Genomic DNA, 72,089 nt, shown 5'->3' with positions numbered 1-72,089 from the left:
AAAGCTGATCCCTTCAGTCCCATTCAGAAGCTTATTAGAAACCAGCACTGGGTTTGGAGCATTGGTGTAATGCATTTTCAATTGCTGCTCTACGTAAGAAAGGGGCCAAGCAGTGCTCCAACTACACTGGCAACCTCTGGCCCTCATGGTGATGGGTGGCACTAATGGCTTATAATAAATAGCTAGTCTAATTGCTACAAGATTAAGAAAAAGACTCTTTTTGAACCACAAGTCTATACCCGAGTCCGCTTCTTAGTATCTACAAATGATTGGAAAGTGATTAGCTAGTATTACTAGGCATTATATTTGACATGCACTTACTCCCAAACTGGTATAACTTAATCATAATAATTTAGATTTATTGGTTTGTTTCTCCTTCTAAGCCAATTAGGTAAAGGTCAGAATTTTACAGGATACTGAGGGCACTGAAGTAGACTCTGAATAATAACAGCTAATTTCTGTTTATTGTGATATGTTCCAGAATAGCTGTAAATTATGGCCAAGATCTGTTACCATCCCGGATAGCATGAAAATTAAGGATCTCTTCCAAGTATGTCCCTTGCATTACAGACCCACTTTTATTTTCTAGTTAGTCCTCTTCTATGATCAAAATGCCATGAATTTCCACAGATACAGAACAGCTGTTCCTCATCCTATGCTCACTTAGAGGGATAGACTGTGTAGACTATCTCAACGTACATTTTGACAGGACCAGAAAAGACTGATTTTGCAACAGGTAATTCCAAGTGTTCCTTCACTTGTGCTGAATATACTGAAATGTAGGTTTTGAAAATATGGTGTGTACAAAACCAATATTAATGATCAGCCTACAAGCACATTTAGGATTTTCTATGAAACCATGTTTATAATTATCATGAAGTCCACAGAGAGCACAACACATTGTATGTTAAATACAGGGAGTCTCCATCCCTATAGGAGAAATTTTCAAAATGCAATAATCTTGTTAAACTGCAGTGCAGTGTCACACGCCTTCAGCAGCCTTTCCTGACTTCATGTTGAGTAAGATATTACAGCACAGGGTATTGCTTACCAAGTAACACACTTGTCACAGGCAAGCTAATGTTTCTCAAATATTCCATCTTCTGTCCAGCAGTGTGGGTTTTTTGTTCCACCATTTCCTGATATCCCATTCCCAAGCAACTGAAATAAATACAGTCTGAGAGACTAAATATCACAAGAATCAGTGCCTGGAAAAATCTCAAGGATGACACCACCCATCTTACAAGCCATAAAGTAGTAAGACATGGCAACTCAAATGTAGTATTTCAGGAAAATGACACATGGTAGTCCTACTTTTTTGCATTTCTTGCTGCTTTTTGAAGTGTGTTTGGCAACTCTAAAAATAGCTATGAGTGTAATTGCCAGGCATTTGTAAATTAGCCTGTTTGTGAATGCCAAGGAGATTTGAAGGTAGATACATTTAGAAAACGTTGAACTGGAATAATCCCTTTTCCTTCATCCCACATGCTGTTTGGGATTATGCGAGAGCAGAGCGGGTTGTCCACACATGGGTCAGTACAGCCCTGCCAGCAATCTGCAGTGAAAGGGACTGTAAGGTACACAGCTAATGATGCTGTTTCATGAAACAAATACCACCTTTTTCAATACAGAATTCGCTTCTAAAACACAAATGCATTTTTTTTGTGCATGTGTTTAATGCTTACAAAAGCTATCAGCTACTGATACTGGTATAGACTCCCATGGCTTTCTTGAAGCCAGTTTAATTAAGATAGTTTTATAGTCATCTATTTGTTCCAAAGAAGAAGAAGAAGAAAATGTGCACAGCCCTGCCACCTTCTTTTGCTCCAACATGACCCTGATCTTGATAAGTCACCATGACCTTCTAGAAGGACAATAAAAATACTCCCCTTGTGCCTGCTGCCCCTATGTTCCTGAAGACTACAGGACACCCTAGAAACTGGTCATTGGTAAGAGTGTATTGTTCACAGTGGCTGTATCTCATGCAGTCAGAACCACTTCAGCTTTAAAGCAGCTAGCTTGGGTGTTGCTGGTGGCATGGGACCTGTAACTGCTATAGCACATAGTCTGCTGAGACATTACTTAGGTGGTTAGCAAGTTTACTTTGTAGTAGATACAAATTAGGTAGCTTGAAGGGTTGCATAAATGAGCAATGGGTAAGCATAGCTTATGAGAGGGTTATCTAGTGTTCTTCACCACTCTGCTTTTGTTGAGACTGGGAAAAGCATCACGTAATAGTCCTAAGCTGTAACCGCTGATGTGCGATGTGGAGAAGTGGCCTCTCAGAGCTCAGATCTGTGACAGCTCAGCAAGGCCTGTTTGGTCACCTGGGAGACCCAATCCAACTCAAAAGAAGTGGTCTTGTGGTTAAGGAGTTTTTAGCCTATTACCAGTCTCCCGAGTCATAACAATCATTTGATTCAAAGGCACCAAATTAAAAATTTCAGTTGCAAGGCTTTTGGCATGACAACTCCCATTATACTTCATTCTCCGTTCTCAAAATGTAGGGAATAACTGGCAGAAAAAAAGAAAAAAGAAGTGAAAATGATTTCAAATCAAGTGTATGCAGTATATGATGTTTTTTATGTACATACTGCAACAGTTTTCAAACTCCTTTCTCACAATCATTTTAGGTTTAATTGGTTACTTTAGGTTTAATTTAATTGGTTTAATTTAGGTTACTTTAGAACTTAAAGATATGTAATGACCAAACAATGTTTAGTTTGTTGCTGAATTATATCTTTCTTAATCAATATCACTTATACATACTTAGATGTGAAGCACAAGTTCTCTGACAGATCTCCAAACACCTTAAAAAGGAGCACCACATGCAATTCACCATTCTACCTCACCTAGTCAGATGATTCACATCGCTGTATCATCAATAGATGTTCAAAACCAAATTCCACGGGATTTCAATTATTTGCTGTGCTATCCCTGTATATTATTTTTACCCATTAGTATGTCAGCCAATACTGTAATATGTTCTGCTCACTGCAGAGAGGTTGGACTAGATGACCTTTAAAGGTCCCTTCCAACCCATACCATTCTATGATTCTATGATTCTATGTTTTTCGCTTGATTTGGCAAGGCACTTACCACAAATTAGTACTCACATCTTTCTGTGTTTCAGTTAGTTTTTAAAAGCAAAAATGTTTTGTACAATCTGAATATGGTCTGTAAAATCTGAAAACTTCTACATTCATTTTTGTTTGTCTTTGAGCCTGGCAATAGTTAAAATATTGAATTTTATTAAACTGTCCAAATAAACTATTACTTTTGTACTGGTGGCATTGTGTGCCAAATAGTAGCCTGAAGTAGAGGTGCTTGGGTCTGTTATAACCCTGAACTAATAGGTTCATAATGAAAGCAACAATTCAAACTAAGATGTAAGAGGCATAGAGGTACCTATGCATTTCTCATAAAAATGAACATGCTGTTTCATTACTCTTATGTGGAAACAGAGGCCACACTTTCACTCGCCCTGAAAGCATGCACAGTGTTTGCACATACAGCCTCCCCACAAGGAGATTCCTCAGCACATTTAGGAAGCGTTGCCCAATGCCTTCTTGGATTTGAACATCAGGGACAGGAAAAAAGAAATAGAATGAAAATCACTCCTTGACTTTAAGGTGAAGAAAAGATCAAGATCAGACATCAGTTCCACCTTGAAGGCTTAAATGGCAGAAAATCGCACAGGTCTGTGACAGCCCTATGCCTCAGGATTGATGTTATTCCAAAATACAGCGCAGTGTTTCATGCACAACAGGGAACAGCGGTACGCTGCTTTAAAAATCTGCTTCTTTGCAGGTCAGATACAGATACATGCCTTGCCTCAGTGATGACTAATGAGAACTTCAAATTCAGTACTTTCTTTTCTTTCTTTTTTTTTTTTTCCATTCAGTATACAATTCCAGATGGAATTAAAGGATTTCTTTCTACCTTGTTTTTTACTGAATCGTATTATTTCTAAGATCATGATTTTCTGAACTCATATGCATTTAGAGACCTTACCAACCAAACATTTTCAACCACTGATCTCCCTCAAATTCATTTTTACACTTCTCTTAATGCTTCTGTATGATCTAGAGAATATTTGTCTTAAAATGGAAAACTGAAGTACAGCTGAGTCTTCCCTTACTTGTTCTCGACTTCTGAAACTGATCTGTCCTCGATTTTGACAAATAATGCCATTTCAGAAATGTCTCACTAGTATAAACAACGACATAGTTGTATTTTTCTTCTGTCACTGTAACTTCCACATTCAAGATCTGTCCTTAATGTGCTCATGCTGCATTACTGTAAGCACAAATAATGCATTATCACTGGACAATAATTTTGCCAGATCAAGGCTGTGACTTTGCCCTCTGAGGGCTGTCTGTAAGCAGATAATACTGTTGAACTAGACAGAAGGATTTACAATGAACCTCTTTTTAATTATCATGCATAGCTCTAGGGAGCTTTTCAACATGGTCCCTCTTTGAGTAATTATAACATGTTCCTAAAAGATTTAAAGTGATATAGGTCTAGAGGCATAATAATATGTATTGCTATTTTAAAATGCTAGAGTAAAACTCCAGCTGCACAGCTTTGTCTGTATTAATATTTTATTAATCAGCCCATTTTAATGTCATCACTTTCCTCTCTCTCATTCTCTTTCTCAAAGACCCTGCTCAGCTGCTTCCCAGAGACCATTTTAAAATTAATTCTAATGATTTTAGGCACTTTTAATATGACTGTCATCACAAGACTGTTCTCTTAGTGAACCAAGTCGTTAGCTGGCAGCAGTATTATTTGGGGACCTTGTCTCATTGTTTCCTCCAAGCTGACATGAGTCAGGCCAAATCCTTGGTCTAATCCTGTTTACTTATTTACAATTCAAATGAATTTAAATGAATATGCCACAGGATAATTGGCTCTTTTATAATGTAATAGAAAAATAAAGAGGGTCTAAGCTCCATACAGCCTTTTTTCACAGAGGGAGACGACTTAGAACATTGGCTCCTTCCAGCAACAAACCCTGTGACCAGGCTCATTCCCTTCAGCCATAAAAGCCCTGTACCCGCAATGAATTTCCTTTGGCCTGTTGGGCACCTGGAAAAATTACTCTGGTACAGTTAGTGGTCAGTTACAACTAACAGTTTCAGATATTCCACTGAGCCTGAAAGAGTTCTTGGCAGACCACTGATTTTAAGTGGGGTTTAATATTTATTCAGGTCAAATGCTGCCTGGACGACAGACTTTAGTGCCTTTCAGCACACAAGTTAACAGGAACTCTAGTTAGAATTTGTGCACTCAACAAGTTCAAAAAGAGAAAAAAAGTCTGACTTTATTGACAGCTGGAAAAAAAAGAGGTAATTACGCTTCAAATATTTCTGCTTACTTGATCCTCTCCTTTCATTTTACAGTTGTTCTTTTGGATCACTACATATCCATCAAGAGTCAGTAACTTTAGCTTTGGCAATTTGTCCAAATTCCGTGCTTTATAACAAAATCCCCTCAGCTGGCTTCTTTGCAGAAAGTCATACTTGTCCCCCTTCCTAAAAGCAGAGAGACAGTGTCCATGCTTCTCATTTTCCCAGGATCTCTGGTTCTTTCATAGTGCTTCTCCATCATCACACTGGCAAAGTTTATTTCAATAGGGGATTCACATTGGCTTGTCTTCTGTGGAATTCTGAAAAAAAAAAATGTTGAAGAATAGTTATGAGAATCCCAGAGTATGTTAAATCTCTACCAGTTTCTCTTAAAAGCTTAGTTTATGAGGTAGGGGCAATGCACATCATCTTAGGGTTTCAATCTTGGTCCTCCCTGATGAGCAAATAACAAGGGACATATGATATCTGATATATGTGAAGAGAAGAAAATATTCACACATAGGAGAGATATATATATGTGTGTGTGTTACTACAGACCACATAATTTACCCTGCAATACTTACTATTATACCATAACACATTTATCCATAGCATAACATACCTGTTATTACACCATAACATAATTGTCTTGCAAGGCAACTTCATGGAAGGTGAAAGTACATTTTTTTAAGACATCGCAGGAGGAAAAAAAAAGTGATCCCATAGTAATAACAGCTTTTATATAGCACTTTCCATCTTCTGAGCAAGATTTACTTTGAAAACAAATTGTATACACCCTCCCATTTCATCTCAGTGGAAACTAAGTGCCTAAGCATGAAGGATAATTTAACTGCTATATTTTGTTCTACTGGTTTGTCCATAGGTATTCTTAAAAGTGTCAGTCAGCAAAAGACTTGGGAACACAGTTAACTTTAAATCCTTTAAAAAGTTCAGTTGAAGTCCATGGCAGTACTCTTGGTGTATAATATTGAGCAGATGTATAAATACCTGAAAGATCATGATCTTAGGTTGGCAGATTGTCTGGGGCACATCGTATTTCTCTTTGTAATATTATAAAAGATAAGCATAAGCATATGACAAAATATGCACGTTCAGTACATATGCAAAATATCCCAACGAACTTGGCTGACAGTTTTGTACCTAACAATAATAGATATAATTTAAAAACAAAATCAGCCTAAAACCTAATCTATCTAGTTGCTTATTTTGAAAGATTGAAGATAACAGGTCCTGGGTTCTTCCGATTCCTCCAGAACAATCAAGTTTTTGTAAACACTCATGATACTGTTCAGAAAGTAAGATATATCTTCAATATCCTCTGAAGAATATCTCAGATATCTAAGTCTTGGATGTCTGGAATGAATACCTTTTATATTATTGTTAGTTTTTGCTGGTTTACTTTTTTTTTAAATCTCTTTTACTTCTGTTTCAGGAGCATAATAAATACATCAGAGTTTCTTATTTTCTACCCAGACAACCTGCAAACTGCTTCTGTGATAGTGCTGGTTGCTTCTTCTAAGTCCCATCATAAACAATGATGCTTTATGCAAACTTTTTTCCCACCTAGCTATTAAATATGACAGCAAGAATTATGCAAGAGAGGATTTGTTTGGAAAACCTCATTTGCAGTCTATACATGCACTCAATGAGACAAGCCCATTTCTTAAATAAAACTGTAGTTTAAGAGAAACCTACGACAAATCTAAACTGAGAAGAATAAATTGATGAGCTGAGGCTATAAAGTGTCCTGTCCTCCTACACTCCAACAATAAAAAGTATCCACAGTTTTGTGATGATAAGCATTATATGAAGCTGTACCTTCAGTGCTCTTGTAGGCTGTCAGGTGCAAACATTTAGGGCATTCTTAATACTGTGGTTTATTAATTTTGTTTACGGATAACTTACAGTGCCACACTTTCCTTACACTTATTAGTGTAAGGAAACAACACTCATTTTATAAGTATATTATTCAGAGGTAATAAATCATGGAGATGTGCATCTATACTGGTGTAATAGAATAGATGTACTTGTGTTTTCAATCTCGTTTCACCAGTCTCAGCAGGTTTTCTTTCATTCCTTTCCATGACTCTCCAGGTAAGAGGTTAAAAACAAGTTATCACTAGTTACATTAGTCTACATAGAAGAACAGCTAATTTAAGTTTATTCAGTAATGGTGTTCCTGATGTAGCCACTTGCACCTTGCAACCACACTCCAGTGCCTTTGTGAATGCATTGCCTGAGAGGCATTAAATGTCTCAGTTGTCATGCAGAGATGCTGAGCACCCTCATCTGTCATGATGATGAAATATCTCATAGCTTAGGGCTTGAGATCTTCGGAAACTTGCTTTGAACAGGGCTCCTCCATGACCAAGATGTCCTATCATTGCAGGATAGGGAAGGACTATGGATGGTGGAAGCTGTGAGGCCAGGCCTCTCCTCCGGAAGGCAGTTACTCTGGCAAGTTCTTCACACATGTGCAAGTCAAAGACCTGCAAGCAAATGGCAATATTTAGTGTTGCCATCTTCTTTAATTTTGGCTGTAGTTGCTTTAGTTTTGAATTCTCCACGGGTTTGTCTCTCCCTGACCAGTGGTACTGGAGATTGTTTGGTGCTTGTGACTCATGGTGCAACTACCTACATTTCTGGGAGCCCTGGAAAAGTATGGGCTATTATTGTTATGTACAATCCTCACATTTCCTCACAATGTAAAGCCAAGAGAGATCATCAGATTATCTAGTCTGATGTCCTGCGTATCAGTGGCTCTTAAATGTTGCACCTCAGGGTTGAGACAAATCCTTCCGCTAGCCCACAGGATTTTAGTTACAGGTCTAAAGCAGTACCTGTGATCCCTGCAGTACTTGAGAACTGATTAGGCATTTCATGTTTGTCATCCCTGGAGGTGTTCAAGGCCAGGTGGGATGGGGTCTTGGGTAACCTGATCTAGTGGGATGCCCCTGCCCATGGCAGGGGGGTTGGAACTAGATGACCTTTGAGGTCCCTTCCAACCCTAACTATTCTATGATTCTATGTCCAGACAATCACAGAAACAATCTCCACGAGAAAATCCACCGTCCTTGCCAATCTGAGCAAGAAAAGTCTCTACTGCTCCTGGACTTGGCTTAAATCAGACCGAAGCATCGGATGTCTAAGTTAATTTTCTGCATTAGTTTACTCTCTTCCTGGCTGCAGCAAAATAAATAATCCATGCTTCAAGGGAAGGCAAAAACTTCTACTGCAGAATATACGAAGCCAAATATCCTCTGGGAGAAGTGGAGAAGGGGTTCTTCCTTGCTGCTGTAGGCAGACAACTGGAGCTCTCAAGTGGCGGATTTGATTATACTCATTACCTTAATGCCAACCTGCAAATGTCTGAGTGGGCAGGATCTAATTCAAGCCATCTTCTTTCAGCCATAATGGAAGAAGTTGCACAGATGCATCATTCTAATGTATGTAGGGCTAGAGGGATCACCAGGGGATCTAGCCTGATGTGACCTTCCTTCTTTCCCTGTTTGAGGCTGCTCTGTCCAAGTTCCCCCAGAAGCTGAAGTAAAGCCTGTATTTAAGCAATGCACCCAGTTTTTAGGACAAGATCAAGCAACTGTGAGAGCACCTCCCTTTGTAAGTTCTTACAGAATTTAATTGCCTTTACTGCTAGGAAATTGCATCTGATTTCAAGGTTGATTACATCTAACCTTAAACTTCCAGTCACTGGATTTAGTTGTGCTTCTGTCAGCAAGAGAGAAAAAGCTCACTGCTGTTATCTTTTCCCTGTATCTTCTCAACCTTTTCTTGAGCAAGTGGAATATGTCCAGGTCTTTAAGCACCCTATGACAAGACTTGTGCTTGACTCACAAAAGATTTGGATTTTCTCCAATATTTTCTGATCTTTTTTAAAGTGCAGGTATTTTGGAAACACTCAAGGACCGTGCTGCATCCTTTCCACAGCACTGAACTGAGATCTCAAGTTAGGGATGATTATCTAGGATAACCACTTTTCACCATTCCCTTAGTCTCTGCTCTTGGAGACAGCATCCATTCCTACAAGCTTTTGGTTCCCAGAGGTATTAATTTGCATATGACTGTAGTAAAATGAATTTTGTGTGCTGCTTGTTGGACAGTGATCATTTAGCCAAATCAAATCACTGCAGAAGTAATGCATCTTCTTCATTTACTATGCTAAAATATATTGTCTATATGTAAGCCTTTAAAGCAAAGATTTTATCTCATGGCCTGTACTGCTGAAAACAAATAGCATCAGGTGAAGCCTGCTTCTGAATCTGCTGGGAAAGCTCCCCGCATTGAATGAAACCTCCTCATTGAAAGACTAGATTTTGAAATTTGTCAATGAGACACTTTTTAATCCTTGTAATAGGTGACCTGTTAATTCAACGTAATGCAAGACTCAAAATCAAAATGCCATGTGGCATTAAGCCAACTGCCTTGCAGAAATCTAATTATGTCCTATCAATACAGCCGCTTTTCTTATGCAGACCCATAATGTTTTATAGAAATCTTCTAAATAACCAAAAATTCCACAAGTACGTCTGACAAGACCTAACTTCCTCTAACCCGTTTTGACTAGCATTATATATATCTATTCTCCAGTTCTTTTTGTAATAGTTAAGTATTCTAGAAATTCATGCTATCTTGTGAGCAGACCAAAACATCAGTTTGAAGTAAGGGACAGCACATAGCAGAAAGAAATACTTCCTTACTTATATTTTTCTCAAAATCAGAGCTGGGTGGTGTATGAGCAGAACTAGTTGAGCTTACTTCTAATTGGTGTTTCTCTTTCAGGGCTAATGAATTATTGACAGTCTAAGGATTTTCTGTTATTTAAAACAAAACTCTCTTCTACAGCACAGTGCAACTCTTAGCTATGTAGAAAAGGGACTACGTGCAAAACTAATGAGATCTTTCAAAATGATAGAACTTTCCACATACAGGGAAACAGAAGCTATTGGTACTTCTTGAAGAGAGCCTTTAAGGCCCAATCCTCAAACCCTTGTAATAGCAGCAGTGTTTTGAAATTGAGATGGTCTGCACATTGCCAACACAGGGCTTAAGTGAGACTAAGAGACACAAAGGATTTGCCCTGGCCCTCTCCAAAGATGGCTTTTCTCCATTATTTATCTTTTTGGGGCAAAATCACATCACCTACACATGCAGTGGCACTACCTATGGGCTACAAGCAACATGAAGACTGTTGGCAGCATCAAACCTAGAGGCAGCAGAATCAAGTACCCAATTTAGGAATATAGCTACAATGTGAACGCTGCAGTTTGTGTTGCTTTTAGTATTTCCAGGATGCAGAATTTCATGGGTTTTGCTGCTCTTGTGGCCTGCACATGCCTTCCCTTTGCGCATGGCGTAATGCCAAGAAGAATTTGGTGCTGACATGTCTTTGCACTGCCATCAACAAAAAAAAATCACACTCTGGCCTATGAACCGAAGAAATATTCTGTATAGACTGCTAAAAACATGCCGTTAGAGGTAAGACTGTTCTTAAATTTACCTGCATCTAGAATATGAATTTCATGATTTGTTTGCTATAAAAAGAATTGTTCCCCTAGCAAAAGTAATATTATTTAATGGAAAAGGAGAAGGTCACTCAATTTATCTCAGCCCTGGAAGAAGTGTTTTTCTTTGCTCATTTTTGTACAGTTATTAATATCTAGGAAGTCGAAAGGAATAGATGGTACCAGATGAATCATGTAGGATTTTTTGCATTAGAAAAACTAATTTGTGTCAAGGTTGGTAGTACTGGGCCATTAAATATTTATAAACACTTCCTAAAATTATTTTATGAGGTAAACTTAAGGACCATCTACTATCACCTGTTATTTTATGCTCCCTAATTTTCATAACTATGTGTAAAAGTACTTCCCTTCTTATCTGAGGGCAGCCAAATGACCTTATCCTTATCCTTTAAACTTATACACCTTCCTAACAGAAGACTAATTCTTTCACTTCTATTTATCATGTAAAATGGACATGCAATGCCAATAAGCTAATGAGCAAATCTGCTAGTGGCTTTGTTCATGGAGCAAATTAGTTTCTTCTACTTAGAATAAAAATATATTCTTTCTTCTGCACACACAGTCAGCTGAGGTAGGGCATGACACCAGCTGTATTTCAGTTCTTAAAAACCTGTGACATTTTTAACAGCAAGTAGCTGTGCATCTCTTCACAGTCATCTTCCTCCCCCCCAAAACTTTCAGCTGAAGTTATAGGTGCTTAGCTGCTCTCAGGAGTGAGTTTTTGAATGCAAACCTGCACACCAGCTACTCATGTGTGGCTGGTCAAAAAACTTTTTATAAGCTCCAATTTTAACAAGAAAAATAAGTGTTTCTGTCTCTTGTGAGATTCTTTTTTCCTTAACACAAGAGATCACACTTAAATCCATAGGATGAATAACATCGTGGCTAATGCAGTAAGTTATGTAAGCCAAACTCAGTCTTCCCTTACATTGTTATGATATTTAACTATGGAAATGGCTCATTCCTCAAAGCACAGCAAAAGGTTCAGTTTTGAAGGGAAATTACCACATGAAAGACATCCATTTTTATGCAATCAAATAAACATTGGTTTTTTTTTTACTGTTGAGCCAAATGAAAATATCCGCTAATCTTTTTCATTAAAAAAATATTTGACAGCAGCAAGTTGCTCCAAGGAAGTCTGCGTGCTTGTCATATGAATAACAGTATTGTGGGCACGAGCAATGAATTCTACTATTGTGGGTATGAGCAACCAAGTGCATCCATCCTGGGTGCTCTACTCAATTGCCAGATGCCTATATACTGAACAGTGTAAATATAAACACAAGCTGGATTTGAAGAAATGGGTCCTGCACATTAGATTTTGAGTTCTCAGTGATGATTGATATTTTTGTGCTGCCTTAAAATGAATCTGAGTCGGTTTCAGTTACACAAATAAAACTCACAAGGCCTGAAAATCATTTCCCATTGCAAATAATACAAGGCTGGCAGTCCAGTCTGGCCACTGATTTTGTGACATGATCCAACACATTGTAAACAGGAACTCATGCTCAGGTACTCAGTTTTTATTTTTTAACTGATTATGTCTTCAAAGCTGGGTTGAGTCAGTCGGTGTGACGAACGTGTAAGGAACAGACGGAAGTGATTTTTATCAAGTTTCCTCATATTTGCAATTTCCTTTTATACTATTAATAGCGTAAAATGATAGACATACATGAAAGTGTTCATGTGCCAATTCACAAATATTCTAAGGAGGAAACATGCAGATTTTGATATAATACAAAGGCCTGGTCCTACATTATCTTACTAATATGATTCAGACAGATTACTCAGCGAGAGAAGTATTTTCTTGGTTGGAGACTCCCAGAACTGAGTAATGATGGAGAATAGCATTTAGCATTAATTACATGTTTTTCCTTGCTTACTTCTCACCACCTTTCTGGGGCGACAGCTGTGGTCCTTCTGACCCAGAAGTTTCTTTATAACAATGGCCTATATGGAGATAACACCATTCCGTATAGCTACAGGCAAAGAAAAAAAAAAAGCCCCAAGGAAATCTAAGCCAATTAATTTTCTGTTCCATGTAGTATCTTAGATGGCTTTCACCTTAAAGCATAGCCGCTACCAAGCAAAGATGGATCTAAAACCTTTCTACCGAGATGCTGTCAAGTGGAGAGAGGCAGCAGAATCCTTCGCTGCATGAGGTAAATATAAAATTTGCTTGCAGAGCCGGAGTAGAAAAGTGTACAACAGAGAAGGCATGCTTGAGGGAGACAAGCAGCCAACTGGTGGTGTACCCTTCAGCCTGTATTTTGACACTCCTTGCAACTGCTGCAACATAGCACAGAGTTCATAGAATCAGAGAATCACCAGGTTGGAAAAGACCCATCGGATCATCGAGTCCAACCATTCCGATCAATCACTAAACCATGTCCCTCAGTGCCTCGCCCACCCGTGCCTTAAACAACTCCAGGGAAGGTGAATCAACCACCTCCCTGGGCAGCCTCTGCCAGTGCCCAATGACCCTTTTCGTGAAAAATTTTTTTCCTAATGTTCAGTCTAAATCTCCCCTGGTGGAACTTGAGGCCATTCTCTCTTGTCCTGTCCCCTGTCACTTGGGAGAAGAGGCCAGCACCCTCCTCTCCACAACCTCCTTTCAGGTAGTTGTAGAGAGCAATGAGGTCTCCCCTCAGCCTCCTCTTCTCCAGGCTAAACACCCCCAGCTCTCTCAGCCGCTCCTCATAAGGCCTGTTCTCCAGCCCCTTCACCAGCTTTGTTGCTCTTCTCTGGACTCGCTCCAGAGCCTCAACATCCTTCTTGTGGTGAGGGGCCCAGAATTGAACACAGGATTCGAGGAGTGGTCTCACCAGTGAGTTAAAAGGACAGAGCTAAAAGGCCATCACCCTGGAAAACCAGGGTCTGACTGTATGCAACACCAGTTCAAAAGGTGCTTAGGTGGGTTGCGGAGTAAGTTCACCTATTGTAGCAAAACCCACGCAGTTACGAGGTTGCCCAAGCAAGCGTTATCCACTAGCAACAACAGCTTTTCGTTCAGACTGGCGATACAACAAGCGTATTCCTGCTTTCCTTGGGAACCAGGCGGGCAGCGGGCGGAGCGGCAGGAGGGCGGTGACCCCGCGCGGCACAGCGCCCCGGGGCGGCCCCGGCCCTCCCCGCCCCTCTCGCAGCGGGGCAGCTCCCCGCCGCGCCGAGCGAACGAGAGGGGCGCCTCCTCCCTTCCCCTCCCTCCCTCCCGCAGCCGCAGCGCAGGGGCAGGAGGCTGCGGGCAGAGCCGCCCGGCCCGGCGGGGGCTGCGCAGGCTCCGCCCGGCGCTCCCATGGCGCGGCGGCTCCGCGCCAGGTGAAGCTGCGCTGCCTGTTGCGCCGAGCGGAGCCGAACCCGAGCGGAGCCGAACCCGAGCGGAGCCGCGCGCTGCGAAGTTTCCCGGGAAGGTGCCGCTCCGCGATGTGAGTTGCGCGGGCTGCGCGGCTGCGCTGCGAGAAACTTGACGGGGAAGGAAGGAGGGAGGGAGGCGAGCGGCACTGCCGCCGCCGCCGCCGAGGGGCTCCAGCCGAGCCCTGCCAGCTTGCCCGGCACCGATCGGCGAGCGCCCCCGGGAATAGTCCCATCCCGGCGCCCCGGGAGTGCTGGGGGGCGGGAGCGGAGCTGCGGAGAGGGGGCTGCCGCCCGCCCCGCCCGGGAGCAGACGGGGGATTGGAGATCCCTCGATCCAGCAGCCTCAGAAAAGAGAGAGGGGAGAAAACCAAACCCCCAGACCGCTCCCCCCGTCGCGCTGGTGCCCGGGGCCGCCGGAGGTCGCGCGGATCCGCACGCAGGAGGCGGCCGGGGAGCGGCGGGGAGACGGCGCGCGCGTTGCCGCGGGATTTTTCCCCCTTTGAGATCTCCCGGCACCGGTCGCTACGGAGCGGGCGGCGGCGGCTGCGACGGGGAAGGAGGGGGCAGCTTCCCTTGGAACACATGGCAGCGGGGGCCGTGCCGGCTGCGCCCAGGTGAGCTGCGCCGGGTGGGACCGGGGCTCCCCGGGAGCCCCCGCGCCCTTAGCGGGCACCGAGAGGGGACCGGGAGCGCCGGGGGGCCGGGGGGCGGTGCGGTTTTCCCGAGCTCTGGAAACCGCAGGCTCCGCTCACGCCTTCCTGGCGAGCTACACGCCAGCACCAATCTTCCTTCTTGCCTTCTCAGGTCAGAAATTGGAAGGTTTTAGAGTACCTGTTAGAAAATTGCCAAGTGATTCAGGCTGCTGCTCTTCACCCAGGCGTTCCGAGTGTCCCCAGGCAGCAGAAATGGTGTGATTGTGGAATAAAACCAGTTAGGTGACTTGAAAAGCTTGACTAAAGTAACTACTTAGAGTCAGAATGAAAGCCAGGCGAACGATGTGTGGTGCATTTTTCAAAGAAGTGACTCCAGAGGTACTCACTCTCCCTGTTATTTTTTTAAATAATGACAATCATCTCAAAAGCGTTGGCTTATTTTGTCATTTTCACACATACGTAAGTACTTCTCTGTGAAAATAGCAAATTTAGCTAGCGCTTTAGAGATGATTGTCATTATTTAAAAAAATAACAAGGAGAAAACGTTATAAATTTGACATAGAAAGGAAAATTGGTACTTTTATAGCAGAAAACTCTTGACTATGATAGCCTTTTCTGAATGCTGAAAAATAACTGGCAACAATTTCTTCTTGTGGTAAACTGTCTATTAGTGCATTTAAATTGCAAGGCGTGTGTTGTGTCCTACTGAAAACAGTAGCTCAAAGGCTTTGATATAGAACACCACAGTGTTCATATGGCTTACGCATTGATATTATTGTTAGTAATTTAATTAAGAAGGACAGGCACACAATGGGCTTCTAGTTTGACTTAGAGGGAAAGAAAGTATTTAAGCTGTAGAATTTGAACTAATTTGTAAAACCTTTGCTATGTTCAGAGTCTGATTTTCTAGTTTAGTTTCTAAATAGTAAAACTGCTTGGATTTAATTATAACTGTGGTTGCTTAGCTGATTCTGCAGCCCTTACTTGTGCAAGTTGCCATGGGTTTCCATGGGATTACTCCTACAGGTAATATTCTGATGACTTAAAATAGTGGGATCGGGCCCATTGTCAGATAGTTTCAGCATATGGCACTATGTGGGGATGCACCTGTTGGCACTGATGAGAGATCTTTGACTTTGTAGGAGAAGAACTTGGCTTAAGTCCAGATCTGTCTTATTTTTTCAGCTATTGCTGGTTGGGCCACTGAGCCATGAACTTGTTTTCCCTGAAGTCTGCTGTAAAATTTTTGCTAACTTCAGTCCAACTAAGATGAGCTCCTCTGGGGGACTGTAGCTTTGCTTTGCCTTAGGGTGAGTTGAAGCTGTCCAGTGTCTTGGAGACCAGGCCTGTGCTAATGAGAAGGAGAGTTGCATCTGCAGCTATCAAGGATTGAAGTGTTTTGCCCCAAATGAGAGATTAATCTAAAAAGAAGTGTAATTTAATAGGTATATAAGTTTGTGCTCTAGATACAGTCCTGCGCTAGTGAAGTCCGGGAGCACTTTGCCATAGAGAAGCAGAATATTAAGACTTACTTTAAGGATACATTTGTGATTTTTCTCTTCTGCATGCTTTCCAGGGCCCATATTTCAAAGCTTTTGGCAGATAGGAATCTCTTCCTGCTTACACTGAAACTACGTTAAAGTAACTTCAGAGCACACACATGATGTGTCAGCTTGAGAAATAAATCCCCAAGCAGTAGGACTGAAATTTATAAAATTCAGCCATACTTAGAAGTGCTAACTTGGATGTCTTAACACAGAGAAAATATATTGCTTGATTATAACATCACCTTTAGGTGTTCACTGAACTATTAAGACACTTCTGAATCTTGCTGTTAAGGATATTTCCTGTCACCTTCACTAGGAATATTTACATGACTGACACAAGGGATACGTAGCTAACTTGCAGGAAGACTTTGAACTTGACAATGAAATGAATAATGTAAGCAAACAGGAATAGGTATAGAAATACTTGTTATCATTTCAGTAAATGAGAAGGTAGATGAAGGAAGGTGCTTTTTTACAGAGTTGAATATTGCGTTTGCGATGACTTACAGAATTTGTATTAACTACTGCCCTTGTTGTCATCTGCATGCACAGTCTTTGGATCAACCCTCACCTGAGAATGCAAGTTAAATTAGTATTCTGTGGTTAGCAAAGTAATTTTTCTAATTTTGCTTCATCCAGTAAAATTTGTTAGTAAATGTAGAAAAAACTCCTACGGACCTGTGAAATTTAGGAACTTATAATAATGCTAAGCAGGAACTTGTTTTAAAATGGTGCTATTTTGAGCTAAGAATAAATTATTTGAGTTCATGCATTTACTTGGGCTTGTTTGGCCATGCCTTTTAAAATATTGTTTTATTTACTAAACATAACCTCCAGAAAGTACAGTTTTGGTAGAGCACTTCAGTGCTGGTATGAATCAAATGTCAATATGTCTACAGAAGCTACAAGCAATAAGGATATAGGGATTTCTCAGCATATTCAATAAGTATTTTAAAATGAATTGCAGTCTGTAAATACACATATGAACAAGGCGTGCCTTCTACTCTTAAATCCAATATGCTATGGGTGAAGTATCATCAGATTTAGAGTTGTTGTCTTCTAGTGAATTTAAATCTTTGCTTCTAGTTTTAATCGAGCTTTTTTTTCATATGGTAGTTTCTGTGCTTCTGTCTTTCTGGTGCTGTTTATTAGTCTGGATGTGCAATGGACATGTCAGTGCATCCCAGAGAAAAAGCAGTATGATGTCATGTCAGTTTTAGGTGCTGCTTCACCTGAGCTCATGGTTTAGATAAACAATTGTCAGATCCACTGTGTTGGAGGATCTCATTATTTCCCAGCAGTTAAAGATGCATGTTTCTGCTTCATGAAGATTTCTGTGAGTGGTGGGTGTCTGTGTCTGTACTTGCCACTGATGACTTGCATTGCTTGCCCGTTATAGATTAAGCAGCATTTGTAGCTGGCGCTGGTTTGTTTAACACGGAGACTTAGTTTGAACTTTGGAGAATAAACACAATGCTTTCTGCTACTGAACAAGAAAGTAACTTTTATTCCTCTTCCTCTGGATATTTAAATGTTCTATTGAGTAACATCAACAAGCAGATTTTTTTAAAACAATTAGGTTCTTTCTGACTTGCACTGACATCAGCATTGGACATGGGAAAAGCCTTTTACCATGAGGACTGGCACAGCACCTGAGTTCTGTTTTCCGTCAGCAAGGAAAAGGGAATGGTAGCTGAATTAAAATGGGGTTTCTCTCTCTCTCTGGAAGGTGGGAACTTCTATAGGGATGTAAAGGCCAGATGCCCTCAAAATACAAGAAAAGTAAAAGACGGCAAGGAAAAAGGTTGTGGTTGAACTAGGTAGTTTGACTTCCTGAAGGATGAAGGGGTCCGTGGGATTGCACTGTAGCCCTCTGGCTTGGCTCATTGCTGTGCCATGGTCTTGCCATGGGACAAGATATTTTGGTTGATTTCAGTAGGACTAGAAGCCTTGCTGAGGGATTAGACTTGGCTTTTTGTGTTTCAGCTCCACAGACAGAAGCGAGATAAAAATGCCTCAATTAAACGGGGTTTGTAAAACACCTTTTCAGAGATACATTGAACTGGATAATTGGAATTTTTACTTAAACAGGGGTGAAAATTAGCACTACAGATCTCGACGTATTTGATTAAGGTTTACCTCCACTTTTCAGGGTCACTTCAATGAGCTAGTGTGTGTTTTAAATTAATTTTGTCCTACATTGATAACAGCTCCACGAAGCTGTTAACTTACCCTTTGAAATGAAGAAAAAAGTTGATCACTGCTTGCCAAATATATAAAGATATGATAACAGGAGAAAGTGAAAGGTGATAGAAATGAGTGATCGTACATAAATGGGATGCTAGTCTGACAGGAAAGCAAATGGTGACTATTTAATTATTTAAGGAACAATAAGAAATCTGTTTATAAAGTAAAAGGAGAGACAGAATAGAAAGAAAGTTGGGAAAGAGAAATGATGCATGAAGAAAGTATAATACAGGAAGGGATCAGAGGGGTAGAGGGCGGATTTAAAATTTCTATGGAGTTTTCGATTGGAAAATATTATGTGTATAAATCCGTATTGCAGTGCTTACATAACAGTCTGAATTTTACTCAAATTGTGGAAGTCTGACCCAGAGTGTTCTCCTGGGAGGTCTACTTCGTGTTCCTGCTTCATCCTTTGGGTGTAGAACCTCAGTTGATAGGGCATGTGTTTTTAAAGGTGACATACCTTAGTGACAGGCTGTCTTAAGAGCTGTACTTTGTGGATGTCAGTTTTAATGACATTATTATTTTTACTTCTGTCAAAGTAAAAGTGAAAGTTACCTCTTCCTCCAACAAATAATAGGGTTGATTTTTAAAAGTGTGTTTTTTTGCAATTCACCAAAACTGTGTTACATACTTTCGCAATTGTATTAACTAAAGATATTTTGTGTGTAAAGATTGTGAGTATTCAGCATTTCATTAAGAGTGCTTGAATGACTGAATATTTAATATTTTGGAACTGGAGTCAGTGGGACACGTGAAACACGTGAGGTTTGTTTCCCTCATCTAGATTACAGATGTGTGTTGCTTTGGCAGAATTTGCTTCATGCAAAATATTTTTGCAATACTTAAAAGTATACTTTATTATGTGCATGTGAATAATTTGCAGCAAAAGGGTGAAGCCTTTGAACATTCAAATTAATCTATGCTGTTCGCTATTGTAAAGACATTGTAATTAAAACAAAACAAAAGCAGTAGGTGTTCACTTCATGCAAGCACTCCTCCTCCTTTAAGAACAGAGGGAAAGACTTCTTCCTCTTAAAAGTGGAACTACAACGAAAAAACTATATGAAGTTGCTTGCTAGGTCACATTTGGTTAAGCAAGCAATGATGGTTATATATCTTAATTATGAAAATTCAGCTTATGAGCATTAGAACCAAAATAAGTTTAAACTACTAGTGTTTTGGTTCTTGACTTTTTTGCACATTGGTATTTTGCCTTGGGTAATGAAAATGGGCAGAATCTATTTAGACTTCTATTTATTTTTTAAAATTTTTAATTCTTCAAGAAACAGTATTTTTGTATTGTTTTCAACACACTCTTACCTTAAAAAAACACACACACACACAAAACTTATCATACACTTCTAAAAACAGATTCCCTAGTGCTTTTTTTGGACTAAATTTTTTATTTTGAAATGATGATGTTCTATTACACGTCCCTCCATCTAGGCAAAAATGGTATTTGCCAAGAACGAAAATCTTGGATCAATAACTGCGTTGTAGGAGTTCCAAAAGAAGGAAAATAATCAAAGGCAGGAGGCTGTTCTCAAGACTAGGAATGAGTAAATCCAAGGGTTAGTCTTTATAGAAAGACTGGCTGGGATTTGGATTTTTTCTCTTCCTAGATGTACTGCAAAAATGCTGTCTTTAAATTTTAACTTGGTTCCTCTGTATTATTAAACATAATTTAGCGTTATTAGTGTCAAAAGAGAGAATAATCCATAGTTCTTTTCTGCTGAAATGAAGTTTACAGAGTACGACTACCACTGCAACCTTCAAATAGTCTGGTAGTGTTTAAAAATGTCCTTTTGCCCTTGTTTTCAGCTTTGTTGACACTGAGTCATTGAGATGAGAATTGTTGACTTTTGAATAGTCTATTTTTAACAAAATTCAGAATATTACTCTTCATGAATACTTGCTGGTTCCAGTCTGCACAAGCGCTAAAAGGGAAGGCATATTTCACAGGAGAACTACTTTCAAGTACTTATTTTTGGGTTTTATTGTTCTCTGGGTGTGCCTGATCCCTGTTCTGTAGATAAGGGTATTGATCTTCACTCTGCTGCTGCAAGGATATCTCCCCTTTTTTAAAGCTGAGATATTCCTAAGTGTTTCGAAGAAAATGGTCTACATCACATTATAAAATAGGACGTGATTTGGAAATTATTTTTTTTCTAGAATCTTCAAGCTTAGAGTAAAACAGCTCCCAAGACATCAGATCACAGTATTTCTCAGACCCTCAGTTGTCACTTCTCACACACAGCAAATACCTGAAGCACACCAGTTCATATTGAATAAGAGCATCTCAGCTTCGACTTAAAAGCAGCACATGGATGACAGCATGCAGTAAACGGGCAATCCTTTCCCTGTAAGAAAATATTGAGTCTGCAGGGCTGAGATGTCATATCCCAACAGACCCGATTTCGTATTCCATTCTTGGTTTTAAGCAGACTGTTGTCATGGAAGGGTTAATAATTTCTGTTAAGTAAATCTATTGGTCCTTTTCTGTTTCCAGAATCTGTCACGGTTTTTGCCCTTTAACAGAAGACATTGTATATGTATTCTGCTCATCGTTTTCATCAATTACATGGTAAGCTTATTGGCAGCTCTCATGCATAAATTCTTATTTTGCAAGAGTAGGAGATGACAGGATTTAGACATGTAAGAAACCTAAATCTTTGGCTCAGAAAAAATTCTTGATGGATACAAATGGTATTTCAATAACTTTTGATCCAAAAACTTTTCTTGCAAAGCGACATGACTGTTCTTCTTGCCAGTCACGGCAGGTGCTCCATCTGTACAAATACTGCCTAATTTGAACCAGTCAAGCTTAACATTTTTTTTCCCACTATCTGCTACATTTTCAACAAATTTTCTCAGTTCTTTAAACAAGTGTGAGGCAGCAGTGTGGAACAAAATGGACAGAGGCCAAGCAATTCCTTAATTATAGCGGATTTTTTTTAACACGTTGAACAACAACAGTCAACTGTGCAGTGTCAGTAGCATTGCAATTTCCCTTGGTTGTGAGCAAAAAAAAAAAAAAAAGCTTGTATGAATCTGTTAGAAATTGAATGTGTGCTCTTGTATTGTCTAATATCAACTCAGCCCTTCTCATTGTCATGCTGCATGAACAACTAGGAGCGTATCATCTGTGTGCTGTTCTTTTGATCTGGTTTGTGCAGCAATAATTGATGTACCCCCTTGCATTCAGTCTTTGTTGTCTGAGAACAGTTCTTTCTCACAAGCTTGCCATAGGGATATTTGCTATTACACCTTTGCCACTGATTATGGCTCATAAATGTGTATTTATTTTTAACATACAAAAAGCTGTTGTGCTGGGGATCTTCCATTAATATGCAATCAAGACTGCTGGTCAGATCCAATAATATATATTTTAATTTCAGGATTACTTTCTATTAAAATGCCATTATATTTTGGACTTTTTGGGTGGCTGTATCTCCACACCACATACTTCTACCAATTCTGTCCCTTCTCCAAAGAAGAAACTAGCCTTCCTTGAGAGAAACTCTCTCCATACCGTCTCAGCTCCACGCACTGTCTCAGTATGTTTTTCATTGTGGTGTGCATGATTTGGCAAGCAATGCTTTGATGAGAAGTAAATTGCTTTGAAAAGTTTATGGATGTTTGAGTTAGCTGAGAAATCATTAGCAAAACACGAGGTGAATGAGGACACTGCAGGTTTCACAGGTCCTTTGTTTTCCTCCTGCTATGGAGTGTCAAGGCAGGTAAGCTCTGGTCTTCTGTGGGCTTCCCAAAAGGACTTGACTGGAGTTACTGGTCTTGGTTGTTGTTTTAATGAAACAATTTTAATCACGTGGGCTAAACCTGCTAGTTTTAAATTCTGATTTTAGAAGCTGTGGAGTGCAGCTTTGAATCCTGAGTAATCACTCCAGGCTTCTGCAAAGGGAGACTAAAATGTCATACTGTCAGGCTTGCAGAGTAGTGCTTCATTAATGCAAAGCAGTGGGGAGCTAGGGATTGATTCTGTGACTACGTGTGTTCTTCCATTCACTTGGCTGCTCCAAGTAGCCTTCTTAGTTTCCTATGCATCCACAGTTTCCTTAATTTATTTTTTTTAAAGAATGTTGTTACCTTTCTTCTATTTAAGGCAAGAGGTTGATTAGTCTATTGATTCCAATAAATACCTGTATTTAAGCAGAAATTATATTTTTGTGGTTGCAGATGTGATGTGTGTATGCAAGAGCTAGTGGAGCTCTGCAGTCTCAGCTTTTCTGACTCTCTTATACTTTCTTCATTTTGGAGCAGTGAGTTAAAGGTAAAAGGCACTGACAAGGTAACTTTTTAGTAACTTAAATACCACAGCTGACAGAGAAAGATTTAATTTCTAAGGATCAGCTATCAGGGAATTGCACTTCACTATTGCCAACTAGAAAAAAAAAAAACAAACATGTTTGTTTTTAATTACAGATACTGAGCCTGTTGTGGTCAGTTGATATGAGCAGAGGTGAAAAGATTGTGATACTGAAAATTGGAGGTTGATGAGATGTGGACTTCTTATTAACATTGATTTACTCCGGTCCGCTGTTTTCACCTGTATACCTGACTGCTCCTGGAGTTATGTAGTGGCAACTTGGACAGAAGGGTTGCTCCTGCAAACAGTTCCCTTTTGTTCTGAGACATTAGCTATAAAATTTATTCCTTCTTCACTATAGCTTAGACTAGATGATTTTATTTGACAACTTAATAATTGTACCTAAGCAGCCTCTGAAAATATTTTGCACTTGGATTTTATTAGTCTTGAATATATGACTTCTACAAAATAATTTTTATAGTTCTTATTAAATAAAGAATGAATCTGGAAAAAGGAAATTAAAAGCAAGTTCTCAGTGTCTTCACTTCCAAAGCAAATTCAATATATATATTAAAAAATGTGAAATGATATCCTTTTCATCTTATTCACTCCAGAATGGAGGAAAGGGGGCTAGCCCATCTGTGTAAACACTTTGAATGCTCCTTCCTGTGCTATAGCCTATACTTTTTCAGATTAGAGAGGAACACTGTGTTCCTCAGATGCGATAAGGAGAATATTACTATTCAATGACTGTGATAAGAAGTAAAGAAAATGCTGGGCTGAAAGTCAGGTGCCTTGTACTTCTGGTGAGAGGTAAAAGAAAAAAACATCCTGCTAATGCTAAAGCATATCCTCACTAAGCCTACATGTACTTTCTTGGTGACCCTGATGGAGGTGTTTTCCTGGGCCCAAAGAAAATGGGCACTGAGTTTGCACAGGATGTGAGGTTTTGTTAGGGCTGAGACACAGATACTGGTACAAAGGGCAAGCCCTGGAGCTCCTAATCCATTCAGGGAGGCATCTCGGGCAGGAACTTTGTCTCTGGCCATCTGTGTGAAGGGCTCACAGCTATCAGCAGAATTGGGCTTCTTTCAGGAATTGTCATCTTTAAAGTCTGTTAAAGAGCTGGGCTTTTCTACAAAAGAGGAGGTTTTTTGAATAGGATGGATGGCTGGTCCAGGATGTAAGAGGAATGATGACAAGTTTTCAGTACCTGCTGCTGCCAAACTTAGTTATCCTTTTTGGCTTACTGTGCTCTTAATTACTGCTATTTGATTTTTTTAACATTAATATTGTCAGTGTGAGTCAAAGATGTTTTTAATTGCTGTTGTTTGCATAAGGCCTTCAAGGTTGCGATTCAAGACTTCAGGAGGCCTTCTTCAAAACCTTACTGAGAATTCTTTTATCTTAGTGAGTGGCATGGCTTAGAATAGGGCAGGTAGGTGAGATTTCAATGTTCTCAGCAACAGGGGAGTCCCACGTGGCATTCTGCAATGTAGGTTTAAAATCTCTAACTTGCCAGGCGTTTCCCCCCCCTTTTTTTTTTTATTTCTTCCCCAGAACTTTTAAGACCTTATTCTAATTTTTCTCTGAACCAAAGTGATGTCTAAAGGACAAAATCCATTAGAGATGTTGGCACAACTAAGAGTTTTAGGAGATGTGAGTCAGCTTTGGAGGTCTGAAATGCGAGGCAGGATAGGTCTTTCCTTACTCAGGGGAAAATGGTCATTCTGAATGAGAAGGCAAGGTGTTCTCAAGTGATAGATTAGACAAGTCTTCAAAAGGCTTAAACACGTACAGCACCTCTGCATTTCCCAGTCAAGGGTGGAGGAGAAATGTCTTATTATAGCACAGCAGTCTGGCAAGTTAACAAGAAGTAAACTTTCTGTAATGTTTCTTGCAAATATTTGGATACTAATGAGAATGTTTACAGTCCCTACACTTTTTACTGTTTTCTTTTCATCTTACTGTTTGTCTTCCCTTTTCATTGCTGCTGCATTTTGAAAGTTATGTTTTCCCCTTCCTTAGAGATGTCAGTTACATAAGACTTCCCATGCACCAACTTAATGCCTCGTATGGGCTAAAGGTGACATGAAGCAGGGCAGCAGAAGACTTTCAGTGCGGGTGCTTGGAGCTGGTCCTCCTGTAGCCCTGCCGGAGCTGATGGATAGATCTGCTAGAGATGGAGCTGGAATCTTACCAAGAGAAGGAGCCATAGGAATGTATGTGGGTTCAGATCTGAGACCAGCGTTGTGCAGATGTGTTCCTATTAGTGATTACATTGCTATTTGTTTTGGAAACATCAATATTGTGAGTTTGTTAGTTTTGTTTTATGGTTGGTATTTTTTCTTGAGAATAACTCACGTTGAAAGACTTGAGGTAAACCTGCTTAAATCTGAGCTGACTGATGTTGTTTTGATTAGGGTGCGTGTAAGACATAGTAGACTTACATCCATAATGTGCATGCTGTCGCAGGTTCTGATAGACATGCAAAATCACAATGAAAACACCTTAAGAATGGGTGTTATTCATACTGATTTGAACACAGCATGTGTCCAAATGGGAAGTGAAGTATTGTTCCTAACTTGCAATATAAAAATACCTGAAATAACTATTTCCGAGACTTAAATGTTTTCTATTGAATTCATATCTACCCTGTCATCTGACAGGCTACTAAAGTAAAATTCTGCTCAAAATGATAGAAGTGACAGTTGTACAATGCATTTCATTCCTGCTGAGCCCTGTTATGCAGTTAGTTTGGGGAGATTGGGATCTTGCTTCAGCTGTTCAAGGACTTCTGCAAGTCCTTCTGAGAGGATTTGCAGAATTTGTAATTGTGCTCATAAATCCCCTGCTCCCCTCTGCAAGTATGGTAAAATTTCTGATGCAACCCTACTGTTCTGTGTTAGGGAAATAGCATTTCTATCTTATTTTTTGGCTTGTTTCCTCATTTTCAAACCCCAGTGACTGTGCTTGTGGCGAATTCCCTCTGCCACTGCCACAGACCATGCTTTCTTTCCTCTGTGACATTGTTATGTAGAATTGCTTCTGTGCTCTGAGTTTGACCCCTTGCAGCTGGCAGCGATTAGAAGAAATCATATACACAGACACCCAAACTCTGCCCTTAGCTATGCTTGCGAAGACCTGTGGCATTTATAAAATTGGCTTGGAAAGACTTAAAAAATCCCATGAGATCCACTTCACTGAAAGTCGCTCTGTAAATGTTAGACAGGGTTGTTGATTTTGTGCTAGGACATTTTACTTTAAAGCTGTACCTGAGCTACAGTTGATGATACTGTTTCGTAACATTGAAAAAGAGGACAGATTTGAAGTAGGAGATGTGATGTGTTGGCAGTGGAGTTTGCTACTAAAACTGTCTTAGCTAGGCACTGTAGCAATGTCTGCGCTGCGGGGCAGATGTGCTCTATGGACTTGGATTTCCTGGCAGTGTTCAAGCCACTGGTCATGATGTGACCATCCTCCTCCATGGCTCTTTTGGGAAGGAGCCAGGCCCATCTCCTGGCAGGGGTGGTCAACAGAGGTGCCCAGAGTCCTGGCCCCACTTTGGTGGTTGCTGGCTCTGTGGCACGACAAGTCCTGTGAGCAGAAGATGTTGTCCTTCCTCAGCAAAGAAAAGTGCGTTTAGGACTGACATATTCCTAGCACCATCCAGTGCAGAGGAAACACAGGGCTGAGGAGTGTAAGGGGAAGGTGCTTGTACCCCTTTAGCAAGTGGAGTGAAGCTCTGGGGTCTGGCCCATGGTGGTGGAGCTGACTGCCTTGCCATTTGCAACTGCAAAATGTAGCGTAAAAGGAGATACTTAATACAGATAGTCTGCAAATAACTGAAGCGCTTGAACAGCTGTATACTTCTTCTTCAAAAAAGTGTCGTGGTGGTGGACCTGAGTAGATTGAAGTTACAGCCAAAAAAACCCCAACCTGAACCATTTACTTTTCTTCTTGGTTTCTGTGCACTGTGATCCTACTTAGACAAGAAAGCCAACTACAAGAAGTGAGGAAGTGAAGAAGAGGTGATGAGATGTGTTATACACACCTCCAGTACTGTTGTTAGACAGTTTTACCTACTTCTGTTTTTTGGAAAATTTTCCGTAGGAAGAGGTTTTTTATATTATTCTCCAGACTGAATGGAATTTTTTCCATTGCTTAATGTAGAAAGGGAGTTGAAAAAATTACATGTGAATTATTTATGTGTCCAATTTGCTGTTGTGAATGGAGGAGCAAGGATCTTAAAAGCTGTTAATTACTATGACTTTTTCTGTACTGACTATGGTTCTAGCTGCAGGCCATGTAGGCTTCTGGGCATAAGCTCAATCTAAGACCATGCAGTCTAAGGGCACTTCTGGAAAGCAGAAGAGTATGTAACAAAACACTTCCTGCTGAACAGTCAAGTTACTTCTAGATGTTTTGTCGTGTTACAGGAGAGGAGTGTTTTTCCTTCAAGGCCTGAAGATTAACATCTTGTGATATATCCAGAACAGAAAAAAAACCCCAAAAGAACAAAAGTTGCGATGCTGTAGTACAGCATCTTCACATTTTTTGTTCTGTACTTCCTATATTCAAGGGATTTCCTAGCAAGAATAGAAACATCTGCAATAACAACTCCTATTTATGTTAATCTTTTGCAGTCAGCGTGCAGTCTGAAATAATTACAATGAATACACCCTCTGCTCCAAACACTCAAAACTTGCATTTATTTCAGGCATCTTTGCCTCAGAAGTTTGAGAACATAATCCCTCATTCTGCTCTGCTTCATCTCCTTTGGAGGAATTTATCCAACAGTATTTTTTGTGAGCTTCATTAACAATAGTCATGCCATAATAAATTATATAGACTGATAAGTTTTTAATTAAATAAGTTAACAAATAAACCCCTAAAAGCATAATAAATTTTCTTAGGTAACGTTTTCCTGTAATAAATTTGTACTTGAGGTATGTAATGGAGTAGGCTGGAGTAAAATCTATAATCTGATGTTTTTTTAGGCTTGACAGCTTTACCAATCTAATCTGTAAAATGATTTTTCTTTCTTTTTTTTTTAGAAATAATTTTTAAAAATTTTGTGTGAAACATACCTTGTTGTGCAAAGGGTTACGCAGATTTAGCAGAAAAACAATAGTGAGTGATAAAGGCATAGCTAAGAATCTCTGTGAGCCTGTGAAAACACACCTTTCAGCCTTCCTTCCTCTGTCACAGCCATTTTCTCCAACCTGGCAGGGGTCCTTCAGCTCCATTCATTTGTTTGGTGCTAGGCAGAATTGAGGGGTATTTTTGGTCGAATTGGCCGATGTGTATGGTGTAAAGAGCACATTCAGAGTGAGCCTCCATGCCAGCGCTGTGTGAATTTAGCTGGGCTGCTTGCCCAGGCATGTGGGAAGGAAAAGTAAGGTCAGCCTTGTCCCACTTGTGCGATGCCATGGAGCAACTCCTCAGGTGTCCTCAGCGGCTACCAGCATCTGACTTTGCTTTACTGAACTTGGATCTACAAATCATAGGATTTCTATACCATCCCTTACCTCCAGACCTCTTACAGCTCAGCCAGGCTGCTTTCACTTGGGCGATATCCCCATCTAAGGAATTTGGTCCAGAAAGGAGACCTTTGGTTTCCCTTAATGTCTGAGGGTATGCAACTTCATGACAGTGAATGGTACTCTGATTTTCGATGGTGAAACCATAAAGGGATTAACAAAAAACAGTAGGAGAAAATATAATCTTAGATTCCCTCTCCATAAGTATCGGTTTGTGTTTTTCCCAGATGTCTCTGCAGAATCACAGAGAGCAGTGCAAAGGGAGTATGCTGGAACAGTAGGTGCACTGTTTTGGTTTGGTGATGCATAGAGTCAGAGTAACATTTTGTAATTGTCTTTCATGATTGCAAATGGCTGTGTACTGAAGGCTATGAAAAAAATTACCACTATTTGTTATCTCAGTGAAGCAGCCTTTCCTTGTGATATTTTAATTTAGGGCTGATTTAGAGAGGTGAGATTGATGTCAACAAGGTCTGTTGTTTGGGGTGGGTTTCTGGTTTTTGGGGTCCATTCCCGTTTTTCTATATACTATCAAACCCTGAAGCCAGGGAGTAACTCTTAGACATTCTGTGAAAAAAACAGAGTATCAGGTTGTTTGATTTATGTGTATGCACAATTGGAGTTGAAGGGTGAGAAAAAGAGGGAGATAAGGGAAATCCAGAGATGCTGGATACCCCATCCCTAGAGGTTTTCAAGCCCAGGCTGGATGAGGCTTTGGTCAACCTGGTCTAGTGGAAGGTATCCGTGCGCATGGCAGGAGAGTTGGAACTGAATGATCTTTAATGTCCCTTCCAAACCAAACCATTCTATGATTCTGTGATCAGGGGGTGACAGTACTGCCTGTGGTGGCATTGACCGTGCTGTGTTGCCATTCCTTCCTACTCAGCTGTCCCCTCATCTTAGGTCACTGCAAGGGTAGCTCAGTATTAGGGGAAGCAGAAAACCAAGGGGTCTGCTGCATTTTAATACTGGCTCAGACAACAATTACTCTCCTTTTTCAATGTATATGTAATATTTAACTCAGTGAGGTCTATTGTGAAGATGAAGATATTGTGAGCAGGTGGAGCTCTTACAGTTCTCTGACTCACAGACTGCAGTTAGACATTATAAAGCTTCTCAGTGTATCCAGATATCCTATCTCTCTCTGTCCCTGCTTTTTCACATTGAAAGAGAAGCAGCTGTAACTCTACAGAAGGAAGGAGTGCATAAAGTTTATATAGCAGAAGCACATCTATTGTACAGAAAACACCCCCCTTAAGTTTTAGGGTTCTACCCGAACAATCGCCAGACAGCACTGCTAGAGTTGTAGAGTGTCACACATAAATAATTGCTGTACTCCTGTGCAAAGTTTGAATTAACTCATAGCATTTATGGTAGTCTGGTGGTATAGAATAAGAGGGATCCACGGGTCTGGAGAGCAAAACTGAGGTGAAAGGGAAGAGTTAATGGGAACACAAGAGTAGGGGGAAAAATTGCACAGAAAAAGATGGGGGTAAAGTAGTCAAGAAAAGGTAGGAATTAAAATACAAAGTGTTGGCTGAGAAAAGCAGGTCACTAGTAGTCAATTGGTTGAATGAAAATACAGTATATTCAAGATGAATCTCAAGTGGACCTTCTGCTGGAGGCTTGGGATTTTTCTATGTGAAGGACCTTGGGGTGGGTGGGAAGAAACTCTCCCTCTTAAAGTGATACAAATTAGATGGCAGAGAAATGGTTGATTGTATCTAGAAAAGAAGATTCTAGAAATTAAGGTCTTGTTGATAGCATTGTGTCAAATTAACGCATCATGTATTTCTGGAATTATACAATGTGTCATAAACCAGTTTCTTTCCAGGGAAAATGTGACATCTCCCTTCTGAGTGAGGTTTCCGATGGGCTGAAAAGAAGGAAAATGTAAAGCAAAAAGAAAAGTTGTCAAATGGGGAAGAAAGGCATTGACTGTGCTATTTAAACTGTATAAATCAGTGATGGTGTATCTTACCTCTCAACTCCTCATAGCTCTGTGTGTCTAGGCTGCTAGATCTGTTTTCCATTTTCCGTCTGCTGCAGGGTAATAGATTTTACCTGGACCTGTAAAGCCAGTCATATCCTTTTACATAGCACTGACTTCCCAGAGAGCAGAAGCATAAATCTACGCTATTGCCGTGAGGTACGTGGTGTGCCTAAGAGTGGATCTAGTTTTTAACTCACGAGAATGTGTGCAAGAGGATTTTGCAGGGCTGCTGAAAATATTTGAGCTGCAGTTTTACATACTGATTTCTTGTTTCTTGTACTTCCAGAATCAGAATAGGTTAGAAAGGAAATGTAGAGTTAACGTCTGCAATCTGAAATGGTCTTCCCTTTCAGAAAAATACATTTTCGAGTGTTCCTGTTGGGGAAGAGGAGCTGTTTTTTCTAAGACATTTTTTATAGGTATGAAAATTTTTGAAGAGCTGACAATAATTATTATTCACTGTTGCCGCTTTTCTTCTAGTACAGTGAACATATTTTTGCAGTGGAATTATATCCAAGTCTCTCCAGGGGCTATTGGTATTTTGCTTATGCAAAATTAAAGCGTACCATGTGCTGTGCACTAGGTGTGGTCAGTAGTGGCTTGACAGAATTTAATTGTATGTGGCACGGGTGCTCTAGGTCATTGTGTGGTAGGTGTGATACTGCTGCAGCCTGGTGGGTCTTTCACAGCCTTTTTGTTTTCATGATCAATAAAGAGACATCCCCAAGCTGTTTTCCATCCTGCCCACAGGTGAGTTGGTCCAGCTCCTGGAGGGAGTATCCTGCACAGCCAGTTTTTGTTCCTTCTGCTCATCACTATCACTTTGCTTTTTTCTACTCCCAAGCTGTAAATACTCAAAGTGATAAATAAGTTAATTAGAAGCTGTGAAACAGACATGGAAGCTGAGCTACCTTAAAAACAATCAGTAAGTGAAGGAGCTGTAAATTGCAGCAGAAGGGAAGGAGTCTTCATAGCCTTCACAATTATCTTCCTGTTAAGCTGCTGAAGCATAAGTTTGGAGGTATCAATAAAAAAATTTAGTAGTATTCCCTCTTTGTGACATGCTGTGTATGCTGGAAGTCCTTAAATGGCGTATTGTTCTGTACTGCCCTATTCTGAGTGCTTGTCCTCTTAATATGTTGTTGGTATTACTTTTCTTGATGAGGTCCTCACCTTCTCAGTTGTATGCTTTGAAAATGTTCACCCTGCCGAGACTGATGCAGTCAGTACACAGTATGTTGCAGCATGTCTAGGCTAAAATAACTGTTAGTAGGAAGAGAACCACCGAAATGAAACCTGTGAATCTTGCATCTGAACCAGCAGAGTCACCAGGTAGGGAAGTTTCCTAAAGAGCGAAGCTGAAGGAGCTATTCCCAGGCTCTCCTTCCTGCTGAGGGTTAGGCTAAGCTAAGCTCAGGCAAGTGTGCACTGGCTGTGGATAAGGGTTCCCAGGAGAGTGTAACCATGATTTCTGTAGCATTCAGTAACTAAAGGGATAATTCATGGGATGCCACATAAAGCGAGGTATAGGTGCAGCTGAAGGTTTGAGGGGAAAGTACTCTTGCACCCATAGCAAGATTCAGTGAAGGGTGTGCTGCCTTAAGGCAGGGAAGTGGTCTTGACTTGGTGCAGGTGCTGTGGCTGGTTACGTGGATGCAAGGCAGTAGAGTTCAGGAGAGCAAACCAGCTGAAAATACATTGGGCTGGCAAGGTGTTTGGGGGTTGCTTTGTGGAATGGTGGTGTTCTCTTAATTTATTTAGTAATTTGTGGTGGCAGTAGCTGAATATTGAACAGCTTAAATCGAAGCAACTGGCATTTCATGCTTTGGTGAAGAGCGAGTGGGTGAGTGAAATAGTAGGGGTAAATTGTGAATAGGAGTGAAACCAATATGTGCAGCTTTCTCTGAACCTGCCCACCTCTTTCTTTGTGTAATACTGAGCAGCTGGGACTGTGCTATCTCAGCTTATCATCACTAATCAGGATGTAAATCTCTGGGGACATGTTTTACTTTCAGTTACTTTGGTAGAAATCTAAACTTATTACCTAGAATATTTGCATTTAGACCAGCAAAACTGCAAACAGAATTTGAGCCTTTTTTGTCAGTGTGGTTTGTGGGAAGTACTCTCATTTTATGACAGACTGCTGTCTTGGTTTAGTCGAAGAAGAACTGCTTGAATACAAGATGAGAGAGTGTTTTCACTATTGTCTTTTTTTTCCTTGCTTGAGGAAAATTGTACTAGTCTCAGTAGGAATAAAACCAATAGAGTTAACTATAAATTAATTAAAATTACTTATTTTATTTTAAAATTACATTTTTCTAATCTATACTATTTATGTGAACCTGTAAGAGCGTAAGTCACAAGAGTCGATCAAGTTAGTATGGTGCTGGGATTCCTTCAGCTGTTTCAAACATTTTTCAGGGAAAATCACCCCCGTTGAATTCCATGGAATTTTTCTCTAAATGGCATGTAGGATTCCCTATATACTTTTTACTGCTAGGCTAGTTAGGTATGTTTATGAGTTGCTGTCCTAGACTGCTTTCTCCAGAGGTGTAATTTAGAAACTAGTGTTTCATTCATTACTGTGCTTTCTTTGGTATGAATCTATGATTCTGTCTGTTGTTCAGCTTGCAGACTGATGACTCATTCCTTTGCTTCACTGGATAGCTGCACGTGATCTTATCCCATTCTTGCATGAGCTTTGGAAGTGAGCTAACAAGAATTGTTTACAGCATCCAGTGTAAATTACAATTCCACAGATAAATTTATTTAAAAAAAAGATGTTGTAAATAAACTACATTTTTAATCATTTATCTGTTTTATTATGCCTCTATTGGGCCTATATGCAAAGGAAGTAATAAAATGCTTTCTGCCTCTTTCTAGCATGCACGAGAAAAATCAGGGTGTTCAGAAGCAGAGTGGTGCTTCTATTCAGGAACAGGGTGTAGCAAAACCACCTGAGACATCCAGCTCACCTCCTGTATAAATCCGTATAAAGAAAGGAGTCCCAGTGGGATGTCCACTGTATTTGCAGAAGTTTTCTGTACAAGAGTAGCTTTCAGTATGCCCTGTCCCTACATGACTTAGCAGCATCCTGTAGGTGTGAATGCCTGTCTGTGCAGAGCAAGATATGCAGAAGATGAAAAGATGAGTGGTGGAGGGAGGCACAGTGACTAACTCTTTATTCCTGGAAATGCACCCTCAGCATGGAGGACAGCATTAAGTACATCCCAGACAGGCTCCTCACACTGCATCATTACTGGCGGTTAAGCCATTTTCCCCCTGGACCCTGTACTCAGCAGAAAGCTCTGCGGGAAGAGGTAGCATGCCTCTAGATTTAAACATATGCAGAAATCAGCACTTGCATAATAGGTTAATTCTTTATTACCCACCGGTTTCTTCTGTTCTTTGACACAGCTTTCAGATCCTGCACATGTTGATTTTTTCCTCATGCCATGTGGTCCTAACACATGGTGAAGGAAGGGCATTCAGAAATGAATTATTTCATCTCCCAGAATCTGTCAGTTTTCCAATGTGAGTTTTTTATTCTTCCTGATATCTCTACCGGTAATATTTTATTTTTATTTTTTTTTTTAAAATGACATTGATTTTAGATTGTGATGTTAAAACTGCTTGTTGCTGTTCACAACTAAAAGATACATTTGTTAACTGCAGAAGAAAGAATTACCAGGGTATAATTTTGTCTTTTTTGGAGTGATGGTGGTGAATTTACTTATATTAACTTCTCTGCTTTGCTAGGTAATTCTAACTTGTGAATTTTTTCAAGTTTTTACCTGCTGTCTTTGAATGGTAAGGTGGAATTTGTAGTTAAGACTTGTCATGAAGTTTGGAGAGTACGTTTATGCTCAGGGTCAGTAAGTAATCTCTTTACTTAGGTAAAGAGCTCAGCCAGCGCTCTTGCTCATGGTGTTCTTTGAGCTAACCTAGATTACTGTGTTCTGCAGAGGGCAACAACTAAGTGATACCAGGCAATATTCTTGTTGTTATATGCTAATATGTGATGCCCTTATGGTAATTAAAGGCAGCATAAAGAATTTACCCTGAACATGCTCAACCTGTCTTCCAACTGCTGTATTCATAACCCTCCCCTACTAGGCACCTGGGACCTGTCTTCACCTAGTGAACACTTCTTGTGGCCTTTTGGAGGATTTGCATGACCACAGTCCACAAAATCTTTCTTTAGCTTGGCTGCCGAGCAGTGTTTGCACATGTTAGAAGCTGGGTGGTGAGGGTCAGAACTGTGGTTTCTTTAGGGTCAGTTTATTACATTCCTTCAGAGCAAAGGAAAAACAGCCTTCCATCCAACTGCATGGTTGCGTATGTCTTATCAACACTTCTCTCTTTAATTTATTAGTCTGGCTGCTGTTGAGCTTTTGCAACTGTGAAGTCAGTTGGATTCTTGCGTACCAGATTCTGCGGAAAATTTTTTGGCCGATGGTGACTGATATGAAAGAGGAGCGTGGACTAATTATGTTTAACAGCTTGTGCAAAGTGTATGTAGGAGTGTAAGGAAGAAGCTGTCACTACTGAATCTCAGAAGAAGTAAATGTAAGAAAAATGTTTAGAATTTAGGAAGGAAAGAGAAAATGGTGTGCGTGGATTGAACATGAAGCATCGAGCCCCCGTTCAAAAAGGGAAGCTATCTAAATGATGTTTGGAAAATTTGGGTGGAGAGCATATTCTGTTGTATCTTGTAACTGATTAACAAGCCTGTAAGCTTTTGGTGCATATCACGGTTTTACCACGTATCATTACAGCATGCTGAACAAGGCTAGTGAAATTTGTTTCTACTGAGGATGCATGTCCTCATGGGACATGCACATAGAGGTTGGCTGGTTGTATTTTTCACCTTTTGAGAAAGCTTAAATTTTCATTACAAACAACTTGTAAAACAGCAAACAGCATTTTATTAACAGTGTTATGTGAATACGAACTTCTTGTGTCATTTTTCATGATCAGACCCAAAAAAGCATGGTAATTTACAAGCAGCAATGAAAGCAAAACTTGAAAAAAAAAAATGGATTCGGCTTCTATCAGTGTAGCAAAATATTTAATTAACTGAGTGTGACTTCCGTTTGGTGTTGTAAGGGAAAATACTTTTACACTTAATTTCTTCTCTTTGCTATAGTGTTGAATCTTGATTACTTTATGTAGTCATGCATAAATACACCATACTAAGTAGTATTTTTATTAATTATCTGGACATTTGAATTTCTTATGAATGGAACTATGATTTAAAGAATGCTACTAGAAAAAAATTGTTTCAGGTGAGATTAAAAGATCAAAGTAACTCATTATTGCATTATTGGCTCCTTTACATAGGTTGCCTAATTGTATTTTTTCCCTTAAGGTACTTATGTATATCCCCTCTGGTTTTATAGCTTCCTGATATTATTTCCTCTGGTGTTCTTTTCAGCATTAATTTTTGTGCATATCATTTTGCATATATATTTTTATATTTTTATATGTATCTATTTTTCATGTTTATAAATGTAATTAAATGAAATGAAGAGACCACAAGTGAAATAAACAGAGAAATAAGTTTACATGAAGAAACAGAAAAATTTTCTAGGAATTAGCTTTTTACGTGGATTTAACCCAAATGGTCAAATTTATAAGGCTTACTGGGTAAGAATGCCCATTTTTGTGGAGAAAGGTGAAAGACATCTTAAGAGAAAGTTGTGAAACCCCAGGAGGGAATATACTAACAACAACTTTTAAAACAGTCTGGACTTATGACCAGAAAGAACTATGAAAAAAAAAATAGAAAAATTGCTTCCTTCCCATCAGCCCTTTCCCACTATGAGAAGAAGAGCCATAAGCAGCAGTGAATAAACAGTGCTTGCCAGCACTCAGAGGTAATTACTGAGGGCAAGTATGTGATGGGCCACCTGTTTTAGGCTTGGTGCCTAAAGGAGCTTCTCTTCAGTGTTAAACAGAACTAGAAATTAAACTTGTAGCCTTGAATCATAGAATCATACAATAACCAGGTTGGAAGAGACCCACTGGATCATTGAGACCAACCATTCCTATCAAACACTAAACCATGCCCCTGAGCACCTCGTCCACCCGTGCCTTCAACACCTCCAGGGAAGGTGACTCAACCACCTCCCTGGGCAGCCTCTGCCAGTGCCCAATGACCCTTTCTGTGAAATTTTTTTTCCTAATGTCCAGCCTAAATCTCTCCTGGCGGAGCTTGAGGCCATTCCCTCTTGTCCTGTCCCCTGTCACCTGGGAGAAGAGGCCAGCACCCTCCTCTCCACAACCTCCTTTCAGGTAGTTGTAGAGAGCAATGAGGTCTCCCCTCAGCCTCCTCTTCTCCAGGCTAAACAACCCCAGCTCTCTCAGCCGCTCCTCATAAGGCCTGTTCTCCAGCCCCTTCACCAGCTTTGTTGCTCTTCTCTGGACTCGCTCCAGAGCCTCAACATCCTTCTTGTGGTGAGGGGCCCAAATGTAAATCCAGATTGTTTAGGGTATTTAAAAGGAATTTATCTGCTATCAGTGCTATACGTCCTTGAATTTTAAAGATATTTTTGTTTCTGTGAAGCTGAAAATTGTGATGGTGCTCGTTTTTACAAGGCATGAACTACATGATCCCATGGTGTAGCACCTTTAATTATGTGGAGAGATTATCTCCACGGTTGATTCCCCCCATGTCTTTCGAGAAAAGCTGGTCAGCAGTAGTTACTCTACTTCTCCCCTGCAGATTATCTGGACCTGTCAAAGTATGGAGCAGAGGTGCCTTGCTCCTCCAATGACTTGCAACGTTTGAACTTTCCTTCCGAATCTGGCCTCCTGGGAGCCCGTGGGTTTGCTAGGCTAAGCAAATAGCATGGTAGAAAGTTTGGCCAATAGAAGGCGGTGAAAACAGTTGTGCTGGCTTTGCTGGAAGGTAGCAAAGACAAAGACAGAGAATCCCTGAGTGAAGGCAATCACAAGATAGCAAGCGGACCCCAGCGACTCTCTGTTTGGCAAGCTGGGGACAAGCTAGGTAAAAGCCATTTTTACTTTTAAGGCTACAAAACCCAGCAGGAGGCTTTGGGGAAAACCTTGGTAGCTTTTTCCTGTAGAGTTCTTTTCCTTTGGCATACATCAAGCACCTGTAGAGAGATGTGCATTGGCTTCAGATTTTCTAAGATGGGATTGTTAATGTTATTTCTTATTAGAATCCATTTGACTGACTTACTAATTTTAAGCTTTTCCTATCGTGGCTTAGTTCAGCTCCTTTTGAAATCATTGGGACAGTTTACGAGAGACTTAAGTATGGAAAAAGTTCAGTGTGTTTTGTTTTATTTTGTTTTAAGCCTTCTGGCTACACTTGTTGGGGTTTTGTTCTGTAATTTGGGTGCAGAAAACAGAATGAAAATTTCCCTTTGTTTTCTGGCTAGCTTAAGTGTCATTTTGATGCCCAAAAGTGTTTTTAAAAAAGGCATAAATCCTTTTCCCCACTCCCGTCTTTTAAGGGCAGTGTTGTTAAAATGGCTTTAATGAAAGGAGGCACCCAAGCTGGTGCTTAATGCATTGAAATCAGTTAATCTCTTAATTGATTCATTAGATATTTATGAATTCATTTACTGAAAGTTTGACCATGTGTGACTTGCTGTCATTTGAAAATCTCCTTTCAAGAGTTTCCAAATAAGTTTATGCATATTTATTGGGGATATTATCATGCTGTCAGTTCGGTAATTCAGTTTGTTGACTGCAGTTCAGTGACATAAATGAATAAATATTTGCAGTTTTCATCCTTTGCTCTTGGATGTTATTGTGAGTTAAAAAGGAAGAGCACTATTTTGATTTAGAGTATAATGTTACAGAGCAATAAAAAAATTGTCTCTCTTCAGTGTTTGTTTGCTAATATAGCTGTTTCTAAGGAAGCACTGTTGTTGTGGAAACCAGCATCATTTTAATTAATGCTTTACACTATGTGCCTTACAATTAATATTTTAAAAATAGAACATCTGTAATTGGACATGTTTACCCACCCTAGTCAGATGCTTCATAAACCGCACCTAAGAGATAGCAAACATTTACGACCAATTTCTGGTTTTGGGGTACGTGTTTATAACTGTTGCAAGTGGAGCACTTTGTGGAGTCTCTCCTTTACAGACAACACAGATTGTACAAGAATGTGTATCATAAACAGGAAATAAAACCATACTTCAGTAGGACATAAACATTGTGCTGTAAGACCTAGAATTATCTCTGCCTTAAGTTATTAAGAATTTATTCCTAATTGTAGTTCTTGCAGATGTTTTCTTTACTCTGCTTAGAAGTGTCTCAGCTCACAGAAAGGCACCCTGGACATTGCTTAGTAAAATGCCCCTGCTAAAAGCATTGGTTGCTCAGGGCCTTGTCCAGGCTTTTGAGTATCTTCAAGGATCGAGATGCCACAGCCTCTCTGGGCAACCTCTTCCAGATGTGACTAACCTCACAGTGAAAAGAACAAAAAGAAAGAAAATTATTATTTTCTTATATTCAGATGGAATTCCTTGTATTTCAGGTGGTGCCCATTGCCTCATCCTTTTGCTGCCCACCACTGAGAAGAACCTGCTTCTGTCTTCATTATTTCTCCCACTCAGGTGTGAACTTATTTAGTCTGTACTTCATCAGTCTGTCAATGAGGATGTCATGGGAGACAGCATCAAAAGCTTTGCTAAAGTCAAGATAAATAACACTCACTTCACTCTCATGTCAGTGAGATGAGCCAGACATCTCATTGCAGAAAGCTATCATGTTGGTCAGATGTGATTTCTATCTTCATAAATCCATTTGACCACTCCCAACTCCCTTCCGTTACTCCATACGTTAAGGAAATTGCTCCCAGATTTACGTGCTCATCACTTCCCCAGGGCTGGAGGTGAGGCTGACCTGCTTGTAATTTACTGGATCCTCCTCCTTGAAAATAAGACTTCTGCTTTCTTGCAGCCCTTAAGAATCTCCTCTGATCCTCGTGATCTTCCAAAGATAGTTGAGAGTGGCTTTCTGCTAACATCAGCCAGCTTCCTCAGTACCCATGGATGCATCCACTCAGGACCCATGTTTTTTTGTATGTCCAGTTTATTTAAATTGTACTTAACTTGATCCTTCCCTGCTGAGGGCAAGTCTTCATTGCTCCAGACATTCTCAGTGGTCGTAGGGACCTGGGATTTCAGAGAACAGAATATTCAAGGAGGAAATAGCTTTTAAATTGACTGCCTTTTTTTTTTTTCCTGGTAGTAGTCTGTCCCTCTACCTATCACGGATACACTTAATGTGCTTTAAATGCAAACCAGTTCTTTGCAGGATGTGTGTATTAAACAGATCTAAAATTTGTCGGTAGACCTATGTTTAATGCTAAAATATTAATATATTTCCATGATAAAACTGAAAAAGAAAAATTCTAGTGTACAAAGGAATAGGAATCTACCAAAAATAGGAGTTTTTTTTCTTTGTGCTTCTCTCCTGTGTTGGCCTGGCTGAATGCTGGCTGCGCGGAGGTGTGTAACAGGAGTGACTGCAGGTGGTGCAGAGATTTCAGAGATGGATTTAAAGTGTCAGAACAGCAAGGTGGATTAGTCTGCGGTCACGTTCATGTTGCCATCGAGAGCTGTTGTCTGTGCCTGAGCAAGGTTGTTTTAAGCTTGCATGGGTGTAATAGTCCCAATCGACAAGCATTTCTGTGTAGTTGTCAAATAGGGAAAAGGAGGGAAGAAGAAAAAGTGAACATGTAGTTTCCAGCTCAGCAGGAACCTGACAGCTCCCGAGCTCAACTGGAGCAGGGTGCCAGGAGCTGCTGCCTCACAGGGTACAGATGTGGCTGCTAGTGGGAGGCAGGATGCTGGCTCCTGGGTTCTTCTGAGCTCCAAGCCCAGCAACAGCCTGGAAATCCCACCACTCATGGGGGTGCAAAGCACAGATCATCCCTTTCTTGCTGGGGATGTGCGGTCAGTGGGGAGCATAGGTTAGTAAGCCCTGTCCTCCAAAGAGAAATTGGACATCCCCACTGAGTGGAGTCAAAGCTGAGGAGCCACCCATCTCTGTCAGTGTTCATCTACTCTTCCAGCACAGCTCTGCCAGCTTTAAGTTAATACTGACTCCTAAGACGGCTTTTAGTTTCTTAGGGTTCCTTGAACATCCAGCAGCTCTGCAGTGGGTTGTGCAGCAGTGAGGACTCAGAGTAGCATCATGGGAAGGTCTACCAGGGTCACTTCTCATCCTGCAAGCGAGAACTGCTCTGAGTGGGAACTAAGGCATTGCCTCAAAACTACTGGGAGACTAAGGATGTTACAATAAGTATTCCCAAGAGTAGCTGTGCCATTTTTTTGGCTGCTTTCTACTGTCATTGTTACACAAAAAGGTTGTTTATTTTCCTCTGTCTGTCTTCTGTTGTTGGCCCATCTTGCTAAGTCAGGGTTGCAGTGTTTGTGTATTGTTCATGATCAACCATTCATAATGTACCTTAAATTAGGTGACTTGTCTTACAAACATGTCATCTAATCTCACCACAACCACGTGAGCTCCTTCTTCAGAAACTCAGCGCAAGCCCAGCCAAGCAGCATCCAATGGGGCTAGTTTGTTCACCTGTTTGTCAGGGGCATTAGTGCACTGAAGAGAGCTGACTGGAAGCTCCAGTTGGAAGAACTGCTGAAGAAAAAATAACATCTTTTTAGTAAGATAGAAAAATACCAGTTATGTAAGTTTTGTATTTTGATTTAAATTTTTCATATTGTAACATGTTTTATACAAATTGTTTTCTCTCTCGGGTTTTTTAAAGTTTCTTTTAAGATTTTAAAAAGTTGTGTTTTATCAAAATGGCTTTCATAAGGTTCAATAAGAAAACATGTAGGTTCTGATAACACTAAAAAATCCATTAGTGTCAATAAAACTTTTGATACAAATGCTATGAAAAATGCAGCAGTAATAAGGAATGCCTTAGCTGAAGGAATGCTAAGAGAAAGATGTGAAATCACTTTTTTCACTTTTTGTCTTCATTGACCATCAAGTTTTGAGCCATGTGTACATTTGAGAGAGTAAAGGTAGAATTTTGCCTGGGAAATATTGTAATAACTTTAATTAAAATAATTACTGGCATGTTATAATTAGGCTATTTTTTCTCTCGTCTTAACTACTAACATTGATTCTAAAAGAAGACTAGTAATTAATTTGTTGTAAATAAATGATTGCCATATTAAGGCAGCTGTTAAAATCACTTGATAGAGAGCTAACACCCATTCGTAATGAAAGTGTATGTGCAACTGTAAAAGTAACTTCATAATATGAAATAATGCTCTGGTGGGTTAATATTATGGATGAAGTTTTTAAGACGCTTCCCGGACTGATGGTTGACTTTGCTGCATCTCCCTGTTTGCAGAGGTGTTTGCATCTGGCAAAGTACATTTCAGTGTTGCAACTTCAAAGAATTTTAGAATGGTTATTTGCTAGATGACAGGGTTTTTTTGGTGGAAAGGTAGAGAAGTTGTATATCCCAACAAAAAGGAAAGCAGGTGGAGTGTCCAGCAGCAATAGCTTGTTAGGATGTGTTGAGTCTCGTGTGCTTGCTGGCATGAAGTCTCCTGGCTTTGCCCTAGTGCTGCTGTGCCGTGGCTGCTAGCACACACCCTCCACATCCTCTCTGGTGGCTGTGAAAGTCAGGAGACTATCTTGATTTATCTCTATACTCAGCACAGGCATGAGGCTGAAATCTACGGCAGCCCTGGGCGTGTGTCCACAATGGTGACAATATGGTGGGACTGCCAATGCCGTGGCTGTGAGTGTTTGCCATCTGTACTCTGGGAAAATGCTTTTGAGCACAGAATACCGTGAGAGCCCTGGCAGGGCAGTAACATGTAATAATTGCCTTTTGAACCCTGGCTGATTTCAAATGCAGCTCATCTATCACGGATCAGCTTGAAAATTGGGTGACAGCACTGTGTTGACTGAGGTTTAATACTGGACTGTGCCTCAGGCTAGCAAGGGTTGCAATGTTTGAAATGCAGGTTTCCAAGGATGGGCTTCTCTTTGCAGCTGGAAATGGAAAACCTGGCATTTTTGGGAAGCATCCTTTCCAGATGCAGGCAAACTTTCCTGGTCTGTAACATGAGTGGCACTGAAAATGTGTATGGCACTGTGCTGTGCCAGTCTGGTCCATTTTATTGTTTGTAAGCCAGTCTGTTAAGTTCACTGTCCAGAAAGGAAGGGCAAGGTGGAGCTGGAGGGTCCCTTTGGCTGACTGAAAACAAGAAGGGAGGGAGTTAGGAGCGCAGGAGGTGTTCAGATGTGAACCAGCTCACAGAGATGCTATTGCTGCAGCGCTGTGGCCCTGCATCTATGGCAACTAAGGGAGGAGAATGAGCAATGTAATGTTTCCTGTGAAACAGAGGAACATGAAGAAAAAGAGATTTGAAAATGCTACTCTCAAGTGATATGGTTTGCTTTACTATTTGTTTTGCCATTCTTCATATTATATAGACTGGGATTTGGTAATGATGTTTCATAGCCCATTTGGACTACTTTGAGTGTTCTGGAGTGTTGACTTTATTCAGATATGGGATTTGAATGCATAAAAGAGGTAAGGGTGCCTTTGAAATGAATTGATTCTTAAAAGAGGGAAAAGAGGGAGGCAATCAGCATGATACTTTTCTTTACACTCTCTCACAGTGAAAATATGTAGTAGATGCAGGGTGAGACTACACCACTGTTTACTGTATCAGTGCATGTCTTTCTGCCATATTAGTCAGTGGGAATCATGTGGTGGTGGGCTGATTCATGGCCTGTTACGTAGCTCCCAGGAAGACTGTATAATTTATCGAACTTGTTAATGCTTGGCAGTTTCCCTAGGCTCCAGACTCTTCAGAGCTTCACCATCAAATTGTGAGCCAGTGTGGTCTCTCACGTGAAGCTTCCACATCTGGCTTCCTCCCTTCACAGTGAGAGCACAGGCATGACAGCATTTTCTGGTCCTTGTAATTTTTTTCCTGCAGTTCCACAGGCTTTTCTGACAGCCTTGAATGTTCTTGTAGGTATCACTGCTCTTCTACCCTTGAATGCAGCCAGTGAGACAGACTTTCTTTGTAGCTGGACCATTCCTATAAGGAGCACCTAAGTCCTTATGTTTGTTTCTGACAGAGAAAAAAGAACAGGTAAATGGCTTTGAATTTATATGCTTCTATTTTAAGGGAAAAGGGGATAAAAAAAAATCAAGCAAGTGGTGGGGGGAAAGCCAATTATATTGCTTACAGTATAAGCAATATAAAATATAATCTGACATTATATTTAATTGCTTTTCCAAAGAAATAGTAATCTCATTTTACCTACCACCACCCACACTGTTTTGGGGCAGTATATGGACAGCAGTGACACATGCTGGCAGGCAAAGCCATCATCATAGTTCTGCTCAGCTCACCTCACTGAGAGGGGCTGCTCTTTCAGGAACTGGAGGAGAAGGACGGCATATGTGTGCCATGTGCCAGGGATAGATTCCCTTTGTTCCAGTGTGACTTTTATACATCTTGTTAGAAATGAGTGGGTTAGTGACTGGGCAGGGATCGCAGGTGACTCGGCGGGGCTTGGCATACCAAGGAAAACCTGAGGCGACATAGGCTCTTATACTGAGTAAGAAATTTCAGCTTTATGACTCTCCTGGAATCAGACTGAAATGAGACTGGTGGTAAACAACTTCTGTGCTATTAGCAGGATGCCTTAGCGTGCAGGTGGTTTGGAATACAAGCAAGTGCCTTTAAGCATTGTTTTATGGTGTTGTGCATTTCAGACTGAAAAATGGCCACAAGCTTTATTACTTTAATATTAATACTTTTTCATTATTCTCTCCCTCCCCTCGTGCAAACTGCTGCATTCATCCATTATAAAGTCTCTCTCTCTTTTTTCCACTCACTTGCCATTTTTCACAGCATGAGGAGGGAGAGGCAGGTGGGTGGCAGGAGGGACAGTTGAGGACATAATGGCACCACGTCTGTTGCTGAACAAAGCCAAAGCCCAGGCTGCCACCAGATAACCTGTTGAGGTAACTTGAAAAGCCCTCAATGATGAAAGCATCCCTCCTGCCGTGGCTGCTGCTTCTTTCTAGTCACCTGTGAGGGAACTGCATTTCTTGCAAGGGCTTCTTACATTAGGTTTTTCCATCCTTCCTCCTCCTCCTTGATGGCGGGGGCTGTGTGGGACAGGTGGTGGTATCCATCCCTCCCCAACACTTGTGATCAAGTATTTCTACCACTTTTGCCACTGAGGACTGTGTACCAGGATGTTTAAAGTTGGGAAATAAATAGTGATTTGCAAGACTCAATTTGTCCTGCTCAGCCTTGCAGTTTGGACCAATGGCATCATTTTTTTTCTCCTAAAATCCTGTTCTTGTATTCTGTTTCCTATTCTAAATATGTCAACTTACGTTTATCTCCGTGCCAACGCCAACTGTAACCAGAGCTAAATTACCCCTCCTGTTAGCTCTGCTTGGTTTTCACTTTTCAACAAACCTTAATAAGATAAATCATGTCCCACTTGTCTTTAAATTTCATTATCATGACCTAACTTAATTTGCTATAAATTATTTCTACCTGAGCTTCTTCAGCTGTGAACTTGCAGCCCCCAGTGTCTTGCTCATTGGATCATTGCCCAGCTAATCAAGATTTTTTTTTTCTTCACAACTCCTGCTTTTTGTATCAGCTAGCTTTGCCAAAGTCAACTTGGCAGTATAACCTCTGTGGGGATGCACATATACCTGATGTATTCTTGTCTTTAAAGTTTTATTGAACTGAGTTTTGGCCTCTTCCTGTCGTGCTCTAGTATTGCTAATAAAGACCTCTTTTCCCTTAGGATAAATGGCACCTCAGTGGTTTACTCTCATCTTGGAGGCAGCCATTGCAAAACTTTCTTTTGTTTCTTCCTTTCTTTTCGTTTCTCCTTGGGAAGTATGACTGACTGACTGGAAAATCTCTACTCACTCAGTATTAAGCAGCTGTGCCTTGTTTTTGGTTTTTTTCGCACAGCTAGATTTCATGTCTGATAAAGACTGGTGTTTATTTCCACTGAGAAATGCCGATCCATTTTTTTTTTTTCCTTTAGAGGTGTTCCTATTATTTAGCAGTTGCTGATAAACAACTTTTATTTCAGACCCCTGAATGCTGTAGTCTCACCTCTCACCAAGCTGCTGAATTACAACCAGGCAAAATATTTTTGCTGAGTGAAGGTTCGAGAACCCTTAAAGGATTACAGCCTCCTACATCAAGTTGTAATAACAACCTTCTATGATGATATGTCCTCAGAAGAAAAACTTATACAGCCAGCTTTTTGTGATTTTGGAAAAATACTGCATAGTTTTGAACAAAAACAAAAAAGATTTTACCTGACTTCCTAGGAAGCCATGGGAATGCTCCAGAGCAGTCATTTCAAAATGAAAACTTGCTGATTGTTGCTTAGATAGTAATTAGGTAATTTGCAAAGTCCTTCAATGGTAGCTGAGGGCCTGATGTAACACACCAGCACATTAAAGAATAGTCAGTTTTTCTAACACTTATTTGGAGACAAGTGGTAACGTGCTGCAGTTTAGGATGAGCATCTAATATATCAAATATATAATTTCTTTTGAAAATAGAAGCTCTCATTTGGTGTATAGATCATGGTGGAGTGAATGCGTCTGCTGTTATGGTGGATGTTGACAGAATTGAGTTTTCAGGGTGCATTCAGAGTCCACTGATGGCATCCTGTTACCTCCCGGTACGGGATGATGCAAGAACAGTAGGTACACAAGGTACTGCCTTGGGCTTACAGCAGTCTCCTCAGTTCTGACATGCTTCAGTTCGACCTAAATTATTTGGCTCAATATGAGGTTTATTCGTAAAATGACACGTCATGTCGTAGGCAGGGGGTCAGATTAGATGATCTAATGGCTCCATTTGGCCTTAAACTCTTAATTAGGGACATGCTGCCAGCACAAGATGGTATTGAAGCTTTCTGCTGCTAGATTTTACTTGCCTGGAAGATCCTCAGCTGGAGCAGAGCTGCAGAGGTTGTACTTGGGCTACTCTTTCCCTCAGCCTCTAATGCCAGTAGCAACCAGCAGAGCTAAAAGCAAGTCATGATGGAAACCTGCTGATCTTGCTTTCATGGAAGCACAAAAGCCCTACGTCTAACTATTCCAGACTGTCAAACAGTCAGCATTTAGAGCTGTAATGATATCCAGATATAGAAATAAAATCTATTATTAGTCCAGTACTATGACATTCACTGAAAGAAAAAGATAAGTTTCTCTGGCAAGCTGATTAAAAAGAAATTACAGTTATTTGAAGCTGCTCATGGATTAAAATATTAAAAGTGGGGATGTGGTTTTAATGGTGGGTGATTTAATACAGTGGAGGTTAATGATACCTTTGCTTGACACCTTTGGTGCAGAAGTGGGAAGTATAAATGTGTATGTTGTAGATGTGTTCTTTGCTCTCTCAGCTATGCGAGTGGCAGCACGCAGGTTTAATAACCATTGACACAGCAAAACTAGCATTACTGATCAACCAGTTTCTTTGGCAAGCCCAAATGGTTTCTAGTTAACTCAGTGTGTCACTTGATTGCAGAAAGTCACTTGAATGTATTCTTAAAGTTATTTAATTGTTTATTGATCTTGTAATTATTCCATATTTGCCGTCCCTTTTGCTATTTTCTGGAATGTGTTGATACATCACAATTTTAATTTCTTTGATAGAAGATCATGGTTTTGGGGTATTGAGCATTCCTTTTCAAGTTTTATTGGGGAATTTCAAACTTTGTTGGTTTCCTTTATATACAAATGTTACACGTTTTATTTTTCTGGCATTTTTCTACATCAGATACTCTACCACTGCACGCCTCTTAAATGTCCTGTTATTATACAACTAGCATATTTCAAAGCACAAGGGGCTGAATTAATAATTGCTTTGTTCTAGAGTGCTGTTCCCTATTGCTAGTTTAGCTTGTGGCTTCAACGCTTTCAGACTTTTTCATACAGAGTAATTGGTCTGAAAGTATGTTCTTTTTCTTTGTGGTCTCATCTTGCAGATATTAATCGGTTTCATTTTAGGAGAAGTTTCTCCTGTCCTGACTTCTTTCCTTGCAAATCCCTTGTGCCACAGCTTATTGCTCGCAGTTCATGTCACTAGGCAGTTCATGGAGAGAAACAGCTTTGGTTTCCTGCGGTTTAACACAATAGGGTAATCTAGATCCCAGTTAAAAGCAAGAATATGTGAAACTGGATGATAAACTGCCACTGCCTCTGCTCACTTCTGTATTTCATTTTGACATGTCTAACCCAAGACATGGTCTCACCTGGAGTGACCCATCACAATTCCTGGAAATCTGCTCTGTGGCAGAGGGTCAGCTGGAAGAAGCAACTTTCAGTCATGCTCTGCTTCATCTTTCTCCTCCTTTCCCTGTCTTATTTTGGAGTCTGTAACACATCTTAATACTCCAAGGACTCCCTGCTGCCTGGGTATCTGCTGCCAGCAGCTGTCTTGCTGGCTGCTTCATGCAACTGTTGTCAACTTTACAAAGCTGCTAGCACGTTCCTTGCTGAATGGTCCCTTCAGGTTTGCATGCTTATTTCTGCCTTGCTGACTTTATTATCAGCACAGCTTCCTCAGCCTAATTACAACTTCCCTCTTCCCCCTACCTACTAAGTTGCAGGAACATTTGGATGGACCTCAAATGAGCCAGAAGATAGCAGTATGCAGAACCAAATAAGCACCCTTAAAAGTGGAAGAAAGTGCTCTAGGTGGTCTGAATCTTGCTTATCTTTGCAAAACAGTACCTTAAAGGCCTATTAGTTTCTGATAACATGGTTTTTGTTATTGAGGAAGAAGAAGGGAATGGGGTGCTTAGATTTACACTTTGCAGAATAAGAATGAGATTTTCAGTTGGACAAGGATACCATTTGCAGTCACTAGATGTAGTTATCAAAATTAAATTACAAGACTTGTCACTGATTACGTGGGTAATCATTGAGGTGATCAGTGTAATTATCTTGAGATCCAGAAAACATTTTCGCTGATACGATACTACAGAATTAAGTTGAAGGAGCATCCATCATTAGCTACTAGGTAAAGTCAGGGTATGGCTCCAACCAAGCACTCATCTTTCACTTTGATGACATTATTTTATAATACGAGAGAAAAATAGTTCAGCAAATATTGTGAAATTGACCTTTTATGTTGAAAACATTTTCCATTGTATTCCATCAGATTTATTGAAAACCTATTGCATTGACTAAATGTGAAAGGCTCCTAGGCATTCAGTTCATAATCAGACTTCAGAACAGACTTTACCGTCTATCCAGTCTCTTTACCCAGGGAAGACAAAGTATTTCCACTTCAGGTTATTTTAAGCTCGCAGAGTGTATTTTTTTTTCGTGTACATCATATGGAGGATTGACTCAGCTGCTGCTAAGAAAGGTTTTCTAGCCAAACAGGATGGTTGTTGATGTTGTCTCAGAAAATGTGACTGAGACTCAGTAGAATATAATCCAGAATTCTAAAAATGTTTTTACTTTAATACACACTAGTAGTTAATGTAGAAACAAATGATATGACTTTGGAGAACTCTTTACAGACCATCATTTGTGTTGGAGCATTTCCCTTCAACATCTGTAATGTGGTTCTTCATGTTCTTGTAGAGAAAGATCAATTTTGCAGATACATTTACTGAGCAGTAACTCAGGCATATCTTGAGCCTTTGTTTATTTTTCTATAGATTGTTAAGCCTGTTTCTTGCAAATAACAAGATAAATGATGTGTAAGAGGTGATAGTATTTATATCTTATGCCTTTCATTTTTAACGTAATTGCCACTACACATGCACTGTAAGTATACATAATATTTTCTTTTTTATTTCTTTCAAATGGCATAGGTACACATACAAAATGTTGTTTTATATTTCCCAGCAGGTTACATTGTTCAGGGAAGGGTCAGGAACATTTTGTAGTGTAAGTCATGTGAAGAGGATGAAGGAGATAGGTGGAAAAACTAGGCAGCACTGAGCAGCATCTAAATAGCAAGTGAATCAGTCTTTGTTAGGGCTTGAAAGAAAGAGGTCTAAGAGCATCCCCAAAAGCTGTTTCTTTAGTTTCCGTCAAGGATATCAAATTTTGTTCCAAGAAATATGTTGCCACAAAAAAGTTCCAAAAAATAAAGCATCCTAAGGAAAGGTAGGAGATAATTGGTAATATTTTTCTGTCATTGATCTGTTATTACATCTGCTAAGCTTCACGCAATTATTTATCAGCTGTAAATTATAAAATAATTCCTGACTTGACATGAAAAGAGAGAAAAGTCAAATACAATTTTTTTTAATGTGAATCCAGCCCATCACTCTTGAAGTACTGATTCATTTTCCCACACAGTATAATTAAGTAAGCTGTTAATCTGTAATAAGGAGTGATACATTCAGTGATCTCAGAATCAGAAAATAATTATATCTTAAAATGTTCATTTGGTCCTCCTCAACCATTTTATTACTCTGTATCTGTTAAGAGAGTATTCGTAGCTTAGGATCTTTAAACTTCTTTTACCTACACCTTTTGCTTCTGCAGCTAGAAGTGGTTTGCCATAAGCAGTTGTTAGAAAGATGTCTATACTGGAAGGTTTCTGGGGACAAAATGTCTACAGGCATTCTGAGCTGTGTCTTAGGGTAGAATGTTATAGCATGAGTACATTTGGTGTTTCATTAGATAATGAATCCATTATGTAATTAGAGTTCAGGCGCACACTGATTGATCGTGACCTTTCAATTATTCATTGAATCAGTGTCTTTTCGTAGAATCATAGAATCACCAGGTTGGGCACTAAGCTGGGTGGAAATGTGGATCTGCTGGAGGGTAGGGAGGTTCCAAAGGGATCTGAACAAGCTGGACCGCTGGGCTGAGTCCAGTGGGATGAAGTTTAACAAGGCCAAATGCCATGTCCTGCATTGGGGCACAACAACCCTGTGCAGCTACAGACTAGGAGAGGTCTGGCTGGAAAGCTGCCTGGAGGAGAAAGACCTGGGGGTGTTGGTTGACAGTGACTGAATATGGGCCAGCAGTGTGCCCAGGTGGCCAAGAAGGCCAATGGCATCTTGGCTTGTATCAGAAATGGCGTGGCCAGTTTTGCACCCCTATTTCCCCACTTCATTTGCGGTTGGCTTCTATTAATTTTTCTTCTTACTGCTTTAGAATTTCATTTTGCCATGTTCTGAGATCCTGAAAACCTCCAACTGCCAGAGACTTTTGGCTGGGAATTTATATTACCTGGTACCTTGTGAACAGCTATTGGCATCTCTCTAGTTTGGTGCTTCATAGCTTTTTTCACTGCCTGCCTTCAAGGTAGCTGTGCTGTGAAGCAGCAAGAATGTTTTTTTAGGATCATTCTCTCATTTCTCCATTTTCTGCTTGTTTGTGAATGATAACAACAACAACAAAAATTTAAAATCCTCCTGTCTTTGTTCACTGAAGAGGCCTTACAGTCTGTGATCCATTGAAGGCGAGGGGAAAGGGCTAACTCTCCATGGCCAGCTCTCCGTAGGACAACTCTTTGCAGGACACTTCTACATGGCAGCTCTTTGAAGGGACAGCTCTGTGTGGGGCCCCCAAGTTGCTGACAGTGAGTGGTCCAGCAGATGTTGCCCTGCACCATGCGGAGCCCCGAGCATGTGGTAGCAAGCAGTCCAGCAGATGCCACTGGTCCTCCACCCCTCAGTGGATGCCAAGCTTTGCAAAGCCCTCATTTCTGTGGTGACAGGAATGATCCCATAAAGGCATTTATATTAAATGTTTTGCATCATGGTGTAGCCTTTATCATGTGAGATCTTGCCTGATAACCATGAGGTCACCAAGGGTTAAATTGTTGATCTCACCTCAACATAAATATTTGGGAATTCACCTGAAAATGGCTGAGAACTCAGGCGAAATTTCAAGTAAAATTGTTGTGATATTGGAGCAAGCTGAACAAAGATACTTGGCTGTCACAGGTAGTTTTGGTAGTGCTAGAAAGTAATATTTGAAGACCCCTACTGAAATCTAGATACACAATGCATGGAGAAGGCATCTGATGAACCAGCAGAGAGTAAGTCTCTCTCTCCCATCTGCAAGATGCAAATTTCCAAGAAGAGTGTCGTCAGCGAATGGCTCTGCTGACTTCGTCTTGATGGAGATGCAAGATGATCCTGGTGGTTGAGGGGGTTGTATGTGAGTTTAAAATACTATAGGCAGAATACATCTTAAGGCTGATTTTAGTCTCAGCTTTTGAGTCCTTTGAGAGCAGTGGCTAGCCTTCAAATGTAAGGGACTGGCAGCTGCTCCAACCTCACTTTTTCTGGGTGCAGAGGCTGTGTGGAGGGTCGGTGAGGAGCTACTCACATGTGTGAACACCAGGGTAATGACTGAAGAGCTGCCATTTGGACTCTGAAGTCTCTACACCTCAAGAGAAACTGTTTTTACCACCTCTTGCCCTTCCCCTTCTCTTTGGTTGTCAGGCATCTTTAACTATATATTTGATTGATTTTTTTTTTTATGCATCTTTTGTTGCCTTAGCATTTTACTAAACAATAAGAAGTCTCTTTTTCATTTTTATGCTGTTCTGTGTGATGGTTATAGCATTTCCTAGCCTCCTATACCTTGCTTTGAAGACACAGCAGCATAAATTAATATTGCAAGAAGTCTTGTCGTGGACTTTCTGTGTAACTTCTCTAAGTCTGCAGGCCCTTTTTTCTAGGCACTAAGACTTCTTTACTAATTTCTTGTGGAGCGGCGTTATTAACCAAATACTTCATTTATCACCTGCTACTAAGATACAGTCACTGCACCTTGCTTGCTGGAAAGGCAAACATCTGCATGTACTCAACACCTGAAGCACAGTAGAAATCTCACCATGTATTAAAAGCAAATGTGCTTTCCTTGAGGATTTCAGGCTTTGTACATTTTTCAGTGCTGTTGGATGTTTGTACTAAGTGAATGGTCTTGGGGGAACATGAGAGGAGGAAAGCTTGAAAACCAGTTTAAATTGCAAGACAGTGAAGAATTCTTCTGTGCGATCTTCCATCTGTAGTTTTTTTGCCGTGCAATATTAGACTTGCACATTAGGTTTTCTGTGTTTGTACTTGTATTTTAGAAATGTACATGAAAAGCTTTTATATACCATACTTTTAGCTGTGCTTGTAGCATTGCTGTCACTTCCCTGTGCCTTCATTTACTTTTTAATATATTTTTGTTTTTTCTTTATTTGCAGATTTCTGATCAATTCATGCATTTATTTGAAATCTACGTCTTCCATCCCTTTCTCCTTAGCGTTTCTGTCTGGTATATATCTTTTGTCTTAAATCCAGCTTTATTACCTTCATTCATTGTGTTCCAAGCAATATATATTAGATAGGTGCTCAAGAAGAAAAATCCTCTTTTTTACATATGGATATGTAGATCCTCATTCTCTTTTCTGTTGTTGCAGTCACTAGGGTGCTTGTAAGTCAAGAAAGTCCTTGCTGTAAGTTTGTTTGTGAACCCCAAAGCTCAGTTATGCCATGGGTCAGATATTCTGATTATGGAAGTGAGTAAAGCTGCTTTCCTGACTGATGCTCAGTCCCATAGGGTTGCTTCCAGTTAATTTACTGAGAATTTGCTGAGCTTTATTGTTGCTCAACTAAGTTTTGCCGACAGGGCTGTTAATTATGGGTTTAAATTTGTATTTTCTCTTTCTAACAACTTAAAATATTGGGAGTTTTTCTTTTATCCATTTACTTAGTTATCTCTTTTGAAGAGGCATTGCTTCATTAAACACTTCCCTGGTTAGTCTGTAATGATCCTATTTCTTTCACTCTAAACACATTGCTACATTAAAGAAAAAGAGCTTCATTTGTCTTCAGTGGGATGAAGACCTTTCGCATGGATTTTGGTGCATGGGGCATCTTTGATACATGATCTGTGGTGGCATCGCTGCGCTATGAAGGACTCCGCAGCATTCATGGTATAATTCCAGGTTGGCAGGGGTTTTTTAGCCTGTGATGAAATGAATAAGATATGTAATCATCACACTGGTGGGAACAGTACAATTGTTATGCTTCTTCAAAATTAAGCATCTGCTTCAGGTTTTTGCTCTTTCACCCTTGTCCATTCATGCAGTAGGACTCCAGTATCATTGGTGGGATGTCATTATATACAAATAGTCAGTGATGATGTGCTTATTCTGTGATGATGAGCTGGACCGTTTATCTGCTCAGTGCAGTAGTGAGATGTGTAAACATGAAGGGAAAAGAAAATAGGTGGGTGTTTTTCCAGGGTACAGGCCTTCTTGCAGCAGCACCCAGGGCTGCGGGAGGGAAGAGCAGATTGCCAGCTTGGAGCTGCCAGGAGGAGCAGCTGCCAGCTTCAGCTTGGCCTCCGAAGGGCTGCACATTTTAGCAAGTACTTAGCACCTTTGGGCAGGCTGGGAAAAAACAACTTCTGTAACTTGTCTCCTTCTGTAGCAGGTTTCCATCTGATCTGAAGATTAAGCTCTGCAGTGACCAAGGAGCCACAGGGAGAAATGTCAAGAATGGGCTTCTTTCAGAAAGACCCTGCTTCTTCCACAGAGGTCCTGCAGGACCTCCATTTCCTCATGGGGAGCTTTTCATGCTCTGCTTGCTTCCCTTCTTAATGGTTCACGTTTCCAGGGTTAACTCCACAATTTCTTTCTTTCTTTTTTTTTTTTTTTTAGATTTTAGAGTAAAAGATTTCTGTGTTATGGAATCCAAGTGTAAACTTTCTGTCTAGGTTCTTGGGCTGTCTCTCTTTTGATCAATAGATGAAAGAGTAGTCATGATATACTATTACTCTTTGCAGTAATTGCAAGTGAGAGTGTGCTGAGCTTTAGCTATTCCTGAGCTGTAGCACTGGGGTAATCAAACATAATGTAGATATTATGAAGATGGTTTGATATTTTTCTGTGGGGTTACTGACATACTACACCTCAGCAAAAGGGTTAAATAAAATTTGAGCTATGGGTTTGAAAAACTGCATGACACATCTGATCTGTATTACTATGATGCGCCAGAAACTGCAGTTAGTATGCGAGTTCTGAAGGAAAAAATGATTGCAATGCAATTTCTTCTTTTTCATGTAGAATCACACATATCCTCCCTGCAGGGATTTTGTTGTTCAGTGGACTACACTGTGGGTTTGGGGGAAAAAAAAAAATCATTTATATGGAAATACAACCTGAAGGCTGCAAATATCCAAGCAGCTACAAAGGCAGAGAGCATGTATATGAAAACAAATGGACCTTTTGTGCCTACAAAATTAATAGTTTACCATAATATGGGAAAAAATAAATGAGGTTGGTTTTGAAACCTTATAGGTCAGCATTTCAGACTTCTGTATTTGTTCTCCAATTAAAGGAGAAAATGGAAAATCTACGTTTTTACTATTTTTAAGCCAACTTGAGAGGGGAGAAGCAGAAACAATATTTTTCATATGTACTATTAGCAAATTAATAAGATTTTTTTTTGTTTGGCTTGTACATAGATTTGTGTGAGTTTTATTTTGTTTGGGGAGATGTGAGTTACATTTTCTTTTTCTCGGTGTTAAAATTTTCAAGAAAGCTGGGAGTAGAAATTATTTTTGTGGGTCTCAGCAGTGTCTCACAAAAGCGGAAGATGAGGGGGAGACAAGGAAATGGTGGATGTTTGTGGTGTCTTGCAGCAGCATTTGGTTTACTTAATTTTTGTTTCTTAATGTAGTAAAAAAATATTTCCTCAATGAAATGCTTTGATATGGACTTCAAATAGTGGAAATTATTATGGGAGTTCACGTTAGCCACCACAAACTCCTCACTTACCTGTCACTGTTGCTGGAGATGCAATCTTAGCTTCTATTAATGTATCTTCTTCTATATCAAGTGAAAATGTAATTTAGTTTTATAGCTGTTTTAGAAGTCTGTGATAAAAACAAACCAGTCTGTCCCTCTAGTAAGTAATAAAAGCCCAAACCTGTGCATTTTATAGTAAATGTACTGGGGATTTGTACTATACTCAGATTAATGCTAATGAGTTACCTAAATAAATCCTGTGGTGCACTGATAGGATAATAGATCATTTATTTAATGTTGCACTTCACATTGCCTTAATTTTTATTTATTTATTTATTTATTTAATGAAAACAGAATTGTGATTGGAGTTTATGGTATAAGGAACTTGTTTTCCTTCCTCTCTGTAGGCATGCTTCTAAGAAGAGTATTTGCCATGAGGAAACCCACAGGTTGTAGTCAACTTTGACTAATCCCACTGAAGAAAATGAAGCCACGTTTCAGCTTTGCCGATCCTTTTCCCACCACTGTTGCCTGAATGAGAAATGGTGATGTGATTATGCTGACACCCCAGCATGCATTTGGTAGACCTGTGGTTAACTCGTTCCCTCTCCATGTGTCTGCTCTTACAAAGTTTTGTCCTCATGATACTGTGCTTTCATTCTGCCAGTATGTGCCCAAAAGGCTGCCTCTGCTCTCACTCCGGAGGTCTGAATGTCAGTTGTAGCAATGCGAACCTCAAGGAGATACCAAGAGATCTTCCTCCAGAAACAGTCTTACTTTATTTGGACTCCAATCAGATAACATCTATCCCCAATGAAATTTTTAAGGACTTGCACCAACTGAGAGTCCTCAATTTATCAAAAAACGGGATTGAGTTTATAGATGAACACGCCTTTAAAGGGGTGGCAGAAACTCTGCAGACTCTGGATTTGTCTGACAACCGGATTCAAAGTGTGCACAAAAACGCTTTCAACAACTTAAAGGCCAGAGCCAGAATTGCAAACAATCCCTGGCACTGTGACTGCACGCTGCAGCAGGTGTTGAGGAGCATGGCATCCAATCACGAGACAGCCAACAACGTCATCTGCAAGACTTCTGTGTTGGATGAACACGCTGGGAGACCATTCCTCAACGCTGCCAATGATGCTGACCTCTGCAACCTTCCTAAAAAGACTACTGATTATGCCATGCTGGTCACCATGTTTGGCTGGTTCACCATGGTGATCTCATACGTGGTTTATTACGTCCGGCAAAATCAGGAGGATGCAAGGAGGCACCTTGAGTACTTGAAATCCCTGCCGAGCAGGCAAAAGAAACCAGATGAAGCTGATGACATTAGCACTGTGGTATAGTATTCTGAATACAATGACTGCCTTTGTGACAGAAACTAGATTTGGATGACGCTAAAACCAGAGGATTACTTCTAACGTTCATTGTAAACATTAAGACTTTGGGAGCTTTTTTCTGTTTAATTGAATTACGCCACTGTTGAGCTTTCTAACAGGAAGTTTTCTTGGGGTGATATACTTTAATTATTGCTCTGGTGGTATCCTGAAGCAAGTGAATTAACATGTAAACATTAGTTTAGACCCATTCCACTATTTAATAATGAAATTTATTTTTTTAATTTAAAGCCAAATAAAAGCTTAAATTTGAACCATGTAAACCAGAGTAATTTATTGATCAGAAACCTCTCAGGTGCCAGAGCACACTTGGTTTGATCAGGTAGAAGAGAGGAGTAGTGACGAAGTGAGCTGTGAGAGGTCCAGGAGCAGAGGGTTCCTGAAGAGCATGTCTCTCATTGGGGTGTCAGGTGAAGAGCTGGTGAGTGGCAGCCCATTTTGGGGACTGGGGAGAGAGGTGCTGTGTGTGGAGAGAGGAGAGCCCTAACTCTAGTTGTAAGGAACTGAAGCTTGGGTAAGACTCGGAGGGCTTTTTGGCAACAGTGGGGAGGAGCCAACATGAAGGAGCAGCATTGCAGGACATCACGGAGAGGTAAGTGGGGAAGCGTGGTGGGTTTTCATCTTGCACCCACTTATTGACTCCCTTGAGCTTCATGCAGGTGTCCCCAGCCCTGGGGAGGACGGCAAGAAAGCAAACTTAAGTGTAGTATTCAAACTAGAGTATTACTAGTGATGGAGAAAGGAAAAAAAAAAAAGTTGAATAAAATTAGTCCTAGTCTGTACATTGGTTCATAACTTAAAAGTGGATTTATTTTTTAGGCTGAAGCCTTTTTTTAAAAAGCTGAATTAAATAAGTTAGTATATAAGCCGGGCACATTCTGTTGTGCATTAGAAAATATTTTGGTATGACTTTATGGATAAATGCTTAAGAAAATATAAAGCCCATGCAGTTAAACTCAGCTTCAAATATGAAATGGATGTTTTAAAGCTCTGCTCTTTTTAAAAACATGATTGTTTTTTCTTTTCATAGATAAAGTTTTCAAAGGAGACAAATTCATAAGAATGTATTCCACCTGTCTTTTATTACCCTAATAAAACAATACTTGCATCTGAGTTCCTATAGATCTAGTCTACCTGACATTGGAATAGGGATTGCAGAAGGATGGCTAAAATATGTATAAAATGCTACCTTGCAAAAGCAAATGTTGAAGGATAGCCTGAAAAAAAAAATTAAAATATCTGGAGTCCTATCTCCTATTAGATTATCCATTATTTCTGTTAAAATTATATTGTTTTATATTTTAGACAGCATGAGCTTTTTTATCACACTTTTTTTAGAATGTTGTTAAAAGAATATCTAAAATTTATTCCAAAGCAGGTGACAGAAGAGGAGAAAAAATACGTTTTTAAATGTGCATAGATTCAATTTATGTCATCTTTGTGGGCTGAATTCTGCTTCAGTCGCTGTTCGTGTGACCAGCCTTGCTATTTGCATTGTTCTATCTCAATGAACAGGTTTGACATATTAAGAGAATGTAAATATTTGTAAAGGGCACAGTCTGTCCAAAAAATATCTGTACTCCAATATTTCTGCCTCCCCCCTTTTCCTTCCCTTCCCTCATTAAGTAAAAATTCTATTTTCTAGAGAGAGGAGACTGTTGATTATACATCCTGCTTAGTCTGCATTTGATACCTTCCTTTTTTTCAATCTCCACCTTGCTGAACTTTCCAGCATTGCCAAAGTGCTGCGAAAGTGCTCCCCGAGTTCTGTGTTGCCTCCTGCGGGAGCCAAAAGCCATAGAGCTAAATACCCCTGTGAATCTGAAGAGAGCAGATAAAATGTTGTATCGTACTGGCAGTGTAACCAGCCCTACTGAACATGATGTGTAGAGCCTCCGTGTAGGCTGAGCCAAGTTAATTTCTGATATAATCCTCCTAATTTCTCTAAAATCTCCTACAGGGGAAAACTCATGTTTTTTCTGTTGCTGTGTTCCCAGGTGATATTTGAGATCCCAGCTAGTATGCTACTTTCGGGAAAAACTGGGGGGACTAGCTAAATGATGGGACTGTGCGGGCGGTGCTAACGTAATCCAGTGCTGTTTATGCACAATTAAATGCAGAAGTTTCTCCACAAAATTTGGGAAAAACTCTTTAAACAGCAATATTTATGAAAATCTGGACAGTCTTAAAATGCTTGCAGGTTTTAAAAACTTGCTTTCAGACAGTGTTTTTATTAAAAAGACAAACAAGAAAACTCAAAAAGGCTCCCACTAATGGTGACTGACAGTACTATAAAGAATTTATCTTTGTTTTTTCTGTTTTTCCAGTTTATTGTATCTGTAAGACTGATTCTGGACCTGGTACAGTTTTGCCCGAGCTGAACTTCTGACCCTGTGTTCAAATCCTGACCAAAAGCAATTTAAGCCATGTTAAGCCGTTCTCTGTAGAAAGGCTCTGGAGGGATGGTTTCATATTGGTTCTCCAGGTCTACTGATTTTCTTTAATTGATTCTTTATCTAACATCTCTCTTCACAAAACTTTTAATTTCTTGTTTTGAAGAAAAATCTGAGAATCAAGGCAATGCTCTAACAACCAATAGGTGCAAACTCGTAAAGCTGAATTTAGCTGATGAGGTAATAACATCACTGTTCCTCAGCTATATGGACCAGGCGGTGCTAACATTCTTGTCAACTCAAATATTTGAGCTACATCTCTTTTTTTTTTTTTATTGAAAAGAAACAGATAAAAACCAGCATAAGAAGATACTTGTTTTTATCCTGTTTGCTGCACACCTTTCTGCCCAAAACTACTGCCTCTAGAAAAGGCTACGCTCTGCCCTTTGAAGTCAATGGCTCAAAATTTTTAAAGTTTGATTGCATAACATTTCAAAGAGTTATTTTATTTACCAAAACAGTTTTGCTCAAAAATGAGTGAAGCAGTATGTTTTTAGCTCTGATACATTAGTATATAAATACAGATGAAAGGAAATTGATGTTTCCATATTCACAGGAGGGAGTGTATGTTAGAAAATAGAGGGAAATGCACAGCACATTGATTCTTAATTTTTATTTTTCATTAAGATGCTTCAGGAAAAATAGGACTGGGATTCAGTTGGTTAAATGATTTTCTTTTTCCTGAACGGTAAAGGATAACTCTCCTAATACTATTTTTTTTCCCTTAAAACTAGTGCTGATTTTTCTCTGCTAATTTTCTAGTGTATTATGCTCTTTGGGTAAAATCCATGACAGTACATTTGGCCTGTGTGCATTTAGTCTTATACTTAATACTTTTATTCTGTTCTCAGCTTTGTACAGAATTACATACAAATGTCTTCACCATTAATGTACATTACATTTTTAAGTCTTCAGCAAAATTTTGCTCTACAATCGCCATAACTTTCAGGGGCAGAGTACAAACAAAGTGTGATGGTGCATGTTCAGGTCTTCCCAGGCAGGAAAGAGAATCTTGTTTTACAAAAGATGTCATACGGAAAATCCACGGCAGTGTTTTTTCAGTTTGAAAGAGCCAAATCATAAGCATTAGGAAGCGAGCAAAAGAAGGGAAAATAAAAGGAGTAGCTGGAGGCTAAAATGCTTGAAGGTATCATGGAGTCATGCAGCATGTTTCGATGTGCGGTGGGGTCTCAGAGTGAGTCTAACTCAATTTAAAAAAGGATGTCCCTCTGCTCCCACACCTGAAAAAAGGCTAGCATTGCTAAGCAAGAGTGAATGAGGTTTAAGGAATTAAAAACATGGTTTTTAAATTGTAGGAGTGAAGTCTGAGGGAGGAAAGTAGAAGAAGGTGTAAATTCTGGTAGGGTTAGATGGTCAAAACTAATGGTAACATTTTTTTCTAAGCAAATCTCAAACAAGAATCCCACCTTAGCAATGGCCAAGAGCCGACGGGGTACTAAAGGAGTGCTGTGGATACATTTGGCAAACATTCTGAAAGAAGCTAGGCTACCATGTATGAAGGGGAGGAGGGGAAATCATCCTACTAACAAGTTACTGCTTAAAATATAAGAAAAGTAAAAAGAAATTACCTCTTTTCTTGAAGGATTATGATTAGTGAAATTTCTGAGAAAGTGTCCCAAAGATCTCAGAATCTGACCAATTCTGTGCAGTGTATTTCTGAGTGATCTAGAAAAGGGAGTTAATAACAAGCTGATAACATTTGTGGATGATAAACAGTTACTGAGGGCAGTCCAACTTACAGCTAGCTGTGAAGAAATACAGAAGGTTCTCACATTTCTCAGTTAGTAATGATGGTAAAATGAAGGTTGGATTTGGTGTGAATAACTGCGAAGTACCACAGATGGCATATCCTTAGCTATAAACACAAGGGTATTCTCTAAATTGGCTATAATCAAATGGAAAAAACATCTTGGAGGCACAGTGGGAAGCTCTTTGATGACAAACAGTTCGATGACAAAAATTATTAGGAGGTAAATAGTGTGGTAGAACTGCATGATGAACCACTGAAAAAAATCTGTGATGAACCCATATCTGGAACATTGCTTCCAGTTTAGGTTCTCCTTATCTCAAGAAAAGCAGATCTGTAGTCTCCAGACTACAGAAAATGTAGAGAAAGGCAGTAAGATAATCAAGAGTATGAAGCTGTTTTTGTAGAAGACACAGAATCAAACATCTCTGAGTGTGGGGATGAGATGCCAGATGAAGACATGGCAAAAACTGGAGTGGTGCACAAAAGGTAATATGAGGAGGACTGATCTCTGTTTCTTGCAACAGAAAACAGAGCAGTGCTGATTAAAGAATACCAGACAGCAGGTGTTGGGTTTTTTAAAAAAATCTTTTTTGTTATGAGAACGTGCATTTAATAAAGTGCAGAATACTGTAGAGAAGAAAACACGTCTTCAAAGGTAGGGCTCCACAAGTTCATGGAAGTCAAAAGTCTCAAGAAGGAAAGCCCCTGCTCATCCCAGGAAGCAGGGATGGTTTCCCTAGGAAAGGCTCACAGGTCTGTGCTTCTCTTATTCTCTCTGATGTGCTTCTGCAGGTGTTTGTTGAAGAAGAGAAGGTGGGCTTGATTTTATGGCATCAGTGCTCTCGTGCATCTGGTGGGATACAAACTGTGCTGCACTGCCCTCCCTGTGAGGCAGGAGGGGGCATTTGTTGTGCCGACAAGGGTTTGCATGCATGCAGTTGGAATGAAGCCCAGGAAAAGCAAAATCACATTTAACTTTTAGCATTTTTTCCATGTGATCTGCAGTGCTAACTGCGGGGCAGAGTTTGGGCACCCCATGCTGAGTTGGACCAGGACTGTGTTAGCTAAAGGAGTAACAGCTTTTTTTTGGGAACCTGTGGGAACATTATTAAGAGAATTCTTACAGCTCACCTGGTGGTCCATCTGTAAAAGATGGGGTTTCCTTATAGGTTCTTCATTAAAACAGGGCTAAAGCCTTGTTTTTCACAAAGAAATCCCTTCATCATTATCTATTTCTTCAAGTGAAAACTGGTGTGATGACTTAGTGAAAGTATGAGTACTTCACAGTGCACTTGTGACAGGGAAATACCCTGGCATCTTTATTTTTTATTTGCCCAAGTCACTTAATTTGAGGAGTGAAACCAACAAGCAAGCATTAGATACAGAGGTACATGTCTACCATGGCAATATTTGAAGCAGTTGGTTTTTGCATGCCGATACATGACTATATACGTGTGCAGGTCATCCATACGTGTCTTAAATTCACTCATGTTTCCCTGCTGTTAGTCGTGTGCATGAGTGTGTCAGGTATGTGTACAGATGTGCTTGTGGATAAAACAGGAGCTCCTTGGGATTCTTTCATTTCCCCTATTTAATCATGAGACCTGTAGCTTTGTCATTTTGAAGCCATGATTTATGCTGCTTGCGAGCCAAGTACATCTCTGTCCTCAGCCTTTCACAGGCTTCATATCCCAGCACCACCTGCACATGACATGAAAGAAAATTGGGTGACACTGTAACTGGTACAGCTCATCCTCTTTCTGAGATCCTTAGTCAAATCCATCTGGTATCATAGAGTCATTAGATCAAAAAAGACCTTTGAGATCATCGACTCCAGCCCTACCTGTCTAATACTCAGTCATATCCCTAAGCACTTCATCTGCCTGCCTTTTAAATACCTCCAGGGATGGTGATTCAACTGCCTTCATGGGCAGCCAGTGCCAGTGCTTGATAACCCTTCCTGTGAAGAAGTATTTCCTAATGTCCAATTTAAACTTCCCCTGACGTAGCTTAAGGCCATTCCCTCTTGTCCTATCACCTATCAGGTGGGAGAAGAGACTGACACCTGCCTCTCTACAACCTCCGCTAAGGTATTTTTATCATATAAATCTGTTTCAGACCTTAGTGAACAACCTTTTGCTTTCCTTCTGTCTCACAAAAAGCAGTAAGATTTTCTAGAAAGAGAACGGTTAGGTGGATGATGTAATGCCTTTTAGGCTCATGAGAAACAGTCCTGTCTGTAAAATACTGAAGAGTGCAAATGTGCCTTGTGTCCCTGGATCTGTTCTCCACTTTGGCACGTGTTAATGAGTGGGTTCTTGGCACTGCAGTGTGTTTGGCTGTGTTTTTTCTCCTAGGAGATAGTTATACCCCTTGGAGGAGGTTTCTTGAGATGATTGTGAGTCCAAATGCAGCTGCTAAATCCTACAAAAGCTCCAGAATGAAAAATGAGATGGTTTTAAGCTTTCCCTACTGCAGGAAAACTTGAGAAGCAGTTAAGTATTTGGGAATTCAAACATCTGTATTATTCTTAATTCTGCTGTGTTGCTCCAAACGCACATTGTGATCATACTGCTGGTTTGGTGTGGTAGTCTGCAAGCAGATTTCATAAAGATGCAACAATCTCCAAAGCCTGTTAGTGGCAGATTAAATCGGGCATTGAACAGGGAAAAAAAAAACAAACGACAAAAAAAGTATCTTTATTCTTCACAATTATTAGTCTCTGCCTCATAACTAAAGACTTTGTGAGCACTGTGCTTTTTCATAGCTCTAGCTTAATTTGGCAAAATAGGTCTTTTTGAACGCATCTTCTCTAGCATTGGTAGTATCTGACCTGACAATACTAGCGTTTAAACAGTGATTAAAAGTTTCACGTGTTAAGTAAACCTTGTCTGCTCGGAGGTCTGTTTTGTTTACCTGTCTGCATATCTGAAAATAAATATTTAGGTATATATTAAAAATTATCCGTTCTCCTTACATAAGTGTGGCTATGAGGCCATGGTCTTTTAGATACGCTCTGAAAGGTTTTAACGTAAAAAAGCAAGGAAAAAAATGGAAAGGAAAAACAGATTCTGGAACTGTCAGATCTTCTTCATAAATCAAAGCTGGACAAAAAGGAAGGGGAAAAAAGCCCTAGCATAGCCTATTCTTATTTCTTCCTTTGAGGATTAGCTTTGTGCTCAATGTTGCATTTTATGGCTTACCAATTTTTTATTTCTGTACCTAAGCCAGATTAACATTCACTTTCAACAAAGTCTCTTATAAATGGAGTTCTCTGCAACAGAGAGTACAGAGGCATATCAACTTGGCTGAAAAAAAAAACCAAACGTGACTGCAACAAATAAGCTCTCTAGACAGTATTTCTGTACTCTGTTAATTAAATTTAGTGGCAAAAGGAAAAAAAGCTGTTGTTGATTCTCATACTGATGCTGGCTTTTATATTCTGAATGTGGCTGTGTATGGGGCAACCGACACACCTTTTTGCTGTCCTGTTTCAGAAACCATGTGTCTGGTTGCTATTACAGAACAGACTTGTTTATCTCTTTCCTCATGCCATCACTAAACACGAGACCTTTGGGAAATGCCACCTCAAGAGCAGTTTGCTCAGAGTTCCACCTCAGCACTGGCAGCCACGTTGTTTTAGGTCATTTGTGAAAGGAGGGAAGCTGCTGTTCGGATGACATTTATGAGCCCTCTTGAAGTGACTCAGTTACAACTAGTAGCAGATACACCACAGCTCAGAATCTCAGACAGCTTGTCCTTTAAAACCACAGGTCACTGGTTTGCTTTTGGTTTGTTTTTTTTTTTCTGATGAGGCATCCTGGCAGGTTGAATAATTGAATTATCTGGGTAAGCTAATTTCATGGCTACTTTCCTACAGAAGAACAGAAGTTAGTTTTGGAACATGAAACTCTCCAGTATTACAAAATGAAAAATACCAGCATAGCCAGTTTAATTTTTCAAGAAGGGATTGTCTAGCCACAATGCAACTGTACTGAAAATGTTAGATTTTTTATTCCCTCTCTTTAGTCTTTTGTTATTTAATGTTGCCTTCGTGGCTGAAAAACCTTCATAGCTCTTCATAATGAATCTTCAGTAAGCTTGTTTTCACTTATCAAAAAAATATTTCCTGTTGCTATGAATGGTAGACTTGGCAGTATGTGCATGAATGGGTGTAGATTTGGTTGTTTCTCATGGTTTTTACAAGATTTGTGAGCTGATTAACTTACTAGAGTTTTTACAAAGAAAATTTGATATGTGTATGCACAAGCCTTTTTTAAAAAGTGGCCAATCAATAAATGAACAAAGTGTAATTTGCTGTATTTTATTCTGAAGTTCTGAAGTAGAAAAAGACAGGCTCTTTAGAAGAGCTGGGTAATATGTAAAGGTATCCTTTCAAAAGACAAGGTCTGTATCTTGAAATGTTTATTTCTCTTCAAAAACTGTGGCAATCCTGAAACTATAGTTAGAAGCATCGTAGTAGATGCAAATTGTAAAAAAATGTTATTTTTAGTTAATAAAAGAAAATCAGTCTCTAGCTTGGGTTCTCACATTGTGATGTGCCAAAATTCCTGGATGATTTTGATTTTGTACTTTCTTTGTTAGCAGATTTCTTTCTGAAATCTTGGAATGCACTTTGGGCTCTATGTAAAATAGAAGTTTTGCCATTGCCATGGGACCAGCATTTCTGCCATGTGTTATTGATATGGGGTGAACTGAGTGACTGTTCTGGCAATCGCTTTTGTATTGAAGGGGTTAATGTGAGTTTAACCTCTAAATAATGGCATCACACAGTTCTGCAGCAGGGCACCCTCAGACTTCTGGAGTGGCAATGAGGAACTAGCCTTTCCTTATGCTGATGGCAAAAAGCAGCAACAATTGTCTCAACTTTTTATTGTTTATGTGATAAAAGACAGATGGTGTCTTTTCGTATTTGGCTGTACATAGACTTCTCTGGAATCTCTAAGTGTATGTGTATAAGGACAGATTTTTTTAGGGTAAAAACAAAGGGTATTTAATTGGGTTGACTGTAGGTTATTAAGCTTCCCTTAACGGATCACTGTTCAGCCAGCATCATCCACAAAGTTGCTTCATAGCAAAACTGCTGGAATCAGCAGACTTCTGGAAAGCAACCACCATTATTGTTAAAATGCTTTTATTCCAGTACATTTCCACAATTACTTCTGCTCTGCACCATTTTGTCCTTTGTTAGCGCCACTGTGGAGGTGAGCAAGAAGTTGGAATGAACAAGCTCTAAATTTTCAGGTTCTTCTGAGGCAGTGGAGGAAAGCTCGTCCATGGAACCTAACTCAATTAAAAACACAACAGTACATAATTGTGGACCCGAGGAGACCTGACACACACTTCATGCCTGGCCCTTGACTGCCTGAGGAAGTAGATGCCATACCTAGCAAAGAGAACAGACAGTTTGGGCTGAGAAGAGTGAATCATTCAGTGCTGAGCTGCTTTTCCTGAAAACCCACAGAAATTCAATGATTAAATAGGCTTTACATTTGGAAAATCCTGCATACAAGTGTTTAGTCAGTGTTAAAATGCTTTTCTTTTTAATACCAGTAGATTTATTTTGAAACAGTATGCGATGACTAGAGGTATGGAAGTCAAGTTTAGCTGGCAAAGGTGTATGGGTGATGACTGCTTGCATTGCGTTACAACAGTATCAGGTGTCTGATGAATGTCCTACTTCTGCTGCAGGTGTTGTGTTGAGCACAACAGAGAACCAGCTCTTCAGTACAAACTGAGAAGATGGTAGTGAAAGATGCTATGTGATCTAGCTGAAGAGCTAGGGAGTGGGCAGGTGACATCCCTGTTTCTGTTTCTGATGGTTTGGACACCAGTTCTCATCCCTTGTGGAAAACGACAGTGGTTCATGATGTGTGAACTTCAGCTGTTCCAGCCTCCTGTCCCAGTGCACGTGTGCATGCACTTGCATGGATGTGGTAACATTTGCCTCAGCCAGGTTCTCCTGGTGGGAGGGCAGGAATTTATATCCCTATGTTTTAAGTCAGTGTGTGTACAGATGATGGGCTTGGGTAGCAGCAACATCCCAGGGAAGTTATCCACAGGCTGGTTGGAAAGCGCGTGGGAGAGGGTCAGAGGGTGCTTACCATGACCATGTGCTATTCCAGTTTTGATATAAAAGGTTTGTGATGATTCTTCTTTTCTCTTACTGGTCTAATACTGGAACCTTTTCTGTAAAAATGGAAGCTGAGTAATTAAGTCATTACTTATTCCTGCCATAAAGCAGAACCACTTAATTACTGCATGTTATGTGTCACCTTGGAGCCCGCTCAGTCGCTTGTGTCTGAGGCCACTTCCCCGGGGCAAGGAGTCAGCCAAGTTCTTGATGCCTCCTGGCCCAGGTGCAGGATTCCTGCCTCTGAGCAAAACATTCACCTGGCAGCTACACTTGGGGTTGGGGATGATTCTCCATGTCCTCCAGTGGCAACACCAACACGGAAAACTACCTGCTTGTCTGTCAGACATTATGCCTCTCCACATGGAGAGAACAAGGAATGTGCTCCTGGAGGAAAGGAGTAGCTGGGGTGGATGAAGGGGGTCCTGATTTTAAAAAAGGGATTATGAGAATGCCGGGAAACACTACTAAAATCCAGAAACCTGGTAGTCTGGATATGATAGAAACTGTGAGCTCTCTGCAGAGATGGAATGAAAGAGTAGGAAAGGCTAAGGTAAGACGTTTACGTGGAGAGGACGCTCTGCATGAGGATATTCATTCATTCAGGAGAACTCCTGGGGAAGGAAAGGGGGATAAAGGAGGGGATTCCCGTGTTCAGTCACCATGACCCTTGCTGACACCATGACTTGTTTTTCACCTCCCATAACACCATTGCTGCTGCTCCTTACTCCTGAACAGCTGTTTGGGAACAGGGCTGAGCCAGGAGAGGGGTGTTAGGATGTTCATGCTGCTGATGAGGAGATCTGTTGCCCAGCCCCATCTGGCCTGGCCAGAGTATTTCTCCCTTGCCACCTGCAGCTTCTGAGGCCTTTTTGGAATGGGCAGTTGTGTTGATGGGTTGGCCAGCTTTGCTGGCTCTGCTCCTACCACAAGGCTGTTTCACAGTGAGCTGGCGGGGGGAGAATAGATGCCAGCTGCTACAGTGGCTGCAGAGTTGCTCAGCCGCTGCCGCCCCAGCAGGTTGCCGGATGCTTGATTCTTCCTTGCCAGACCCTCATCAACTCTGAAGAGGAAAACTAATTTTCTTTTCAGGTAGCAAATTATAAATAACATCCATCCTTTATTCTCTCACAGAAGGGTGTTTAAACCAGCTGCAGGTATCTTTCAAAACTCCAGAAAGATGTAGTGAAAAAGGGAGCAGGCTGTATAAATAGTCATCCATTGCATGTGTCCCTCTTCATCTATCTTTTTGAAAATTCATAAGCTGTGAGACCCCCTGCAATGCTGTAATGCCTTTCTAGGTGAAATCCAGAAGTATAGAGGGTCACATCCTTACCTGCGGTAGTTTAATGTAACACCATTAAAATCAAAGGACCTGTTGTCATTTATCACAGTGAAGGTCCTCTTGCAGAAAGGATTTTTAGCTGCCAGCATCCTCACTGAGCGTTAGAGAAAGAAATCCATGGTAGTCTTGGGGGGGGATATTGGGCCTGTCTAGTTTAAAGGTGCTTGTTGTTCCTATTTCAGTTGTGTCTAGGGATTCCTATCAGAGAAAAAGATTCTGATACAAGGATTTGGGTTGGCACAAGTTTCTTTCAGCATTGAGATAAGCTGTCAGAGCTAAGTAGATCAAGAAGAATAATACTCAAATAATGAGAGTTTCAAGGCTTTGTAGATAACAAAGAGAATCTACTTTTAATTATGATCCTCAGTGAATTTTGAAAAGGTCATATTCTTTCATCAATGTGGAGAAGGACAAGGAGCATCTACATGAACTCCACTCCCACCTTAAAGGTAGCAGCACCCCTGTTTCTTAGCCCAAAGCCTCGGAAGGTCATTATGACTTCATTGTTTCCTTAGAATTATCTAGTACAATATTAGAAATGTCATTGCTCCACTGCAAAGGCAGTAAAGCAAGGCTAAAAAAGAGCAGCTATAATTAACTAGAAAGTACCAGGGACAGACGAAGACTTGAGGCTCTGCTCCTCCTTCTTGTAAGAGCATGCTAGTATACCACAAAGACATGGAGGCAGAAGAAGCAAGAAGCTTGCATGTGTTCAGAAGGTCTATTACAATCATGTTAGTTTTGCTATTTTTTGTCCTCTGGAAATTTGACAGTGGAGTGTTTGGTCCACCCAAATATACCTATTTTCTGTGTGTGAATAAATGCACATACGTGGGAAGGTGAGTGGTATGAGTTCAAAATTACATGTACTGACCCATGGTTTCTGATATTTTTCTCCAAGTGTCTTGCTCCCTCACCAATTCCTAGCACATTGCTGTAGCTAAATCTTCCCTGACATTTTTTTCATGTTACATGAATTGTTTGCCAGTGAACAGGGTCTGATTACCAAGCTCCTAAAACAGAACTGGTGAGATGCTGTACCTTTCATGCTAAAACATCAAATTGTTCTTCGGTTGACTTAAGACGTACCTCCCTACCAGTGTGGAGGTATCTTCCTCATCCAGCAAGATTTTAAAAATATGAACAACTCAAGCTTTGTCTTAACTTAATAACTGTACTTTTGAACCAGAGGTTAACTAAGGCTAGTGCTTACAATGCTAGTACTATGCCCTTTGCTTCTATAAGGAATTTGCAGAGGAGTAGTCTGTTAGCTGGTATCCTGCATTTAAAAATAACCTTGTTTGCAGGCATATATGTCTTCTTCTAGATACAGTTGCTGTCTCTACCTAAGTTCCTTATCATTGGCAAAGAAATGAGAATTTATCTGGGGCCGTTATCATATAATTCTATGAAATATAGTTGAGTACTGTAAATGTAAACTCTTGTTGCCTGCTGCCAGCCTCTTATAGGGTCTCATCATTCTTAGATGTGAATGGTATGGATGAGAGAGAGGGACCTGCCTGCTGGAGTGCTTGATATCAACAAAGGCTGAGAAACTCCAGATGAAATACAGAAGCATTGGTCAACTTTTAGACAAATGTACCTTGGTAAAGGTCACCTGTGAGGGAAATGATCTATGGAGGATGCCTTGAAATGTGTTCAGAAAACAAATGGTTCCATTTTATTTTTTCTCTCTTGCTTGATTTTCACTTTTGAAATTGAAATCGTACCAGGGCTGCAATATTTTACGTTCACTGGAGAAATAGCAAAGTGGTGAATTGCCACAGCCAAATGAGATAATGTTTAATAAGAGACAGGAAGAGGTTTTTTGAGTCAGACTTTGCTAGCATGTTTTGGGGTTTGGTGGGTTTTTTTTTTTTGTGGGTGTTTTTTGGTTTTGTTTTTTGTTTTTTCCCATGGCTGATTAGCATCAGATAAAAGAGATTAATAACAGTTTTGTTTCTTCATGGAGATGAAAGAACTCAAAATAAATATCCTTGCTGCATCCTTTATCAACACTTGGAAAGTCTGAAAGACTAAACTCAAGATCTTTCTTATAGATCTTAAGTAAAAGAAAATAAAGATGATTTTAGCTTTGTTGTCTTCATTTGTCCTTTACCTAGCAGCTGTAATTTAGCTGCCAAACAGATGGAGAAGACAAACTCTATACAAAATCTGTATGTTCTCTCATGTCAGCTACAATGGAAGGAATATTTGGTGTACAGGTTATATTTGTTACTTTAATTTCTTTTAATTCCCCAAAGTTTCAAGCTGATCTGTGTTCCATCTCTAAGTATCTGTATTAGGACCAGATTTACAATACCTTAAGCAAAAATCTGATTGAGATTTTATAAATCTGAACTTAATGTGGAGACTTAGAGTTGGATTACTCAGATTGCTTTGGAAGTCTAGGGGATTAAAGGAAACAAGTCTTAAAGAACAAGACTCCTTTAGCATCTTCTTAATGAAGATCCTAAGTTTAGAAATGCCTGTTTAGGAAGATAGTAAAAGACAGAGGTCACAGCATTTTCTTTAAAATAATAAAAACAGTTCTTCATTTCAGAACTGCTGGGCAGACTGGGTGGGTGAAGCTAAGTCCAGGACCCTTTCTTGTCCTGAACTACGGTGATCGCATATGCTGAGTGAGTGTGTATGGGGATACTGCTGCCTGTGGGGTGGGAATCAATCAGGTAGGAGCTGCTCTTTCTAGTTCCACCTGGGGCAAAGGCAAGGTGTAGGCTGGGCTCTCTCAGCCAGTACATTGGGTTGTCTACCTGGTCATCAGCAAGAGTTGGAACTGCCCCTGCATCCATGCTCTAAGCCTTCCCCACTATGCATAGGGGGCAGTATGGTGCTTACTCAATTCATCTCCCAGGCTAGCCCCAGGTGTGGGGGACGTTTGTTACAAACGTTTCTTCCCTTTTCACTTTGCTTTGTTTCATCCTGCCAGTCACTGAAGGCAAGAGTCAGCCCTCGGGGTCGAGAACAGTGACAAGCTCCAGCAGGGTTTAAGAGCTAGAGAGGAGATATGCTCTGCAGTACATGCAAATCTAAGCTTTGCAAAACGATTTGTGTTCCCCATTCATACCAGACCCATAATGAGAGGAACTGTGTTTGGAAAAAGTTGTTTGTTTTGAGGACTCTGTTTTCTAAATGCAATGTGTTAACTGTACCTTTTGCGCATGTAGTTAAAGAGGCTTTGGTGTTGTGAGAACAAGACCTAAAGAACTCTTCTAAAATTCATGCAGCTTGCTAACATCCACTTTTAAACAGTGGATGTTGCTTTTATATCAGTTTTCTAGAACCGTCTCCAGGGGAAAACAACATTTACTTCAGTGATTTGAATGAGGATTAAAGGCTCAGAATATCTAAATGCTTGTGCCCTCATTACAACTAAAGGTCTTGGTGTCAGACATCGTATCCTAACGGAGTATGTATTAACCAGCTGCCTGGGAAAGTCTAGCTTCAGAAATATGTGACATACTGAAGTACTTCCATTTTGCTTGTTGAATTCAGCATGCAGATCAATTTGTGCATCTGCAAGCTCTTCAAAAGTAGCTGACACCAGAATGGCCTGTTTGCTCAGAGAGGAACTTCTG

The 72,089-nt window shown here is 40.2% G+C and overlaps 1 protein-coding gene across 6 annotated transcripts; it reads left to right on the top strand.

The window, feature by feature from the left end:
• The first annotated feature begins 14,159 nt into the window (after positions 1-14,159).
• On the top strand, positions 14,160-58,424 carry LRRC3B (leucine rich repeat containing 3B). 6 transcript variants are annotated; one of them, XR_011337602.1, is made up of 3 exons: positions 14,160-14,340; positions 55,772-57,359; positions 57,798-58,418. XR_011337602.1 is itself a non-coding variant. In XM_069859061.1 (2 exons), exon 2 carries the CDS (start codon positions 55,937-55,939, stop codon positions 56,714-56,716), a length of 780 nt encoding a protein of 259 aa, XP_069715162.1. In that variant the 5' UTR covers positions 14,160-14,325; positions 55,772-55,936; the 3' UTR covers positions 56,717-58,424. The 6 variants fall into 6 exon arrangements, 5 of the variants coding, with proteins under 5 accessions (XP_069715162.1, XP_069715161.1, XP_069715166.1 ...); XM_069859061.1 differs by having other exon boundaries at positions 14,160-14,325; positions 55,772-58,424; XM_069859060.1 differs by having other exon boundaries at positions 55,772-58,424.
• Positions 58,425-72,089: the final 13,665 nt, after the last annotated feature.

This window comes from Phaenicophaeus curvirostris, chromosome 6 (assembly GCF_032191515.1).
Source record: "Phaenicophaeus curvirostris isolate KB17595 chromosome 6, BPBGC_Pcur_1.0, whole genome shotgun sequence".
Taxonomy (NCBI): domain Eukaryota; kingdom Metazoa; phylum Chordata; class Aves; order Cuculiformes; family Cuculidae; genus Phaenicophaeus; species Phaenicophaeus curvirostris.
The sequence above is the reverse complement of the archived record's forward strand: the minus strand, read 5'-3'. Positions and strand labels throughout refer to the sequence as shown.

What these genes read in the sequence shown, in the direction of transcription:
- LRRC3B (XM_069859061.1), top strand. Translation starts at nt 55,937, where the DNA reads ATGCATTTGGTAGACCTGTGGTTAACTCGTTCCCTCTCCATGTGTCTG.